The sequence below is a fragment of the Grammomys surdaster genome, unplaced genomic scaffold (assembly GCF_004785775.1).
Source record: "Grammomys surdaster isolate TR1022 unplaced genomic scaffold, NIH_TR_1.0 126271, whole genome shotgun sequence".
In the NCBI taxonomy this organism is placed as follows: Eukaryota; Metazoa; Chordata; class Mammalia; order Rodentia; family Muridae; genus Grammomys; species Grammomys surdaster.
Genome location: NW_021621071.1, coordinates 1,597,723 through 1,656,959, shown reverse-complemented (window position 1 = coordinate 1,656,959; position 59,237 = coordinate 1,597,723). Strand labels below are relative to the sequence as shown.

Here is a 59,237-nt window from a genome sequence, read left to right as displayed (position 1 = left end):
GTGTGTGTGTGTGTGTGTGTGTGTGTGTGTGTGTGTGTGTGTGTGTGCGTGCGCGCGCCATGCTAAGAAATTCAAACTTAATCTGAGAGCTAACAGAAATGTCTTTTTAAAAACAGAATTCTTGAACCTTCACCCAAGGTTTTGATCAAATGGACCAGTTCCAACAATAATTCTGAGTCTTAAATTTGGCTTCATTTCAGGGTCTTTAGATTTTTTATCCCCCCCCCAAAAAAAAACTGTTAAGATTTCTAATGTGATTATGTCTGAGCAATATCTTGGTGCATATCAAGAAGAGATTTGTAATTCTGATTACTAACCATCTTCGTTTCTCCCCCACCTCTGTAGAACAGGTCAGCACGCCAGAGCTCTTACACTGCCAGCTGTCTAAGTGCATTTATAGTATTCAGAGTCCCTAAAGCCAGGTATGGTTGTGTAGCTGATATATACAGGAATCGTTGACAAAGGTGTTCCATCTGTAAAACAGTGAAATGTAGCCCCGTTTACCAGAAAAATGAGGCACTATTTTTTCCTAAAATATTTGCAAATACCCAACCATCGTAGAATTTCAAATGTGCCCACTTCATTCTGACTAAAGACTTAAAAATTCCCTATTTCCCTTTGGCTGCTTCACAATTAGTATTTCTGTGGTAAGCTATATGTACATTGACCACATTGAGTTTGATTACTGGAAATTTAAGTTTCAGAATATTGTAGATTTAAACTCTGCTCAGTTTATTTCAACAGCCACCTCACATAACTGGCTATAGAGGCCTTTTTTTTTTCCTAAAGAAAAAAACAAACCTCAAAGATAAATCTCCAGAAAATGCAAGAAACAACCACTAAAAATGTTTTTGCTTTACATAATTAATGGTTCATTCAACTCATCTTTAAGGACACTGGTCTGTCTTCTACCTGTTGAGTACATTCAAGTACTTATTACCAAAGAATAAAACATATTGCTACGATTAAATACTCAATAACGCTTATAAAGGCATGCCTTTGATATTAAGAATTGAGTCACAGAAAATGGGACAGAGGATATTTTACTTAAAAGGACCCTGGAAAAAAATTCTAGTTACAATGGAGGAATTACTAAACATACAAAAAATGACTTCTTGGATGGAACTGGTTTAGCAGGGGCTAGGGGCCCAGTAGCTCTAATGTAGAGCCCTGAGCTTTAGGACTGAAATTCAGTGAAAATGTCTACTCAGGACACTCCCATGAAGGACTCCAAATACCCCATGTCCATGGCAAACAGGGGATGAATGCATCATCAGCACCTTGCACACTCATGCACACGGGGTCTGGACAGCTCAGATGTGCAGGTAGCTTCTGACATCAGTTCAGAGTGGTGGGAGGGAACCGAGGTGGGACGTGGGCCACGGACCAGCTCTGTGCACAGTAACCCCAGACCTTGCCTCCCAGTTTCCTGTGTCACCAAGATTTTAGGGTGGGGCCTAAAGATTGCCAATGTGTTAAGCACACGTGCCTCTCACCAGTCTTTCCTCTATCAATACCTAGCTATCAAACCCTGCATGCACTTGGTGTGTTTTTAACATGAACTACACACATTAAATCTGTCTCATATTCCCTAAATCCAAATACACTGAATCCCACGGGGATTTGGGGGGGGGGGTTGTTTTTAGCAATTATGTGAGGTATTCCTATACCAGCATCCCAATGCCTGCAAGAGTAAGTAACAAGGACTGATAAAATGGCTCAGAGGTAAAGCTGCTGGCCTTGCATGCTATGGCATACTTGCCACCCCACTGTATGCACAGAAAAGTTAAAAATCTATACCTGAAATTATCAGGGATTTTCTCAGTGTTTCAAACAAATAGTCCCAACCACATTGATAAAACTCAAGATTTCTCAACTTTTTCCTAGTTTTCGGGGGTGGGGGACCTCAAAACTTAATTGCTAGCTTTTGAAAGTAAAGACTTCTCAGGTCTATAGCTTTTTGCAGTACAAGCTGAAGAGCTGCTGCCCCCTAGTGATCAACTTGTGTAGCACACCTGAATGCCTCGAGAGTAAGGGATGTCAACTCAGGTACTGACTGCGAGGCTACAGACCTAAGATCACCTTACAGCACTGGCCGAGGTTTGCTCTCTGGCATCGCCCACCCAGCCAGCATTCTGTTTATGGGACAAGCAGTGCACATACCACCTTTCCTTTCCCCATTTTCCTTATGCTGGCCATGGAACCTAGGACCTTGTAGACACTCAGCAATTGCTCCACTAGGTCGCTAGCACCTCCAGCCAACACCGACCAACCCCAGATACTAGAGATTTTTAATGACCTTCTCCCACACCTAACCTCCATGAGACTCCAATTCCTACCCCCATCTCCTGCAAACTAGCCTTTCGATTTCACTCCTTGTAGGCAATCTTCCAGAGGGGGTGGGCAGGTGAGAATCTGCACACCAGAAGACGTCACCGTCACCGTCAGATATCCTCAAACTGGAGTTGCAGGTAGCTGACTTGAATGCTGGGACGCACAGCATTCAAATGCCTGCAATGTTATCTCCACTGCCTGCAACCTTTTGTCACCCACAGCAGTTTAAATTTCACCTTAGGCTGGAGCTAATTCCTTCCTAAGTTTCTTTCCTATCAAATTTTGGCCAGAACCAGGCATGGCACACATGCATGCCTCTATCTGCAGCACTCCTGGAGGTGGAGACTCCTGTGAGTGATCAACCTGGTCTACACAGTGAGTCCCAGGCCAGTCAGACCTACACAATGGGAACCTTTCTAAATAACAAATTGCACTTCACTAAACACTTGAAGCTTTCCTCAATCTAAATGGCAGCAGTTATTACTGGCAGTGTAAATTCTATTTTCCTAATTCATACTAGATTCTTCGGAGTGTGTGTGTCCATCTAAACAACCAACCTCCCCATAATACTGGAAACATCAAATGCTAAGTCCAAAATCACACAGGACTGATAACACAGAGAATAGGCAACTCAAAGGTAGCATCAAAGGGCAGGAGTCACCAGTGTCAGTACAAAGATAGGACAGTGGAATTGACTTCATTTTCCTACTGTCTTCTCAGGATACTACCAAAAGCAAAGGAGATCACACAAACCGTCTAAACTGAGCTCCTTAGAACTGAAGGTAGGAAATACGAAAAGCTTTCAGTAGGAGCATGGCCTTAGTGCATTACCCAGTCCAATGGCATTTATGTGTACTTACGCACCTGTTACCGAGCAAGACCTTGAAATACTGAGTAAAAACTTTAAAATCACCTAAGTTCTTCCAAAGTATGCTCACAAAGTGAAACAACCGAGGTATATGTGTGTTGATTTAAAAAAAAAAAAAACTAGCAGGGCAGGCCAGCCTGGTCTACAGAGTGAGTTCCAGGACAGCCAGGGCTACACAGAGAAACCCTGTCTCAAGGAAAAAAATAATACATATGTTTTGCCCAAAGGGAGTGGTACTGTTAGGAGGTATGGCCTTGTTGGAGATACACTTGTGTATCACTGTGGAGTTTTGGATGTCTCCTCCTACGCGCGGGATCCACCCATTGCAGGAGAGTGTCTTCCTAGCTGCCTGTGGATGGCAAGCTTTCCTGGTTGCCTACAACAAACCTACTATGGCTACATGAGGTTCTAGATCTATTTTATTAATGCTCATGTATTAAGTATTGCCTCTTCCTAACAGATGGGAGGTGGGCTCTAAAGCCCAAGTTTAATGTTATCCACTTCTGACGTATTCTTACACCTGGCCATTAAAAGCATGATGGTATGGATTATTCAGGTTTGCATATTTTCTCATTCTTATAACGGGAACTTCCTAGATGTCATCAAACGCTATTGCGGGGCATGGGGAATCCAACACTCTGTAATGTAAGCATGTAATGTAATTAATTACGAGCTGGGCAGACCCAGCACTCTGTACTTGTAATGTACATACGATCCTACACCTTAAAATCCCCCGCCCCGACCAAAAAAATCCTACCACGCAGGCTGCTTTTTTGCTGTTTTAAAGATTCACTGCATGTTTATGAGGGGTGTCTGCCATCTCCCTAAAGACACTGTATAGATGCCGGAAAGAAAACCAGGTCCTCTGCCAAGAGCAGCAAGCACTTTTTACTGAGCCACCCCTCTACCCAGGCTACATTTCTAAACAGCATTCATTCCCCACGCTAAGAAACAAGCACTCGCTGTACTGTCTCTTTAAATGATACCCAGCATTTTTAAGAAATGAGATCTGTAATGAGCCTGAAAAACTTTAAGCCTCTTTAACGTAGTCAGTCTACCATTCACAAAGCCAGAGTACTACCCATCAAGCCTGAGATCGTCTCACTAGAAACAAGTTTAAATTTCACTTGAACACTTTTAATGTATCAAGTGCAGGACAGGCTGGATTACAACCTAACATCCTTGCACGCTGAGGCTGTGCCGTGCAATCCACCACAGCCAGGCTGTGCCCGGTTCTCCTTATCCCTACCCCAAGTTTTTTCGTGACAGAAATTATTCTACCAAGCCACAGAATAAATGTTGGGTTTGTCACTTCCGTTTTTTGATCATTGTTCCCAATTCCTTTCCAGTTTTAAATTAAAAATGTAGTTTCAAAGTATCACCTTTAAACAACTTAAACATGAGCTTTATATGAATTTTAAAGTCAGTAACTCACTTGCTGACAATAATTTCACTGGGCCCAATTTCTCCTTTGATATCAAAACATCTGTCAACTTCTTGAAAGATGAAAAACCTGAACTATAGTAACAGCATGTACAGTACAGCATATACAGTATGTGAAAATCTGGGGAAAAAAATCTTTAAATGAAAATAATTCTACTCCAATGTTTCCATTTCTCTAAAATCATGTGATAGACCGTAATTAGTCCAAGGACTTGTTTTTAATCCAGGTTAGTCTAATGTCTGAGTTTATAAACCAACAGACACAAATAACCATATCTCAGTATCAGTACTATTTTTGCCACTGCCAGGTAAGTTTACTTAGAGACATTACAGTTTAAATTACCTAAGACTTTTTAACTTTTTATAGTTACCAAGGAAACACACAATGCAGATTTGTTAAAGTGACTGACACACCCGTTTGTTTTCCAAACTCCCTATAAATTATGCTTCTTCTAAATTATATATCCTGTACATCTAAATCAACATTTGTTCTAATTTAAAGCTAAAAATTAAACCTAAATCACACTAGTGGAACCAAGACTTAAACCAAGCCCTGAAATCAAGTATAAGGTTAGATTTCATACTTCTGCATAGCAAGGTAGTTTTCAAAAGCACCTATATGTAATGGGAATAGCCTGTAACTCACATGGACCTATGAACTGTCTGTAGTTAATTTACATAAAAAACTTTTCCATTACCAAGACTTCTATCATACACACCAACCACTGTCACCACAGAACAAAGATCAAAGCTAATGTCTGCTTTCCTATGTGATTGTCAATGAGCTCAAAAACAAGGTAAATACCATTTTTCCTTTGCCAACTCACCATATCCAAACAACGGAGACATCCTTTTACAGAGCAGTTGCTGCTAATATGCTTTGATGAGATGCATTAAAAGAACCCTAAGAACACTCTAGTCACCTACCAAATTAGACCATGGGCCTGCAAAATTACTTCAAGAGTTTGTGTTTATAAAAAACTGTATGTGAGCCAGGCAGTGGTCTTTAATCTCAGCACTTGGGAGGCAGAGGCAGGCGGATTTCTGAGTTTGAGGCCAGCCTGGTCTACAGAGTGAGTTCCAGGACAGCCAGGGCTACACAGAGAAACCCTGTCTCAAAAAAAAACAACAACAAAAAAAAAAAAACCCTGTATGTGTGTACATATATGTACAGATGGAGCCGGGCGGTGGTGGCGCACGCCTTTAATCCCAGCACTTGGGAGGCAGAGGCAGGCGGATTATTGAGTTCAAGGACAGCCTGGTCTACAGAGGGAGTTCCAGGACAGCCAGGGCTACACAGAGAAACCCTGTCTTGAAAAACAAAACAAAACAAAACAAAAAAACATGTACAGATGGCTCAATGGTTAAAAGCACTGTTTTTCCAAAAGACCCAGGTTCAATTTTCAGCACCCACATAGAAGCTCACAACTGTCTGTAACTCCAGTTCTAAAGGATCTGACACCATCACACTGATGCACACAATTCTTTAAAATCAGGATAAAACTGTACATGGTTCCCATGGTTTCTTACAGGACCAAGTAAACTTGGTAACACATAAATCATAGTTTAAACAATGAAAGTATAAACTCAGAACTGTAGTTTGTAGATGATGAAATGTTTGCAGACCACAGGATCCCTTTCTTCTCATCATATTGCAGACTTAACATGCTAAGACTCTCTTCATATTAATTTTATTTTAACAGCACAGAATTAGCAGCTCTCCCATCTTCAAAGTTATGTATCTATAGTTGTAAAAACTTCAAATATCACCACTGTATTTTATAAAATTAGATCCAATTTTATTAAGGATTTCAGATTACATATTTCAGACTTCTAGAGGAGAAGACCATTTGGGGACTGACAGATGTCGGAATAAACACTGACCCCTGAAGCTCCACACAGCGCTCTCCCATACACAACAAGAGCCAGCTCCCTCTTCACTTTGGCAACAGCTCCTTCCTACAAGCAGGAAGGGAAGCCTGTGCTAGTCTGAAAGATCACTGAAAAACAGATCCTATCTTTAGGTTATAAACTTTAATGTTCAAGAAAATAGGCTGTGTTTAGACAAACTATGATTACAGAAAATAGCAGAAACCATCTAAGAAAAAGCAACCAAATCATTTTCAAAATAAAGAAAATATAATTGGTTAAGGATTTCCAGTAGTTAAAAATCTCAGGAAGATGTCAGCTATAGAATGACCTCACATTCTAAGAGCTTAATACTAAAATCTCACAAAAGAACTATCATCTCCAAAAATTTTTTTCCTCAATGTAAATTTTATTAACAGCAGGAACTTTCCCAAGTACAATCCAATTAATATACCCTGTCAAAACATTTCTTCCCCCAAAGTGAACAGTAATTAGCCTGAGGTATTTTAAATGTGGCTCTCAGTGGTCTGAAACTTAAATGCCATCCTCCCCTGCCTCATCACCATCTCAAGAGTTATTACAATGCAGTCACTTGAAATATCTGAAGGGGGGTATAAAAAGCTAACCTCAAGAAACCCAAAACCCTTCAGTCTCTTGAAATCACACACCACTTTCATTCATTCCCACTAAAATGGGAGCCACAGGCTCAGATCTAGAAGGGAAGTGTTGAAACTTCATTCTCCAGTTTAATCATCAAAGCTTGGTGTGAATAGAATGCTGAACGTCACACTCATGGTATAGAGGCCCAATTTTTTTGAGCATTTTGTACGACTGAGAGTTTGTGTGTGAGATTTACCCCAATATGCCTTAACGGAGCTGAGGTAGTTCAATCAACACTACTACCCATCCTTAGTTATGGACAGTAACCAGCATGGCTCACCCGTCATCCTCCGTACTGAGGACGAACAGAATAAACAGAGTCCAAAGGTATTCAGTTCTAACAAGCGCAATTCACCTTTCTGTTCAAAACTACAGCACATCACTTTTTTTAAAGTACATGTGTATCACCTCCTCCTATGTTGTTCAATGTAGAAAACTAGGCACCCCTGAATTCCAACTAACCCTCTGCAATAGCCTCAATCAGCACAAACTGAGACAGCATCCCAAGAGAGCTAAAACTGTCACATTTTTATTTTTTAGACTATAAAAACAAAAATAGGCAAACAACAGAAAAACTCAAAATAGGTTCAAATGATGTATAGTCATCTTTTCCAGGAAAGCAGAAGGTTGGCCTACCACAAAGAAAAGATTTAATTAACGGAGGTTAATTCTCAAAGTACATTAAATACTATCAATTAACTCCCCAAAAGAACCTAGGGTTTGCTCACCTCGCTATAAGCATGAGTTGACTTTTGTTATGTCATCAAAAATAGAAAAATGCCTTAATAATCTCAGTTACTAAGTTTGATCTTACTGGAAATTCTTAACCACAATTTTCCTTCCTCAAATGATGCTGTGCTGTGTGCATCCCTCTAACAACAGAACGGAAAGCACAGCTAATGCAGGTGGACCTCAACCTGTTCTGCCAGCTAAAAACAACTTTGGTTCTTTAGGAAAGACACAGCTACTCCTGTATGATCAGCAGTTGGTTTCCAGTAGCTACATGATGAAGATATTCCAGAGGAGCCAAACTGCAGCAGTAGATGAACATGCATTAGAGAGGATGTATGCATTAACGTATCTGACAGAGCTAGAGTTAGGATGCTAGGTAGAACAAATTGGTTTTTAAAACATCAATTTCCTTTCCCTTAAAAACTTACTGATTCTACCAAGAAAATACAAAACCATAAGGCTGTAAGTAAATGGGTCATGTTTAGGCTATTACAGGGAGGCCGTCCTCAAGGCCAGTCACTGCTCACTGCTGCTTGCACTCGGCTGGGTTTTGATCCTTCTGTTAAAGGAAAACAACACGTCAATCTATCTTCTACCAATTTTGATGGACTTTTCAAACAGTAATTATCACAATATCTCATCTTGTTCAGAGTCACTAAAGTATACATTAATGCAGCATTATTTCCTGAGATAATCAGTAACCCCAAAAAACCACTGTTATTAATACTAATTCATATCTATCAAAATACCTTACTCGTCACTTCCCTTCTACATGCGTGATAGAAGCGTTGAGATCCCAGTGTATTACAGCACATGGTAGATGAACAGAATAAAGGGAATCCTAGGTTTCCAAGGAATCCTGGGAATTGTCGTTACACACTTTGAAGGGGAAAATGTTTTACTGATACTAAAATTCCATGAATTATAAACTGGGACCTTTAGGAACCAAATAATTTTAATAGATGTTGGAGAATCCAAAGTTCAAAGCATTCCCGTGTCCAGATATTCTTTGACTAATTATAGCTTTCCTTTGCATGGAAAACAATCTAAGCAATAGGTTTAATTCTTTAAAAAGGCCAAATCTCAAATACTGAGCAAGTAAAGAGAGGATCCTATCTGTTCCTACTTTAGTGTAAGGCCAGCCCAGGTTTGCTCACCTTTGGGTCATAGTCTGGATCGTTTTCCTCATCGCCTTCTTCTTCCCCTTCCTATATTAAAGTTCAAAATGCATCCATGAAGTAGGTACATACTAGAAAAAACTGGCTCATAATGTATGGAAATTTTATACAAGATACTCTATGGGTCAACAGATTTTCATGATTACAGAGTTTGTTGATAATACAATTTAATTTGAAAGCTTCTAATATGAAAAATTTCCCAACACAACTTGAGACATCCAGACAGCTTTTATTGAAAAGATTTACTGCAGCCAACGTTGAAAAAGTTTACTGCAGCTTTTGACTTCTTCAAAGAGCTGATAACCCTGCAGCAGAACAAAATTATTTGAAATAAAAAAAAAAAAATGTTGCTGAGTTTTGCAATTTATTTATTGAAACCTTATACATACATTGTTTGGCTGTAGAATTCTAAAATCAAGTTTCCAAAATTTATCCCAAATCACAGAATGATTATAAGCAAAGGAATACATTAATCAATTTTGCTCTTCAATGTGTTATACAGTGAATTATTTGCTCATTTGGTAAACATTACCTCATCCGCTTCTTCACCTTCTTCATCATACTGAAAAAAGACAAGTGAAAGTGTGAGTGAATAACAAGTCAGTAAGCACAGCTTAGTAACACCCATAAGCTGGAACACTGCAATGAGTATAAAGCAAAGCGAGCATACCGCTATCGATGCCGTGAGTTACCACACTGCGATAGCTATAGGTTACAGCATTTCCTTATGACTTCCTCCCTATGACTTCCTTGCAGACTATATTACCTACATAAACACTGCCATGAACATTCAAGGGTTCTAGTTGTTTCATGACAGTGACATCAAAATAAAACAAACGTAAAATAAAGGTAACCACGTTTTCTTTTATCAATTCAGAATAATTTTTTGTAAAAGAAAAACAAAAATCTACCATAAATGAATCCAAACATTGTAAAGAGACTTCTTCAAAACTGAGAAAAGCTATCCAAAGGATTAGCTTCATTATGAATCCTTATGTCCTGCTTTACTAAACAGTAAATCTAGCCTCTTACCAATTCTGACTATGGCACCCCCAACAAACGAGCGCACAGGACTTATGGAATGTACTCACATCATCGTCATCGTCCTCAATGGCTTCTCCAGTGAAGTACAACACTGATCTGGGGATTATACGCTCACGTAAAAAGTGACCAATTTCAAAGTCCGCAGCCAGTATCGCCTCAGCGTCATCATCCTATCAGAACGAATCGTCAGTTAGTGTGTGACAAAGCTTCAACCCTGCCCACCTGCCACTTATCAACTAAGTCATTTAAATATAAGTTAGGACTGTTATTATATAGGCCTTTGTGTTTGCAAAGCAACCCATAAGAAATTTTGCTACATTCCTTTGGAAATAACAAAAATATGGCTAGCAAGATGGTTCCGCAGGTTAATAAGGCTCAGTGAAGAGCCAGGATTCCATTCCCAGCATCTATAAAACCAGAGGACCAACTGTACGTTAACTCTGTTCAAGAGGATTCACGTCCTCTTCCACTTGTGCGGGAATCAGTCACACAAATGGAGCAGGCACACATGCTGGCAAACACTAACACACAGAAGCAATACTACATGTCTTTAACAGGCATGGTAGGACACCAGTTTAATCTCAGTGCCTCGGGAAGGAAAAGTAGGTGGATCTGAGTTGAAGAAAAACAAGTGTCAGTGAGTCTGTCTTTTAGTTACTCAACTTACCAGATCTCCATTTTCGGGAACTGCAAAATTAAAAGAAATCCAAATCAGAAAAAAAACTTAAGCACAGCTTACAATACAACACACATCAATATCTGACCTAAAATGAGACACTTCTCACTACGTACCTTCAGGAGGAGCAAAAAAATTAAAGAAAGAATCATTGGAAACTGTTTTAGTCACAGTACGAACTGTCCCACGTCCCTTGTGTTTCTGCTTCTTCTTAATAGTTTTCAAAGTAACATTCTTTCCTTTTTTCCAATCTATCTGGCACCTTAGGAAACAAAACAGGATATTTTGTGGGGTTTTTTGATGATTTTTTGGGTTGTTTTTTGATATTTTAATGATATTTTAGCATGTGTTTACATGTCAAGTTAAAACTTTAGAGGATACTTTCTAAACAAAACTTTAAAATCTTGATTTATAATAGCACTAAGATGCCATAAAGAAAGTGAATAGATAGTGTGTCCCTTCCCATAAATGTCCATTATAGTCAGTCCAGGGAGAAGGGAGACCCAAACATCCAGCCCCGGACAGACCCAACGGGACACAGGGATAACACAGAAAGCTCTTCCTACAATTAAACACAAAACACTTTAGTACAATTAACTCACCCTGTACAACCCATAATTTCTGGTCCGTCAAAAGAAAAGGGATCAGAATCATCTGGTTCTGACCTCATCCTGTAAGTCTTTGTTAACACTTCATTTGTGAAATATTCATTGGGTTCAAAGTGAAATTCTAAGATAAAACTCTTTAAGAGAAAACAAAAATGAGTTAAGTTCTTAAACCATAATGTCAATGCATCAGTCAACAGTCTGACCTGTGGTTTCTGATAAGCATAGACCGAAGTCTAACGCTCTTTCCCTCACTCAGAAATAACAATGCTAACAGGGGTGTAGGGGAAACCCTTCGTTCTGTTACAGGTGAAAATAAAGGCACAATATAGTTTCAACCTTAATTATCACTTAGGTCAGTTAAATCTAAATGAATGACCAAGTGTCCCTTCTCTCCATCTCCCACAAAGACGGCGCTTAGATATGAAGCTGCACCCTCCTTGACAACCTTAAAAGACTTGACTTTCAGACCATGAGCCTTTATTAACATAGTAGCATTGCCCATAGCTGACATAGAAGGGGTTATTAGCTGGCCTCTCTCCCCTCATGCAGGCCCTCAAGCACCATCTGCCTGAAGTCATTCCCAGGAAGACACCTTTAATAGTTTCCCTGTTATATTTTATCTACTTTAAGATCACTATCTTTACTTTTACAAAAGCCTAAATCCTACAGGAATAGGATGAAGTACAGAATTACAAGCACCAAAATCAAACATGCACTTTGTTAAGAATATCTAGTGTCAGCCTCAATCCCAACTCTTGAATGTCATGTTTTAAAACTTATCTGTAACAATGTAGTAAACATTTAAAACGTCTTTTACCATAGGCTGGCCAGCATCCGAGAACTTCACTTTAATATCTTTCAAGTGCTTCAGAATAGGTTCATCATGTTCCTTCAAATTAAAGTAACAATTAACGTTTAATTTGGCATTTTAGGGTCGATGTTCTGTAACCACACAGAAACTAGGTAGAGTATCTGTTACAGAAGTTTTATACAGTAACTATGAACCCTAAAACTTCATCACCACAAGTTTTACACTGAAGCTACCTCATACTGTGGTTCTTCAGCACACTGCCTGACCAGTCTGAAAAATACAAAATTCTAAAATAGGCTATGTTATTATCCGCTATGGTTTCAAGCTGTTTGTTCCTTCTCTACTTTGGCAAAGCAGAAATGTACTCACACTCAGTCACAAACTAGGCCACAGTACTCCATAGTGCCAATGGCTCAAGAACAAGAGAGGCAGTTTCCCAAAGTGAACATCTGTGTTGGTTTTTGTTGAGTTTAAAAAATATATATATTTTAAGATGCAAATTCCTCCTGGACTAACAAGTTTCAAACTGGAAAGATTTTTTTTTTAGTGCAATGCAAATTAAACATTAATATTTCCTCACTAACCCTACCTAAGTACCAAGAAACAAGAAGGTTAGTTATATTACAAAAAATGAGAAAGCACCAACTAATAATGATCAAAGATGCCACTTCATCAATGAATTTAAAATATTTTGATTAACCAACACACTGAATTTTCTTTATATAAAACCATTAAGTAAGCCATGCGGAAACCACAGATATTTAAATATCAAAACCTTCTTTCTAGGTTAATGGGTGTTTTTCTGAATTAAATTACCTGAACCATATCACTGAGCAAATCCACATTCTTAAACACTGTCAACCAAAATTCAGGAATCCCTTTAGGGTCTTCTTTTTCTTCATCCTTCTTCTCATCTTCTATCTTGGCCTTTTCTTTCAGCTCCTCCTTGAAAAAAAGACAGGAAACGCTGGAATGACCTCTTGTCGAGGTCTTCTCATAAGCCTTCAATCACAGCATTTTGGTTTAATTGTGCGAATTCTGCTGTCACTCACTGGAAAACTTCAACCTCATAGCAATCAATGCTCTCTCTCACATCACCTTAGAAAGAAGCACCACCCGCATCAAGAACTTTAGGAACAGTTTAAAAAGCAGAAGAGGGTTAATAACAAGACTTTTAACTTCAGCAAACAGAAACTTGTCCCATGTTCAGCCTCTGAGGTCCTTAATCAGAATAACAAACTGATTATACCCTGCAAAGGATCGATGCACAGTGCCGGCCTTCCCGCACAGCTCTCATTCCTCACTGCAGCCAGGGCACGCAGGGAAGGCCTGCACCTGAAAATTGTATGCTCTTTCACCAGTCATCAAAAGGTCAAAGGAAACTACATGAGATGCTTGAAATACAAAAGGAGGCGCTGCCAAGGCTGAAGGCTAGCTCATCTTGTTAGAACACTGCTGATCCCCAGCAGGTACTAAGTTGCTTATGAATGCTACTTCTACAGACTGCTTACGGTCCTTATCATCCAAAATACTGCAAACTACAAGGTACTAACCGAAACTTCCTCTTCCTCATCTGCTTTCCATTCACATTCTTCTTCTGTAGGTTCATAGATTGCATTAATGATCTCAAATCGCTAAAACAAAACAAAAAAGGGGGGGGGGCTCATGTAAAAACATCACCGTGCAAAACTTCAAACTACTGGTTTCTGATTTAGTTAGTAAATGCTACCACTTTTAATAATTGCTATTGCTGCTTTCACATGTACCTCTCATACCCACTCCATTGAAATATCTATCAAGTTTATTTCCTGAGTTAGCTTAGAATGTAGTAGAAATCATTACCTTATCAAATAAAGGCTGATAGAGAACAGCATACTTCCTCTCGAGATCATGAACTTCCTCATAGAACTTGGCCTCTATCTGTGCACATTTAACTTGAAGGTTCTTGAGAGCATTCACTCGTCTTTTGACTACCTTAGGCAAGCTGAAAAGTTACATAAAATCTCAGAAAAACACAAATCACACTTTCCATACATTAAAACCGAAACATTCAAGTTTCTGAGTTGAAGCAAGGAATCAAAAGTAACTAAAATTCATAACAGACATACAGATCCTTTCATTATAAAAGCAGGTCGAATAAATCAGTGAGAAAAAAAAAAACACACAACCAAACACAAGGAATACCCATAATCCAGGTTGAATTTTCTTTCCAAGTTTTTCCAGGGCTTCTCTGTGTAGCCCTGGCTATCCTAGAACTCACTCTGTAGACCAGGTTGTCCTGGGACTCAGAAATCCACCCCCCAAATGCTGGGATTAAAGGTGCGCGCCACCACTGCCTGGCTCCAAGATTTTATAAAATAATTGTCTTACTTAACCACTGAAGTAGTTAAAATTAATGAATTCAACTGTTATCCATTCTCTCTCAGATCAGTTTTTTTTTTTCTATTTCTTACACAAGTCTGACAACTTAAGTTGGATTCCCCAGAATCTGTAGACACAGGAGGGAGCGCCAAGAAGCTACATACATAGTGAGCCTGCGGCCAGATCAAACTGGATTCGTTCTCAAAACACACCAATGAACTTAACTTAATCAAGAAAGTAACTTGTGTTGGTAAGTTGGCTCAATAGTTACAAGTACCTAGTGCTTTTGCAGAAGACCTCAGACAACTGCCAGCACCCACATGGAGCCTGCAAACCACCTGTAACTACTGCAGACTCAGGGAATCCAAAGCTCTCTTATGTGCCCCTATGTTCACAGAGAGTTCTCTTATACATAAAAAAGAAAATCTGAAAGTAACTTAGTGCTTGAACTTATAATACTAAATAAAAACATATTCAAATTGTGAAAGTTTGAATACAAATCTTAATGTTAGAATAAAATATACCCAAAGAATCTACAAAATATACAGGTATGAGTACACATATACACCATAAATTTAAATTTTAACCAGTCTACAGTGAGAACTGGAGCCCGTATTTTTAACATATCCTTCCTAGAAACTTCCAGACCAAACGAACAGTTATTACACGGAAATACAGATAGCTTACACAGCACGATCACAATGGAATTATTACCATCAGAATGCGGTCTCTGCTCTGCACTTAGTTTTTTATTAGTATTGCCCAGTTGGGGGAGCTGTACATAGGCCAAATGACTCCACTGAGAAGGTTCTCTGTCCACTTTTGTATGGGTTCCAGGAGTTTAAAATCGGGGACCAGGCTTGCATCAGAAGAGTACCAAATAGTTTACCTAAGCTACCCACTCCTAGTCAGTATTTACAAACGTTACAAAACCAAGAGGTGCTGAGGCAACAGCTCAGTGACTCAGAGAGTTTGCTGCTCTTGCATTTCCCAGCACCCACGGCAGGCTGCTCACTACCACCTGTAACTTCTAGGATCTGCAGTTCTTTCCTAGTAGTCTCCCTGGGCAAGTACACACGCACAGACATAAAAATAAGAATTCAGAGGCCATGGAGGACAGATTAAACCGAGACCAAGCTAAGTACACAATCGGCCAGAAATAGGAGCGAGCAGCAGGAAATGCAAAAGAAGTCCAAGTTAAGAGCCTGGTCATTGAGCACAGCTTAATCTCAGCACTTGGGAGGAGAGGCAGGCAGATCTGTTTCGAAGCCAGCCTGGTCTACAGAGTTGAGGTACAGGATGGCAAGGGCTACAGAGAAACCCTTTCTGGGGGGTGGGATGGGGGGAATGAAGTAAGATCAAGACAACTGCCAATTTTAAACCTAACCTACATACATGCTTAGAATATAGCAAACCAAAACTAACACTAAAGAAAACTTGGACAAACCAAATTAGATTTTAAAATAAAATGTTAGTCAGGCATGATGATAGTACACTCCTTTATTCCCAGTACTTGGGAGGCAAAGGCAGGCAACATTTCTGAGAATTGTAATTCAGCTTGGTCCACAAAGCAAGTTCCAGGCCAGCCAGGACTATAAATCACCCAATGATTTTAACAATGCTACTGGATACTCTAATAAATTCCTTTTAAAGAAAAACACAGCAATCCTCTGTATAGCAGGAATACAATATAAAAGAACAGTATTCACAACAGGAATATCACATGCAAAATATACTGAAATGAATGGAACCAATATTCTACGAAGAAACCACAACCCCGAGACAGCATGTGCTGTAAGCCCAAGTACAGAGACGAGGCCATGGAAAGAAGATACACTGCTCTCCCAATCCATGAACCTGAACGTAATATCTAACCTCAGGAATTAAAGAACTTGAGAACCCTGTCAAACATAAAGGTCGAGGATAGGACAGAGTGAATGGAAACATCTTGTCTGCCAGATCTGCTGAAAAGTCAAATATGACAAGAAAAAAAGAACCCCATCTTGATGGCCGTGAGAACTGCCTAGAGCTGAGGGTGGATACAACTCACCCTCAGAGGATATCAACACACACTAGGAAGCCGCAGTGTCTAGATGTGTAATAGAAAAAGGGAACAGTTCAGTTAATAGAGTTTTTTAAGAACTTAGTAAAAAACAGGAAGGAACTGATGTTTACCTGTACCAAGTACAAAGTTGGACTTTGAAGGAATCAAAGACCTAAATTTAAAAGTTAAAACTAACCAACAAGAATGTCGGATCTAAGACTTCCTAAGCAATTTGAATCTACAAACATACTATGTCAGACAGGCCAGCCATCTTGCTAATATAAAACTTAAGTATTCCTGTTTACTGAAAGACTTCATAGATAAAATATTTTTACAATGCTAAGATGAAAATGAGTATGCAAAGACTGCCATAAAATATTCTAACAAAATGAAAGTAATGTCAGTAAGAAAATGGACTAAAGGTACAAATGGACCACCAGGCTCACACATTTTCTGAAAAGCAGCTTCTGGGAAATACAAGTAAAACAAGTCATACCTTCTAGACTGGTTTACAAGAAGCAAATAATCTACAAAAGCTGGATGCCAACTTCTAGTAGACATGGAAATCAAGCCACCTTCGCATTTCTAGAAATCTTGCCACAAGACTGGTACAGGTAAAGACTGTTGGCCTCTAAGTAGCAACTCTACCAAAGTAACAGCTCAAGGAAACCATTACAGTTCCTTATGAATATATAAAGATGATATGCATCCATCATCCAGTACAATCTGTGTCAAGACAGTCCTATCAAAGGAAAAGGAAGTAAAAGAACAGTAGACACAGAACCAAGAAACATTTCCAGTAAGCATGGAAAGATAGTACACATGGACCTTAAAACTAGAAAGCTGAGGAATTTTGAGCTTTAAATTACAAGAAGTAATCTGTATTTTCAAGATTAATTTGTATTTCTAATTCTGTACATTTCTAACAAACATCTAAACAAATCATAGAAATGGCTAAGCTAAGATCAACACGCTTCCCACAGACCTGAACCAAGCAAGTCAAGCCCCAATCTAATCAGACGTTTCCGCTTTATTTCCCCCCAAATCTTATACTAGACACTAACAGACATTAGCTTTCCAGGATCACACAGATAAACTTAGATGGCTTTATATAGAAAAAAATAAATAAGGAAGGTAGGAAAAAAAAAAAAAACAAAGGATCTTGTACCTTTCAATGTATCCTGTTGGTGTGTCTACCAGACCATCAAGTCTTTCCTGAAGAGCTGCAAGAATCTGAGGATTCTGCATCATCTGAACAGTTAGCTGACGTGCTTTTAAAAAGAAAGGGGCATTGAAAGAGGGGTTCATGAAATTGTTTCTTTTCCACTGGCAAGCCACTCATGAAGTCTTCCTAACAGACCCATAAATGCCAGTCTGATGAGGAGAAAGGTAGAGAGCTTGGGTTTCTAAGATCTCTAATGCACAGCATCTCTCTAGGCCTTTCTCACAAGCTCAGTGGACAGTCTTTTCTGTTTCTAATATCTTGAATTTCATCCACCTTAGGAATCTCATTTCACCCTAGGGAAGCCCAGTTTCATCCAGGTGTCTCAGACTCTTGACAGTAATCTGAAGGCAGTCAACACCAAAAACACCAACAATTTTAGGCCAGAGAAAAAGGGGTTATATGGATTGTTTGATACTTAATAAAATGTGCCTTTATATTATGTACACATATAATTTTGACATTATAACAAAATTTGAAAATTCTCCCTTTTGTTCATATTAACTTACCAAAAATTGGTCATGGGTTGTAACTAAGGCCAAAAGTGACTTTCAATGATTATATTTAATTTAAATATAAATTTTTTCAGTTATATTCTTGGAGACCAATTAGCTTTTAAGTTTAGTAACTAAATGATACAGTTATAATAAGCATTTGGCAACATCAATTAGAAACTCTTGTTTTCACAATTAAAATTCATCTGGCTAAAACTGAAAGTGAGTCCCCTGGTTACCTTGGTATTCATGAACCACATCTGTTCCGTCAAGTACTACTCCTGGTACAAATTATAGCATGCATTGCACTATCGAGTGCCCTTTTGGTGTCTAATAGGGTACACTTTTAAGGAAAGACACACATGTTTTCTATACAATAGTAAACACAGCTTAGAAGCATTGTCAAATAAAGCCTACTTCCAACCCTTCCAGTCTTCCTCACATTAACTCGGTCCTGACCCAGCTAGATGCTCTTAACTCCAGCAGTGTGTGTGTGTGGGGGGGGAAACACGCGACCACACTCCCATCTTGTTTACGGCTTCCTGTGTCCTATACAAAGCTACTCAACTCAAGGAATAGATCAGGAGATGGAGGAGAAAGGGTCAAGTCCAGGAAAGGGGGAACATTTCTCACTAATCTAGTCTAGAACACAAATGCCAGCAATCACTGGCTCCTCAAGTAATTTAAAAGAATACCTTTGATTTTTGTTTCTTCACCCGTTTCTTCTTCTTCTACTTCTTCAACATCTTCCAAATCTTGATCAAGTTCAGACTGTTCTTTGCTACAATATCATAGCATCACACCATAGTTTAAATGTATGAATTACAAATCAAGATTAGAGAAACTTGTATTGACTATCTAAATAAATATGCTTCTTTCAAGACAGAAATTCAGCGATTCAGTCTTCTAGCTCTGTATTAACTGAAGTGCTTTTAACACCTCTACTTAAAACCATCTAGCCAACAACAGTTTATACTTCAAGCTTTAAAGCTGCTATTTGTTAAGTTTGTGACCTTTTCACCCCTATCCAAAGGCTGTATTCTTGGGTCACTGTAATAAAGAACCTTCAGTTCACTAGGGCAGCAATACCTAGGACGTTTATACCTAGGACTAGAGGTTGACAATGGCATTTTACTTGCTGCTGGTTTTGTACATTTGTTTCATGTAGTCCAGCCTATGGAGCTGAAGATGGGCTTCTTGAGTCTCCTGCTGGGTTTACAGCCTACACCACCAGGCCGGATGTTCGGCAGTGAGTTACTGAGTTTCTGTCCTGTTGGCTTTACCATGCATGCTGCCCTGGCTGTGAGGGTTGAGATCATCTACAACACAATCCTTTAAAACTCTAAGGCTCCGGGAAAAACGGTACTACAGCTTCAGCTGCCACATTAGACCACGAGAGAGCCCAGATGCTCAGTAACTCTAAGAGTGAGGATGTTAGTTTGAAAACAGAGGATCCTGGCTGGTGGTCAGGAGGCAGAGGGAGGCGGATCTATGAGTTTGAGAACAGCCTAGTTTACAGAGCAGGACAAGCAGGGCTACACAAAGAAACCATGTCTCAAAACACCAACAAACAAAAACCAAGACACCTGTTATCGTTGATGGTTATGACCACTTAAAGGACTTACTATCTTTAGACATGTTTTCTGTTTTTTGGGTTTTTTTTAACTTTAAAGATGTAGAAGAAATGTTAAGGTCTTTGGCCAAACAACACCTTGCTTAAAGTTTAACCAGGATGGTTCCATTAGGCGAAAGGTAACATCGTCTTGGGGAATCAGGAAAAACCTACTTTGTCGACATGAGATTCCATCTAGCACTAGAGGGGGTGAGATCTAGCACTAGATCTAGCACTAGATTCCATCTAGCACTAGAGGGGGTGAGAACAATTTGCCTTTGGGTTGTTTGTTTGACAAGTTTTGCCACGCATAACAGAGCATCCTACAAGGCCAACTATCCTCCAGAGTACTTACTAGGACTATAGATAGACATGGGCCTCATTTAACATCTGGATTAAAGACAGTAATTGCTTTTTGTGTCTAAACATACGAGGCTAATAAAAATCTATGTTCCTAGAAACTCGGGGTTTGACTCCTCGTGATCTTCTGTGCGTGCACACAGAGCCAGTGCTGCGTGTATCTGCTGCTCCTTTAGTATCTGACCTTCTCTACCTTAGTTACCTTAGTTACTGACCATCTCTACCTTAGGTCTTTAAAACATTTCACAAGCTATTATCATATGGTCAAATCTAGCCTACTTCTGTTTCCATAAATACTACTAATTTAGTATTAGAATATAAGACACAGTAACAAAACAGCTGAAGTAACTACTTGAGTAGTTTTAAGGCTCAAACTGCCTAAAACACTCACTCAGCTTCCTGGTTCTTTGAAGAGTCACTTTTCCTCGCCTTCCCAGGCCTAACTGCCATATTAAATAGCAAAGGAGAGTAATCAAGCTGTTATAATCAATCTGCAGTTTTTCTTTACAAAATGATGGCTACTAAGCTAAGATGACATAACAGTATCTAATTTAATACTTCCAAAATCAGGGAGCTAGAGAGATGGCTCAGCTCTTCCAGAGGTCCCGAGTTCAATTCCCAGCAACCACGTGGTAGTTCACAACCATTTATAATGGGGTTGACGCTCTCTCTTCTAGCATGCAGGTGTACATGCAGAGAGCATTCATCCATAAAATAATTCTAAAATCAATTTAAAGACAAAACAAAAAGAAAAGTATTCAAGTGTTATTTAAGACGCTAAATGTCAAAGAAAGAAGCAGCCAGAAAACATACACAACAATCACTTTATTGAAAGAACTGAACTCTAAGTAGGAAATGTGAAGGATAGGCATGAAGGCTAACGGGACTGATGACACTTCTGTGTAAGTAGGGACAAAGAACAAAGATGGGTAACCTGGGGAAGACTGGGTGAAATACTAAGTAGTTCAACCCTTAAGTCCTCTCAGAAACAGGGCAGTTTCTACTCTGGAAACAGAAATACTATGACTAGTTTCCTCATATATATATATCAATATGAGAGAATGCTGAAGGCCTCCCTAGCTGCCTTCTTCTAAGCAGATTCCCACAACACTGGACGGCAGCTCTACTTCCCAACACTGCTCACCAAGGAAAACCACTGACACTGGGGAGTTCTTACAGCAAGCACTCGAGCCTGCCCTGGAGTCCCACAGTGACGATACCCTCTACCAAGCCGTTTGTCTCATCACCTACTGTTAATGTCTCTCAACGCTCCCATCCCGCACCAGCAATCCTACAAACGAGCAGATGATTCTACCTCATTAGGAAAGCCTATTACAGATTAAGTCTGAAACAAAAGGAGAAAAGAAAACGTAAGAGTAAATAAGACTAAATAGGAAAGAAACACTCAAAGACAGGACAATCAATGAAACCAGAACAAGAAGCAAAGAGCAAGAGAGAAAGCAGCAGATTTAAGAACATAAACAGAAGAAAGTTTCTACATTTGTCCAGACAGAAGAGCAAAGAGACAAAGATGAAACTTGGAGGAGCATACAGCATCTGACAAGGGCTGCAGAAGAAGAAGACACAGCCAGTGGACAGAGTACAACTGAAAGCCACTGACTGAATCCAGCCAAATCAAAGGGCCTGCTACTACAAGGCTATTATCAAGTGATAAAGAAAGACAAAACTAGACATTTTAAAAACTAAAGCCAATTACTGAAACTTAGCAAAAGAAATAGAATGTAAGTGATCAGAGAACTATGGCTTTGAATTTCAGTATCACACTGGAGGCAAAGTGGTAACAGTGCCTTCAAAATTCTCAATAAAAATGTTCATTAGTATTCTATACCTTAACCATACCATAAGCAGTAACAGCTTTCAGTCATGCTATGTCAAAGTAACCGACTTTCCTGCCCTCTTCCAAAGAGCAAGCATAGTCACAGGCCACAACTGTCATACAGTTTCTCTTTGTTGACCTTTAAGGTAGTTTCTGCCCCTCTACCAACTGCACACTCTTGATATCTAAAAATCCACTGATGATCTTAATGCGTTGTATTTTAATGGTAAGACTGTCTTTCCCACTCTCCGTGACCATATTCCTGTAAGACAGTCATGCACACTTGAAACAGTGAGAACTTGCTTACACCCATGTCCCAAGCCATCAGCAGAACAAACCCTAGAACCTCAAGTTTAAGCCACTAAAAGCCAACACACTGCTCTAAGTCAGTGCTTCCTACTCAGTTCTTCAAAATCCAACACAGCTGGAGACAGCTTGGTGGCAGAGATCTTACCTAGCATCTGTGAAACCCTAGGTTCTATTCCCAGTACTGCCCCACCCTCCTCCAAGCCATTAACATTCTAAGGAAAAGCAAAGAAAGAAGTGAATTAAAATCAAGATTACAACTGAGAAGGGTCATCTTCCCACCCTTAACTTGTATACTGTTGCTGTTTCAAGTCTACATGTTTACCCACCTCAGTGTTAGTAAGAGAATGTTTTGAGAATTACATACATGCTAAAAATTCCCAAGTATTTACAACCTATTATCATGCTCAGCACTTTTCTAAGAATAAATACTAACGAATGGTTTACTGTACTTTTCCCTTTTGGTATTCTTGGAAATAGGGTCTCACTATGTAGCTCTGGATGTCCGGGAGCTCATTATGTGTAGACCAGGCTTCCAAACTCCCAGAAATCTGTCTCTGCCTTTCAAGCACTGGGACTAAAGGCATGTGCCACATACCTGGCTGTTTGCAGAGGGGTTGAGGGATGTGGATACTGTGCCCTAGGCATGAAACAGCTTTGGCCACCAAGCCAGGCATCAAGCTAGGATGAACAAAGGACTGCCATCTGCTCTGCCCCTGACTGATATAAGAACAACACCATTAGTAAGGTGTCTCTTTGCCCATTGCCAGGGGGTGGTTTACTCTACTTGAATGATTATATCATATATTTTAGAGTAGATATTGTACTCAACTTCCAATAGTATAGTAGGCACCAAAGGACGTGAGCACTACCCACTTCCATAATCTACAATCTGTCCTATTAACTACATCACAACAAAGTATCTGAAAAAGGACCAAGGTCCCCACTTACTTGTCAACGTCTGCCATCTTGTAAGAACTCCAAATACCTAAGGGAAAAAAAAAAGTGTTAAAAACAAGCGTGAGTTGCTTAAAGGTAGGAAAAACACTTGAAGTGAACCTTATGAATCAATAAAACACTAAATAAAACATTATATTCCCTTTAAAAACCATGTGTTAAGAAAAAAACATGGAACACAGTATTGCACAAAACAATTTTCAGAAGCTAGGCTTTATAATTCCACATAGACAATAGAAACCACATTTAATAGATTCATAGATCAGTGAACTTTATTCAGATACTTTTAATGATAGTGAAAGGTCAATTTTTACTTATTTCCTTAGAATATTTTTTTTAAAAGACAGGCTTTCTTTATTGTAACCCTGTCTGATTTGAAATTCACTACATGGTCCGAACTGGTCTCAACCCAGAGATCTGTCTGTCCCTGCTTCCCCAAGCTGAGACTAGAGGTATGTACTACCCACTTTGTTTTTTAACACTCTGTATTTTAAAATGATGTTTATTTATTATGTGTGCACCATGTGAGAGTTCAGAGAACAATTTACTGGTTTTCACTTTCCATATGGGTCCTGGGGATAAATTTGAGGTCATCAGGCTTGGTAGCAGACAACTTTACCTAGTAAGCCATTTTGCCAGCCCACACCATTAATTTAACTCAAATTCATTTCAAAAAACAAAACTTTGTTTAATTACTGTCTTTTCTATGACTCTTGAAGTCTTTAATAGCTTCAGCATTGTATAACTATTAGTTCTTTGAGCTATTTTATGAAAACCAACCCCAGTACTTAGGAATAGCTAATGCTTTCAGAGATGGAAGCCAGCCTGACCTAAATAAATAGAAGACTTTGTCTAAAAATCTACTTTCAGCCACCCTCTAAAGCTCCTCCTAGCATCTGGAAGCTTCTAAAGAAGACTGAATCAGGGTCTGGATGAAGAGAGCTACAACTGAGACCCAACACTACAACAGCTTCAACATGTGGTTAGTCTCAGTCATGTGACCATCATACACGTGGTTCAGCTCAGCAGACCAACCTTGCTCTGGGCGATTTCAGCCTTCCATTAGAGTATACTATCAAGTCTTTGGAACACAGCTCCCCTGTACTGTTGAAGACTCAGCCCAGCCACCAAAACAACTATGCAGTATCACCAGAAAAATACTGACAACATGGAAATGCCTTACTTAGAATTGAAGCCTAAAAGCCACAGTTATGATTTCTGCTCCCTCAGTGTTGCCAAGAACTAAAAAACATGTAGCTCACTGTATGGCGTATAGTGAGTACCAGTATGTGTTTGAGTGTGCAGAAAACCAGAAGAGGGTCTCTGGAATTAAAGCTATCCATAGGTGCTAGAAATCTGAGCTCTGGCCCTATCACTGAGCAAGGAATACCTACCCTATGCAGACAGGACTGCAATCAATCCTACCACTAGGGGAGGAGCTTAGATAAGCAGATTCTCCCAGCCACTAGCCATTCATCTTAAAGGAATCAGTAAGCCTAGGTTCCTAGGAAGAGATACTGCATAGACACATGTATAAACAGTATTCTTTCATCTCATATAAAAAAACCTTCCGCCCAGATTAGGGACAGCAGACTAAGCAGATCAACTTTTGAAAAATCAAAAGTACAGAATAAAATTCATTTGAAAATTCTGAAAAGCCGGGTGGTGGTGGCGCACGCCTTTAATCCCAGCACTTGGGAGGCAGAGGCAGGCGGATTTCTGAGTTCGAGGCCAGCCTGGTCTACAGAGTGAGTTCCAGGACAGCCAAGGCTACACAGAGAAACGCTGTCTCGAAAAACCAAAAAAGGAAATTCTGAAAGCACAGAAGCCCTAGCAAATCAGTTAAGAAACCCTTAGTCCAAAGCTACTTCTGCCCAAAGGCCAGCTGCCATTATCAAATGAAAAAAAAAAAAATAGGAAAACCTCACTTATTTGGGGGAGTTGACATGGCACAAGCATGGAGGTCATAGAACCTGTGGTCCCTGTGACTAAACCTAAAAGGAGTTCAATCCTTCCCTGTGCTATGGGACAGCACCTCCCTCACACAACATGGACTTGGACTGACCTAGAACTCAGTTCAGAGCCGATGGCCTTGAATGTTTTATAGTTCCTCTTTAAATGAGATTACACATGTGTGTGGCACCTAGCCAAGAATAGAAACTCAATTTTAATATCCCTGAGCTATCAAAATCCTGGGCACACTCGGGGAAGCAACTCAGTTTCCCTACAATGCCTTGGGCTCAATTCCCAGCCCCATAAATTCTTTACAGCAACCCTCCCAAATTAAGCAGAAACCCCAAATGCTATACCTCAGAAAAAATAATCCATTTCTGGACTAATAGCCCAATTTCATCTACTATTTTGTCCCCTAAACTTTGAAGCTATAGCTTAGTGGACTCTGATAATGTACTCACAGGCACCTGCACATCCACAATAAGTGAAAGATATCTTCTTCCTAAGCCTCAAATTCATAAAAACAAAAAACTAGTCTTATACTACAAAAGCTTAAATATTTAATTCAAAGACTTTTTCCCACAGCATTCAAAAGGTCTGAGTTTGATCTCAGGGAGGAAAAGAGTAAAGGGAGTTGAGGAAGGAAGAAAACACCCTCTGTAACAAAGCAACCATCTCTAAAGATATCAAATTTAGGGAATAACTAAATAGAACTTCCAGGATAAAAATAATGAAATAGGTTGGTTCAGTTGTAACAATATATTAGGTTCAGCTGAGGAATGAATTCAGTTCAAAGGAAGCTGGAAGTCATACTGCAAGCAAGGCAGGTCTGAGAAAGTACTCAAGAGATTTAGAATATAACAAAATCTGAGACTGGACACCAATTCTACAGGTACAAAGGATAGAACATTAAGAAATTTCTAGAAGCGATGAAAGACACCAATCCACAGTTTAAAGGAACCCAGTAAATCTACTCTCCTAATGAAGATAAACAACTGAGGGATGGAGGGATGGCAGTGAAGACAAAGCACTGCTGCAGGCAGGCAGGCAGGCAGGCAGGGGTACACATGCTGCAGGCAGTGCTACACATGCCTGATGAGTGTATTAACAAAGGGTCTTAGACCATCTGCAACCAAAAGAGCCTTTAAAAATGAAAATTAAATGAAGGTAAAACAGCTAATTGGAAGCAAAAAATACCTCCAAGCAATTTAATTAGAGATATTCTCTTACATATAGCTTTAACTAGAAGGAAAGTGATTCCAGGTTAATAATCTAACACTTGGACAGACTTGGGTGTGTGTCTAAATAATTATCTTTACACGCGGTACCACTCACTATATTGCTCAGGATGTACTCAAACTGCTGAGCTTAAGTGATTCTCCTGCCTCAGATACACTAGTGCTGAACTTACAGGTATATGTCACTCTATCCAGCTAAATAATAATCCCACCATCATTACAGGTAAAACATAATACAACCAAACTATCACTATATTACCATGAGGGGGGAAAAATCAAGACCATTAGGCGATAGAAAAGGCTCGGTGTGGAACCCAAGAGTGTACAGACCATCTCAATGGGAAAGGATGCTGGTTTGTAATTAATTTTCCTTAAATCAATTAATCCTGAATTAAGTAAAATCTTCCACAGAAGTAGAAAGGAGGCCACAAAACATCTGACTACACAAAACATTCTGATTAGTTTACCGTCTTCTAGTACCCAGATAGCCAAGTACCCACTATCAACTGCTTACCTTCTGATACATCATTTTCTGGAAAATTTCCTGAGATACCAATCAGCAGACAAGTATTTCCTCTTTAGAAAAATAGTGACTGCATGATGAAACAGGCAATCGTTTTATAATAAGAAACTAGTAAACTCAATGACTTGGACCTTGCTTTCTCCCAGACTTCATTCCATCTCAAGAATTTCAGATGTGGCTGTTCTTTTGGAACAGTCATTAATTCAGGGCTCAGCACCAAATACGGCTCCAATTAAACAGTTTAAACAGCACCATTTTTTAAACACTTTTCCATTCTAGTGACAGCAAGTCAAGTCACAACTGGGCCATGTATTAAACTCCCAAGCAAAACGGACTACTTGAGAATACTACCTTCGATCTAAGAGATCTCCGCACCCTGAGTATTACCCAACCCAACAGCAAATGTACACCTACAAAGATGTAGCATTTGGCCAAACCCCTCACTCACTAGTAACAATTTATCCATATTCAAGTATGTGACATGCATAGCTCATATATGCAAAGATAAGGCTTTAAAGCAGCCACTATTTAATTATATGCAGGCAAATTCCATACTGAACAAAACCACCTAACTACACTGGAGTTTCTCAGACCAAATCCCAGGACAGTGCTTTTAAATTTCACACTCATGTCCAGTACTTCAAGTCAGGCACCATCCTTTAAAACTCAATATAAAGGGGTTAAAAGAGACAGCTTAATGTTCAAGAACACTTGTTTTCCCTGCACAACCTGAAGCCAATTCTCGGTACTCACTTGGCAGCTTACAATTGTCTGAAACTCCAATCCCACAGGATCTGACACCTCTTCTAAGCTTTATAGTTACCAAGCTTGCACATGGTACAGACATGTAGGCAACACTCTCATACATACATACATACATACAAAATGAAGCTTTAAAATGTAAATAAAACCAACCCTGTAACTCTCCACTGCAAAACTAAATAACCCTAAATAAGCTTTTTACCACGCTATACCTGTTTTCTAGTTAAAATGTTAGTACTACTACCCAAGCTATATACAGTGAGACAGCTTCAAAAGAAAAAAGTTAATGCTATCTGACAGCATTAAATAAATGTGAAGCAGGGTGGTGGTGGCACACGCCTTTAGTCCCAGCACTTGGGAGGCAGAGGCAGGCGGATTTCTGAGTTTGAGGCCAGCCTGGTCTACAAGAGTGAGTTCCAGGACAGCCAGGGCTACACAGAGAAACCCTTGTCTCAAAACACAAACAAACAAAAATGTGGAATTTAAACAATCCCATGCCTTTAATCTCAGCACTTCAGAGACAGGAAAATCTCTGAATGCAAGGGCAGCCAACAGTGCCAGGACAGCAGAGCTACATCTGAGAACCTGTCATAAATAAAGCCTCAGTAATCACTGTTGACAGGACAATTTGCTCCCCTGCAGCACCACCCTTTAAAAAGATTATCGTGTAACCTTTGTTTTGCTTACATTTATGTCTGTACCCATTTGGCTGTTGGATACCCTGGGACCAGAGCTAGCTGTGAGATGCCATGTGGATGTTGGGAATTGAACCCAGGTCCTCCGGAGGAGCAGTCAGGGAGTGCTCTAACTTTTAAAAGCCAGCTCTCCAGCTCCTGTGGGATTTTATTTAGTTTAAGAAAATTACAGCTCCTTTTCCACTTTAAAAACAAAGTGTGAAACTTCTGACGTAAAAAAAGTCCAAACTGTACATTTTTACCAATGAGAGTTGCTAACCCAGGGTGTAACAGTTCCTGTCAACCCAGTAACAGGGTCCAGCAGTCTAAAAGCAGGTGTAAGAAAGACAGCCACTTGGACCTTCCCTCTAGCATGCACAAGAACAAGATGAAACTAGGCTGAATGAAGTGTAACCAATTCTAACAGGCGTTTTTCTGTAAAGCAAATCATAATTATCTCAAGCTCTTCCAACTTCCTTCCCAATCCTCACAGCCCAACACAGCCAGACACATCAGTCGCTTATTTGCTCATGGTGTGAGATATAGGTCAGAATAGATTGAGTTTTAGAATGTGAGTAAAAATGATCACCCATATATCTATAAAATAGGATTCTTTAATTCTTTGAGAACTTAAAACTGAACATAAGTAATGTATCTTGACACTGTCAGATTCTTTTTTAGCCCCTTTCCTTTCCCTGATTGGCTTAGGTCACCTGAAGCCAATACAAGCAAGCAAATAAGGAAATAAACTATAGAATTTTAGACACATTGGCACTGCCAAGAGTGTTATTTTTAATCTCATGAAAGGACTACTCAGGTGCCACTCAGTATTAAATTATTGTCAATTATAGGGCCAAAGATTAAAAACAAAAGGACAGCCAGGCGGTGGTGGCGCACGCCTTTAATCCCAGCACTTGGGAGGCAGAGGCAGGCAGATTTCTGAGTTCGAGAGTTCGAGGCTAGCCTGGTCTACAGAGTGAGTTCCAGGACAGCCCGGGCTACACAGAGAAACCCTGTCTGGAAAAACCAAACCAACAACAAAAAAAAAAGTTTTGGGGGCTGGAGAGATGGCTCAGTGGTTAAGAACACTGACTGCTCTTCAGGAGGTCCTGAGTTCAAATCCCAGCAACCACATGGTGGCTCACAGCCATCTGTAATGGAATCCAACACCCTCTTCTGGTGTGTCTGAAGATAGCCACAGTGTACTCATATACATAAAATATATCTTTTAAAAAAAAAAAAGGACAGGTAAACCTGACAGAACTTTTCTTGTTGATACGTTAGGCGTCTTTAACTTCTTTTTAATAATCTAAATGCTGACTGGAAAAGAACATCTATTAAGTCAAGATTTTACGACAGATGTCTAAGCTTTTACTAATGCTAAATTAAATCCCTCCAATCCAGACTTAGAATTAAAGTAGTTGTACAGTTTAAATCTGGGATGTATACTTCAACCGTAAACAAGAGTTAAGAATTCACAAGACTACCAAACCCCTTTCCCCCACTTACTTATGGTTTTAAAATAAATTTTAGGTACTCCCTTTATCCAAAGTATTCTTTGGATATCAAGTTTGCAAAGATATTTTGATGGCATCTATTTTCAAAAATAGCAAACTTTATGCTGAATCTCCTGAAATTAGAGGTGTTGGGAAGTCTTTTTTTTTTTCCCCAGGTGAGGGCTCGACCGCAGCTCCCCCACTACCACAAAGTATGCAGTTTCCCACATTTGGGGAAACCGCAGGGGTCAGCATACCCCAAGTTGGGAAAATCATCTTCGTGATCATGGTTATCTCCCCTGCCAGGTTAAGTATTGGAGTCTTTAAAACGTTTTTTCATTTTGGAATTTAGAGATAGGAGGAGACAGTCTGAAGTAGGTAGTCCTGGAAGACAGCCCATGTGCCTGGTGCATCCTTTGAGTCTGAGAAGCCCTGCCCTCCCAACAGGACCTGTCTCCGCCCTCCCTCCAATGCCACTCCTGAGATCTTTACAGAAATGTGGCGCACTGAGCGCCGTCAGTATATATATTAATGCCTTGTTCCACCTCATGGGTCCTTCCACTTCATCCCTAGTGAGAATTCTGGAGGCTTCCTGAAGGGAAGAACTACGCTGTCGGTCTATTAAACTCAAAGCCTCCCGGAACAAGCTAGCCCTTCTTTCGTCTCAGAACCATCTGGAGGGTTTATGGAGACTACGATCAAGTCTCTTCACACAAATATACCCCGGCCACGGTACCCATCGAAGTTCTAACTGTACCTGTGAGACACAAAATAAATCTTTTGTTTAAAAAAAAAAAAATAGTTAAGCTGAACGCTTTGCACGTGTTAACCCCTTAAAACCCTGGCGGTAGAGGCTGCTCGCCCCTCCATCCTCCCATCCGCTAGCACATTTTCCTCCAGGAAGACCGTGGGGAAGCCTGGAAGATGGTCGCGGGACTGGTCCTCGTGGCGACCCCTCCTCCTTCATCTCCGCCTGGGGTCGGGTGGGCCCGCGGCAAGGGTCTCCGGCCGGCCGCGGCGCGGTCCCCACGTGCCCGGGCTCCTCCGCGCGGAGGCCGCGGCCTGCGCAGCCCCTCCCTGCGGGCGGAACTCGCGGCCACCGTTCCTTCCATGTCGCCCATCCCTGCCTCGCGGGGCTCCCCTCGTAGTGGTGGGGGACACCGAGCCAGAGGCGGCCGGGCGAACAGGGCGGCCCGCGGCGTGGCCTCCTCCTCCGCTCTCCCGCGGCCTCGCCGTCCCGCGCGCCCCGCAGCCGCTCCCCGGGGTCCCTCAGGCCGCACGGCCCCTCGGGAGCGCTTACCCGCGGCCTCAGCCCAACACCTCGCAAGCCCCGCTCCCCGGCCCTCCCGACCCTCCCGGCCCCTGCCGTTACCGTTCCAGGAGGCTCGGACGCGGAGCCGGGCGGCCGGAGCTGCGCAGGCAGTGACTCAGGGCGGCGGCGACGGCGGCGGGAGGAGCGGGAGGCGGCGCCGCGAGCAGATGGCGCTAAAAAAGACCCGAGAGCCCGCCGCTCGCGCTCATATACAATTAGCGTCAGCACGTAGGGCTGCTCCGCCGCCCTCCCCCTGGCCTCGGCGTTGCCTAGCAACGGGAGCGGGAGGCGGGCCCGGGCCTTGTTGCCTGGTAACAGAGCTGTCCTTCTTCGCCGGCACCTTAGGCTTCCCGCCAGAGGCGGTCTCCAGCTCTCCATCTCTTCTCCCCTCTGCGCTCGGATGGAAATCCCAGTCCCCTGCGAGGACCCATACGTCCTGCCCCTGGTTCTCCTCGCCTGGGTTAGGGACAGCAGCCTAGTGGCAGGCTTTGCAGTATCGTGGCTGGGATTCCCATCCTCATCCAGGCCTAATCCATGCGCTTCTTTGCCCCTCCTCTCCTCTGAAACCATTTCCCTGGGTAAGAACTACAGCTCTCTTCCCTTGTGACCACCGCAGCGGCCTAACTCAGGGTGTCTCTAAACCTTTTAGGGTGTTCCACATCATGTTTACCTGACAGGCAACCCTTCATTTCTGCTTTAGTCCATTTGATGGAAGCAAAGAGCGTATTTCGCGTATTCTTACTGCTTTATAATGAAAATAATCAGCGTCTCAATTTTTCCATCTTCTTGAAAAAGTCAATCGACTTTTTAAGTCAAGCTTAATCGACTACGAATCACCTGTTAACTCTTGATGTTTGGTGCTTTGGGTTTTTTGTGTTTTAGGCAGGGCCACGCTGTGAAACCCATGCAGGTATCAAATTTTAAATCTTTCACAGTGTGGGTTTGTGCCACAGTGCCGAGATCTACAAATAAAACAGCTGTGTTCCAAGTGTGGTCTTTACGGTGGAAGGTTCATCTGTCTATAATACTAAGGCACTGTCTACATTTTACATTCCCATTCTCCCACAAGCCTACATTGGAGACTTCCAGACACTATACATTGTAGGATAGGGCAACATTGGAAATACAAACAGACAGACAGGAGAGAATCTGGTTATCTGTTGTGAAATCAGGCATAGAGGAACTTGGTAAAAAAAAAGTAATATGTGCATACAAGAGGCTATATGCTGTTATTATTTTAGTGAAAGAATAACTACTCTTGGAGGCCTTTGGGTGTAGCTCATTTGCTAAAACTGCCTAATACGCATGAAGGCCCCAGGTTCAAACCACAGGATCATATAACCCACACGTGGCATCATTCTTCTGGAGTTGCAGCCCCGCAGAGCTGGAGGCACAGGGATAAGTAATTTAGGGTCATAGAGAGTTCCAGGCCAGCATGGAATACTTAAGGCCCTGTAGGGAAAAAAAAAAAAAAAAAACAGAATCACTGTTAATTTCCAACAAGATAACTATCAGTATCTAGAATGCGCACAAAGTTCTCTGGGGGAGAGTGCAGTGTGGTATCAGAACTCTGGAGATAAAGACAGGAGGATTTTTAACTCTCCTGAAGCCTGGCTTCCTAATGAGACCCTATCTTAAAGCTAAACAAAAACTTTGGAATCTTCAGGTATTTTTTTTTTTAAAGGAAAGATCGTGGGACATCTAAATATTAATTTCCTTGAAACTTCAAAACGTCTGTAGTCTTATTGGTTGCCCTCAAACATAACAATCGACACTTCATTTTAAATGATGTCATTTAAAAAAAAACATATATTCACATGTATGTGTATATCCTTGAATGGATGCTTGCAAGTGCCCACTAAGTAGGTGTTCAGTTGGAAAACAACTTGAAGGCATCAGCTCTCTCCTGCCGTGTTGTCCCAGGGGTCTAATTGAGGTCATCAAACTTGGAGCTAAGCACCTTCATACACTGAACTATCTCACAGGCTTGATTTTTTTTTTTTTTTTTTTTTACTTTAGTACTCTCTAACCTTAGTAAAATTAGGCTATTTCTCTAACTCGATAGATATGCTTCAGTGTGGTCTCTTGTTTGGGTACTTCAGATGTGAGTGTTTTGCTTGTTTGGGATTGAAAAAATGGTGCATTCTTACTATGTCTATAAAGTAGATGCACAAATGGTAAGTTAACACTGATCAAAGACCTGTCTCAAGACACAGCCCATTGGAGGTAAAGCCAGACTTCCGATGCAGGCAGCTGATCATCAGAGCCTAAACTTATATAGTCTCTCCAGTTAAAGGCATAGGGTGTAATGCTATGGCTTTAGGAATTCATTTCCAGGGAGATGGGTGTTCAAACAATCAGTTCTACCTTGCAGTGTGAGTGCTTCCATGTGGGAGAAGACATGGGGTAAGATTGCAGAAGCCACACTGAAAACAGTCTCAGAAGAGAAGAATGCTTTATGACATTAAGACCTACAGTGTTTCCTGGCAAAATGACAGCCATATGGAATAATGCACACAAAGTTCTCTGGGGGGAGAATGGAGAGTGCTGTCACACACCAGTTAAACCAGAACTCTGCAGATAAAGACAGGAGGATTTTGAACTCTCCTGCAGCCTGGCTTCCTAGTGAGACCCTATCTTAAAGCTAAACAAAGCTTTTGGAATCTTCAGGGTTTTGATTTTGTTTTTTTTTTTTCTTTTTTGGAAAGATCCCAGGACATCTAGCTATTAATTTCCCTGAAATGTCAAAATTCCTGTAATTAGCATTAGTCAAGTTGTTCAAGGTCACATGGGGGATCTAGGATCGAATCCAGAACTATTCAAATGATCACTTCCTTTTTGCCAACTCATGGAATTCACATTTAGGAAAAAACCCTTCAAGCCTAGGCATCATGAAATGAGTTGTACGAAAGCCAGTATCAATATGACAGGACCTAGGAGAAAAACCTGGGTGTCTGTGAGGGAATCTCTAACTTGTATTCACTAAAGTGGGAAGTCCCCCTTTTGTGTTGGCATCAATGTATGGGCTGTCTTGAACTGACCAGAAAAGAGAATGCAAGCCAACATGAACTGCCTTTTAGCTCTTGACTAGATACAGTGTGATCAGGGCTGCCATGCTGTCCCCAATGTGAGAGACAGATTGCACCCTCAAACTCTGAGCCACAATAAATCATTCCTTCCTTACGCTATTTCAGTTAGGCATGTTGTCGCCACCATTTAAAAAAGTAGTGAAGGCTTGGGAGGCAGAGGCAGGCGGATTTCTGAGTTCGAGGCCAGCCTGGTCTACAGAGTGAGTTCCAGGACAGCCAGGGCTACACAGAGAAACCCTGTCTCAAAAAAAAAAAAAAAAACCAAAAAAAAAAAAAAGAGAGAGAGAAAAGAAAACAACAAAAAAAGATTCCTGAGAAAAATGTAACGAAGGCGAGTTATTGTCGAGCATTTTGTCAACTGAATCTGGACGGACTCATGATTCCCTCTTTTCAGATATCAAACCACCTCTGTTCTAAACATCACTCTCTGTTTGTCCTTTGTCGTTTACTTATTGAGACAGGGCCTCGCTCTGGAACCCTGACTGGCCTAGTACTTACTCCCTATGTAGAGCAAAGATCAGTTTGCCTTTGCCTCCTCAGTGCTAAGATTAAAGGCATGAGCTTCCAAGCATGGTTTAAAATCACTTCTTAGTAATGGAAACGAAACAAAAACAAAAGATCTTTATGTAGTTATACAATCAGTATTGCACTCTTCACTGTCGAATTCTGGCCAAAAAAAAAAAAAAAAATGGTGTTGATAGTATAAATGGTTTGATAAAATGTTGAAAGGCTATACAGAGAAACCCTGTCTCGAAAAAAAAAAAAAGAAAGAAAGAAAGAAAGAAAGAAAACCATGTAATTGTTACTTCCAAAAGGTAAATTACCATCACCCATTAGCATCAACCCTTTTAAAGAATTCCTGGAATTGGTGGTAATTTGCTCCCTTGGCCTTTAGGAAATTCTAGTCATGATGACAACGTGCATGGCATTATTACTATTTTCATTTTTAGATCTGATTCTTTTCACAGTAGCTCAAAGTTCTTGTCATTTCTTCTACCGCCTTCTGTTTTTTTACTTTTTTGGGATTCTTTGTGAGTTTCACATCATGCACCCCAATTCCGCTCACCTCCCTGTCCCATCATATCTGCCCTTCACCCTTCCAACCTCTACCCCAGAATAAAACACACACTTCCTCTCTCACACACACACACACATTGACACACACACAAACACAACAAAGCATAACACATCTCATCATAGAAGCTGTAGTGTGTCACAGTGTGTACCACAGTGTATCCCTCTGTCCACACGTCTTTACTTGCAAACGTTCACTGTGATGCACCTCCTTATATCTGTTCTTGTTAAAAGGTTCCAACTCTTCCATCTCATCTTCAGGCCTAGATATTCTGTGGTCTCTCTGATCCTCCAAGTAGTAAGGCTCTCTCTCCACGGAGCTTTTTATCCCTGGCTCACTGGGTTTTCATTTCCAGTTCACTGGTTTTGTTGTTGTTGTTTTTGTTTTGTTTTGTTGTTTTTCCGAGACAGGGTTTCTCTGTATAGTCCTGGCTGTCCTGGAACTCACTCTTGTAGACCAGGCTGGCCTCGAACTCAGAAATCCGCCTGCCTCTGCCTCCCAAGTGCTGGGATTAAAGGCGTGAACCACCACCGCCCGGCTAGGATGGCATTTTTTTATTTCATTTCACTTTGTTTTCTTTTGTTGTTTTGTTGAGACACAGTCTCTCTATATATCTGTCTGTCCTGGAAGTGGCTACCTAGACAAGGATAGCCCTGAACTCACAGAGATCTGCCTGTGAGATGGTATCTTTTTTTAAATCTCTTCCTCATAGTTTAAGGATATTTCCCTATATAAAATAAAGATCAGTGGGCTGTTTGTCCTTCCAGACATCAGGCACTGTTCTATACCTGTTAATTTTCCCCTAACCCCTACAGTTTGAGAACAGACAGGCACACTCCTTATATTGATAACAGAGGAGAACAGGACATGGATGAAAGAGATGGAAGCTATTATCTCTTGTCCCCAGGAGGCTCTTTCTTTCTATCTCATTAGGCCCCAAAGAGAGGATAATAGAAACCCTGACCCCTGATGGTAGGTCAAAATTAGAGCTGTCACTTTACAATTTGTGATCAGTATATGCCATTTGGGCAATCTTGTGGGGCTAAGACTTTAACATGCGGGATATGACTCTGACCCCAAGTAGATATTGTTAGAATAAAACTGAATTATAGGCTACCAGATAAGTGAAGAACTTCTTGGTCTATAGAGAAAGTTTCCGCATTCCTGGTATGGAAGTGTAGAATACTGATCAAGAGAGTAGAACAAACCCTTTGATTCCATGCTTCTCACAAGTCTCTAACCTCCATTGAGTACCTACATTTTAAAAAGTTAATTCTCATTAGAATATTTTATCTAAATGTTGCAAAAAGTCAGTTTCTATGGATGCATAACATTAGCACATAAATATATAAGGGCATCATGTTAGTTCAGTCATCACTTGACAACATTTTTTCGAGCAATTGCTACATTTAACCACTGAGGTTTGGTTTTGTTTGTTGTTTTGGTTTGGTTTGGTTTTGTTGTTGTTGTTGTTGATTTTTTTTTTTTTTGGGTTTTTTGAGACAGGGTTTCTCTGTGTAGCCCTGGCTGTCCTGTAACTCACTCTGTAGACCAGGCTAGCCTCGAACTCAGAAATCCACCTGTCTCTGCCTCCCAGAGGTTTGTAATATTAAAGACACAATGAAAAATCTAGTTGAGGACATAGCCTAAAATGTAATAAAGGAAGTATGCACTCTTAAAGAGAATAACAGTTTATGAAAGTAAAATTGTAACAGTAAATGTTGCTTTTTTTCTTCAGAGGAAGGGGATACCCAAGATTTATGAATACATGGCTTGGGCTGAGCCCAGAGTTTCTGTCTATCCCTAGGCCTGGGACTGGAAGCTCCTAGCTTCCGTACAACCTAATTTTCTGCAAACCCAGACATTGAAGGCTTCAGCTTCCAGCCTTCCCCTGCTAACCTAGGGCTAGAATGTTTCAGCCTCCAAGATTTACTGAACAAACTCACTCTTTTGAGCTCTTTCTGAACTCTGGCTGGCTGGTTCAACTCAGCTGTTCTAGCTCAAGCTCCTCTCCATGCTGACTGATTCAAACTGGCTTCTTTCAGCTTCTGACTTAATTGCTCTGTTTAGAAAGACTGCCTCTGAACTCCAGGAACTGAACTGCCCCCACCTCGACTGCTCTGCTCTGAACTGAGCACAGATGCATGCAACTGAACTGCACACAACTGAATTGCACACAACTGAACTGAATTTAACTGAACTGCCTCTCTGTCCCTCACTTCTCTTTAAGCAGCCTCTCTTTTTGTTTGTTCTCATGAGAGTTGGGCATATCCTATCTCTGACTTGTTCTGCTAAATTTTCCTCTGGCTCACCACTTTGTCTGCCCCTCAATTAGACACCATTGTTTGGGACTAAAGGTGAGCACTAAAGGCATATCTGCATTACAGTCGGAGGCATTAAAGCTATGCGTTCCAGTCAGGGAGATTAAAGGTGTGTGGCATGTCTGCATTTCAGCCCGACATGTGATTCCTCGCCAGAGCAGCCCTGTTGCTGGATTAAAATTCCTCTACTTGCTGGGCGTTGGTGGCGCACGCCTTTAATCCCAGCACTTGGGAGGCAGAGGCAGGCAGATTTCTGAGTTCGAGGCCAGCCTAGTCTACAGAGTGAGTTCCAGGACAGCCAGGGCTACACAGAGAAACCCTGTCTCGAAAAAAAAAAAAAAAATTCCTCTACGTAAAATAGCCTAAAGTTCCAGTTCCTCATCTATAAAACAGGAATCATAATGTCTTTCCTATAGGATTGAGATGATCACTAATATGATGATAAGGTGGAAATCAGAAGAAAAACTACTTATGACCACAGCCCAGTCAGCCTGAGAGGATTGACAAGAATTCAAGACAAGTCGTTCTCCTCTCCCTCCTCGGAACATGGCTACCTTCCTAAACCATGTTTGTCAACCCTCCATACAGTAAGATATACAATTCTAAGTTCTTGCCAATACAGTGCGAGCAGAAATCATATGAGCTACTTCTAGGATTAAATTGTCAGGCATTCCCAGCCCCATCTCCATGGTCCTGCTGTTTATCTGGTGACTTGGCTGTGTCTGCACATACTCTGCCTGCCCTTCAGAAGTGGGAGCTGCTAGGCATGTCACTGTGTCCTCCACTCCTGTCCTCATCCCGCAAACATTTACACGACTCTATGGAACCTGGGGTGATAAATCTCACCATTGGCAACCCCCAAGACAATAGCCTAGATTTGAATAACCTAGTTGCTGGGGAAGGAATGAGAATCCTTCAATGGGCCCTGTGGGTAATGGGCACATGGGAAGACCTAGAAAAAGACAGATGAGCTAGAGGTACCCACAAGGCCCTTAGTGGGAGCCCCAGCCTGCATCGGTACTGAGCATGAGAAATACGCAAAATCCACATCTGATTGCAGAGAGCACAAAGTAAGAATTTAAGATATTTCATTAAATTTCCACATTAGTTAGATGTTGAAACAATAATACTTCGGACACCTAGGATTAAGCAAAATACATTACAGTTAAGTTTTACTGTTTGTTTTTCCTTTTTAAAGAACATATAGAGATTAAGAAATTTGAAATTGCCAGGTGGTGGTCGTGCATGCCTTTATCCCAACACTCTGGAGGCAGAGACAGGCATTATCTCTGAGTTCAAGGCCAGCCTGGTCTACAGAGTGAGTTCCAAATCAGCTAGAGCTATACAAAGAAACTCTGTTTTGAAAATCCAAAAAAAGAAAAAGAAAGAAAGAAAGAAAGAAAGAAAGAAAGAAAGAAAGAAAGAGAGAGAGAGAGAGAAATTTGACATTAGACAGTCCAGGTTCAGTTCTGGGGGTTCTGTAAGATAGAGACCACAGGCTAAACTCAGTTGTATGAATATTTTTAAAAATATTTATGCCGGGCGGTGGTGGCACACGCCTTTAATCCCAGCACTTGGGAGGCAGAGGCAGGCAGATTTCTGAGTTCGAGAGTTCGAGGCTAGCCTGGTCTACTGAGTGAGTTCCAGGACAGCCAGGGCTACACAGAGAAACCCTGTCTCGAAAAACCAAAAAAAAAAAAAAAAAAAGTATGTCTCTTTGACTTTCTGTGTGTATGTATGTATGTGTATATATGTATGTGTCTGTGTGTATGTATGAGTGTATATATGTATATGTGGGTATGTTTGTATGTATAAGTGTATGTGTATATGTGTATATATGTGTGTGTATGCATGTATGCACGTATGTGTATGTGTAAGACTGTGTACAAAGTTATATATGCAGAGCTCTGAAGGCAGGTTTTAGAAGCTGGCTGTCTCCTTCCACCATGTCAGTTCTGGTGACACTTAAGTTGTCAGGCTTGGAGGCAAGAGCCTTACCCACTGAACCATCCTACCATCTTGCCACCGGGGCCGACAGCCCGAATGACTATTTTTATAAATGAAGTTTTATCAGGACACTGCCACAAGCATTTACTTCTAGCTTGTTTGTGGCTGTTTTCCCTATCCTCCTGATGCCCAATAGTGACAGGATGGATTTACAAAAGAGGCAGAATGGCTGTGGAAGAAATACTTTCCAAGTTCTCTTTCTTTCTTTTCTCTTCTTTACACAGCCCTGGCTGTCCTGAAACTCATTATGTAGACTCAACCAAAGAGCAGAGCGATCGGCCTGCCTCTTCCTCCCGAATGCAGGGATTGAAGGTGTGCACCACTATGTCTGTCTTTGCAATCTCTAAGCTTTGAGGCTATGTGAGTCTTCACATTTAATACGTGACTTAAAACTATTCTCCTCAAACTTCATCATTTCTTTTAGTGATGTCAGCTTTAGATAAATCCTGAAAGCATGCTGGTTTTAATGTGATGTAGGGGAAATAACGTCAAGACATTAGAAAATGTTAAGACAAGTTCTAAAGCATTTAGTAGAGAGGAACTGTGGTGGAAAGCAACACAAAATGTCTGTGTGTGTGTGTGTGTGTATGTATGTGTATGTGGTGTATTTGTGTGTAGAAGTGATGTACGTGTGTCTGTGTCTGTATGTCTCTGTGTGTGCGTGTGTGGTATGTCTGTGTCTATGTGGTGTATCTGTCTGTGTGTGGTGCCTGTGTATGTGTGTATATGTGGTATGTATGTGCATCTGTGTATGTGTGGTGTGTGTATGTTTTGTATGTATATATGATATGTGTATCTGCTGTGTGTGTGTGTTGTATTTTATCTGTGTGTGTGTGTGTGTGGTGTGGGAATATGTGTATATGTGTGTATATGTGGTATGTGTGTATGTGGTATGTGTGTGTGTGTGCGTCTGTGTATGTGTGTGGTGTGTGTGTATGTTTATGTATGTATATGTGGTATGTGTATCTGGTGTGTGTGTGTGGTGTGTGGGTATATGTTTATATGTGTGTGTATGTGTTGTGTGTGTCGTGTGTGTGTGTGTGTGTGTGTGTGTGTAGTGAAAGGCCTATTTGAACTGAGAATGATAGGAAGGTGCCCCCCCCCCCACAGAAGTTCAAAGGGGAAAAGCTATGAAAGCAAACTTTCTCTTCTCTGCAGCGTGGGGCCCTGATGTGGCTGGTAACTAAGGAATGGCTGTGCAGGATGTGTATTCTTCCCCTCGGAGTTACTCTCCCTCACAGAAGGGCTCGCTTGAGTATGTAAACGTGGGAGGGCCACATGCTAACAGTCCAGATGTGGGCCGGGAAGGTGAGTGGAACTTTCCCAAGTGGCTTACCCAACACGCAGCCCGTGTCAACAGTCCAGCAATGTTTGCCTTATTGTTTTCTTTCGTAAGCAAAATGCAGAACAATTTTGATTGTAAAAATGTAGAAACTTTTTGTTTGTTTGTTTTTTTACTTTTGGTAATTCTGTAGACAACTGGAAAAGAGGTAGTAAGGGACAATTTGGGTTTGTCCCTAAATAGTATCTAACAGATTAAATGAGGCTGTGGAATGAGCGATGATTAATGAGTCCCCTGTCACCGGTCCCTCCATTCCACTCTGTCTTTCTGAGTTTTGAGACACCTGACTTTATAAAACCAACAGGTATTATGTTGGCAGTTTGGCCTATTTTGCCAGGAGATTCTACCTTTCTAACTTCTCCCTCCCCTCCCAGCCTACCCTGGGAGATCCTCCCTCCCCTTCTGGCCTACTGTGGGAGGTTAGTCCACTTCTGCTTCTCCACTGGGCCCACACAGAACTGTTGTAAGAGCTGGGCCATGCAACCAAGCATCAGAGGGCCAGTGCTAATTCTTATTTTACTGGCAATATTTTGAGCTTTTTTGGGTGGCTCCTTCTCTGTTATTGGAACTTGGTGTTTCCTGTATCTTTGTATCGTAGTGGTTCAGGGCTTCTTTCTTCCTTAGGTTTTTTTGGGTTGTGCGCGCGTGCACGTGTGCATGTGTTTGCGTGCATGCATGCGTGCGCGCGTGGGTGCGTGCTTGCGTGCGTGCGTGCGTGCATGCGTGCGCGCGTGGGTGCGTGCTTGCGTGCGTGCGTGCGTGCGTGCGTGTGCGTGTGTGCGTGCGTGCGTGCGTGTGCGTGCGTGCGTGTGTGTGTGTGTACACGTGTGTGTACATTGCCTCTAGAACTGTGCATTAGGTCAGCATCGTTTAACCTTTTCTAGGCAGGTTCTCATGTAGCCGAGGCTGGCTTTGATTTCGATCTGTAGTCAAGATGAGCTATGAACTCCTGATCCTCCTGCCTCTTCTTCCTGCATGCTGAGGTTACAGGTATATATCACTATGTACACCCCAACTTTCCCCCCAGCAGAAATCCAGTCCTCTGTCCTACGTGGTAAAATGTGCTCAACTTTAATGCCCTGCCTTTGCACTCCAGTTCATGATAAACACCGTCCCAGAAACATCAAGTGTCCCACAAGATTTATGAATTTCCCACCTCGATAGCCAGTGAAGATGGATCTCCTAGAATCTTCTCAACCTAAGTCTGGCAAGTTTATTGAGTAGCAAATAAAGCCTGCATTGGACAGCAGCCGTGATGTGGTCCCTCACCTAATGATGGCCTTCCCTCTTCCTTTATCCTCCTCTCAGACTGTTCAGTGCAGAGGTGGAGGCAGCCTTTTTGACCGGGCTTCCATTTGCTTTTTCTCATCTTCTACAAAGGAGACCCTGGCAAGGGGCCAGCTAGCAGAAGAAAGCAAGGCCAGTTATTTTGATGCCTTCCTCCTCTTTCATCCCTACCTCGCTGCTGTGACACCCTCTCTCTCTGTCATCCCTACCTTCTGCCATGCAGGCAGTATCCCAGCTGCCAGCCAAGATGGCCCCTCTTGTATGACTCTAGCTTTTGCCACACCAGTAGCAGCATTAGCTCTTGGACTTCTTGCTTCCTAGACTGACTGAAAGCCAGACGGGAGAAAATTTTTGATCAACCAGTCTTTCTGTTTTACATCTTAAAAACAACTAAAAATTTAGAATAATCTTTCAGACTAAGTTATATACAACGTTAAAACTACTCCAAGCTGTTTTTCTGGATCTCTTTGTGGACTATCGGGTGAATAACAATAGCAGGAACCCGCTGAGCTCCCCCATCATGACACATCTGCACATAAGCCACACCTAACTATTAAACCCTGTGAGGCAGGTATCTGCTATGAAAATTGAGAATAAATTGTTTGCCCAAGGTCACATAGCTATCAAGTGTGAGTCTGACTCAAGATATCCAGAGGCATTATTAATACTTGTCTGATAGGGTGTAGGTTGAAGGGCTGTGGCTACAGTTCAGTGGCACATGCTACAGTCAGCATGTACAAAGCCAGTAGCACACACACACACATATGCAGATGCTAGCTATGGTGACAGGCACCGATAATCTTAGCATTCAAGAGGCCAAGGCAGGAGGATTACATGTTTGATGCTAACTAGGGCTACAATAATGAACCCTTGACTCAAAGAAAAAAAAAGTTTAAAGAGCTTTGGAATTATACAGAAGAGAGTTTAAATGTCAGTTCTGTATCAGCCAAATTATTTGTGGCAGGCAAATTCATCAGGACTCCAAATTTCGTTTTTCTCATTTGCATTTTGAAAAATAATACCTCCCTCCTGGGACTATTGTGTAGATTTAATGAGAAAAGCTGAGAGTACTTACAAGAAACCCCAGTAACACAATATTATTTTTGGAACGAGGGACTGTTCTCAGCTGTCATAACGAAATTACCTTTGACGTGACATTTGCAGGAGGAACTAAAACAGTCTGAACGTCTAAGGAGAGCTGGACAAGTCATTTGTATTGACTCCATAACCTTAAGGAAGTCCTAGTATTTTTGTTAACTAGCAACCACCCTGGTTTGACAGCCAGACCTATTCTAGAAAAATACTGTGCAATAAAATTACCCACAGCGATAAAAGTATGCTATTTACAATGTCCAATACGATAACACCGGAAAGCCACACAAAGATGTTATTTGTCATTCTGTGACATACAGAATATAAGCAGAACAATGTGTGTTATGAGGTGGTGTGTGTGTTATGAGGTGGTGTGTGGGTTGGCAGCACCCCCCAAAATAGTCTATGACTTAGTACATACCAATGGCCAGCAGGTCCCCGGATATGGGAACTGAATCCAGTTCTGCTGAAGCAGCAAAGTGCTCTTAACCACTGAGTCACGTCTCCAGCCTCTATACTATCGATGTGTGGCTCTCCAGTGTTTGAAATGTAACTAACATGGTCAAAGACCTGAAACTAAGTCTAATCTTATTAATTGTACTTAATATAATAAATTTGGTGTTACGATAGGTGGATACACAACAGGCCACAAAAATAGTCCTAAATGAGTTAACCGATTAATTGCATCTGAAGAAAAAAAAAAAACCCTCCAGGCATTCGGATTTTAGTTCCTGTTGTAAATTTTAGGCGTGAAATAAAATTGTTTCGTTATTATTCTAAGCCATATATTGGCTCAGCCTAGAAAATATCTGCGTGGGATCTGTTCCTGTCTGTCCAGGGCTTCGATATCTTTCTCTATAACCTACAAGGTTCAGGGACATTTTAAAACTGCAGATGGGAACTAACCCCATGTTCTAGAATCACTTTGTTTAATGAGCAGAATCAGTGCTACCATGCCTTAAGAAACGGGACAACGTTCCTCTATGCTGTTGGCGGTCCTCTGGGGTTTTATAGCAAAGTTATCATAAGAAACAATAGATGTAGTGAGGCCGGAGAGATGGCTCAGTGGTTAAGAGCACTTGCTGCTTTGTAAGAACTGGATTCAGTTCCCATATCCAGGGGACCTGATGACCATGGGCATGTACTAAGACACAGACTACTTTGGGGTGCTGATAGCCCACACACCACCTCATAACATACAACGACCTGCTTGTATTCTGTATCCATCTTTGCCACAGACAATTATGGCATATTTGACAAGTGTTTTGAGATCAAAGGAATGGGGCAGAGCTCGGACCAACTTGATCCTAGATGTGAAGCATGTAGTGGGGGTTAAAAAATTACCAAGAGATTTTAAAAGTTGAGATACTCAAGCCATTGCATTAGAGGTGGGGCTTTGCTCTCCAGAAGGCCTGTCAGAAGCAACGCTGAGTGGGTTTGTCTCCAGAAGGAGGTGAGTGGAGGGGCCCAGGAAGGAGTCTATAAGCCCTGAGGTCCTGCACTTTCCAGCATTGTTCCCTCGTTCTGCTTCATCACACTTGTAACCCGTCAGGACCACCTTGGTTGCTTCTTTAAGGCCGGGAGGTTAAGCACATAGGTTCAACATCCTCATAACTAATTTTGCCAATTGTAATGTAAATAAGTATCTGATATGCAGGATATCTAATATGCGACCCAAAGAGGTCTTGACCCACAGTTTGAGAACCACTGATCTAGAGAATCTCAGAAATTATCAAGTTTAATTCACACAGGTTCACAAGTAAGATGTAAAACCATCACATTTCGTAGCTCTGGAAGCTAAGGTTCAGACAGAGTAAAATGCCCAGCTCAAAGCCTGCAACTGGTACAACAGAAGTTCAAGCCCAAATCTTCCCGACAGTGGCTTAAGCAATTAAAGGCCAAAATACACATTAAATCACTTGATTGCTATAGCATATTCAGACAGTATATGATCTTCAAAGACATCCTTGTGGGAAAATGTTACTTAAAATTTTAGGGAAAGTCCAAAAAGTAATTTGGATAGTATTTGGTTTTATAAAAATCACAGTTCTGGTCATTTCTACTATTGCCTCTTGGGGGTTCAGCACAAGGAAAATGGTCTCTTCTGGTGCACACTACAGAAGTCTAGTAGGTTTTTCCTTGAGCCTTAGCTGCCAAGAAATTGCCAAAGTTATTGCTTGGCTGTTACAACGAACCTATCTGGGGTGCCTGGTGATACCATTTGTTTGTTCAACGGTGTGATTATTTTATTGTAAGGCAACAAGATAAGGGTGAGGCTGACCGCAGTGTTGGACACAGCGGAGTTCCTTAGGTGACTCAGAGGGAGACTCGGAAGAGAATTACACCGTGACAAGAGTCATACAGGGTAATTTAGCGGTGCTCTCCGGCTGGATGATAATCCTGGCTTAATGTGCTATTGAATAAGAATAAACACTGGAGGAAAATTGTAGATTTATCCAGAACTGATAGTTCATTGCACATAATGTCACATAAGTCCATGAGAAAACAGAGTAAAAATAAATAAGAGGGATAAATGCCTCCTATATTTATCATGGGATACCTAATAACCACACTGGATTTTCTTCTAGCAGAATTCTTAATTCTTAAATTTTTAAGAGTTTTCATGGAAACATAGTATAGTGATAACGGAAATGATGTCATTGTTTTGGCGTCTGTATAACTCAAAGAAGACAAAGACAGATAGGTTCTAGCTTTCTGTTCCGAAAACTAACCAGTAAAAACCATGCCTTGGTGAGATGATTACTTCTTACACCAGGAAGTGGCACTAAGAGACAACCAAGGAAAACTAACACTTCCTGTCTCTAATGGCGCTCGTCCATCGTCTTGGACCGAGGAATAAAAATCACTAGGGCATTCCTAGCCTACGAATCAGAATTGGCAGAAATCAGTCTGGAGAGTTCATATTCAACTTTCGAGTTTCCCTATAGTGAGATCAATGGAAGTTGATTTCCCTATGGGTCAGCCAGAAATCAGCAGACACGGGCATTGGCCACTCACAGTAAGAAACTGGGCCACACAGGAGAGTTGTGGCAATTTAAGTTTTAATTTCTTTTCCTAAAGGTTTGGGGGTGAGGGTGGGAATGAGACTAGAAGATAATGAGGTAAGGTCACAGGACAGCAGCGTAAGTGGCTTTGAAAGAGGAAGACAGAGGTTGCAGAATACTTTCTTCTAGATATGACAGGGCTGTCGCATTCCAGGACTCTCAAAAGCTGTGAGTACTTATCTAAGACACGTAATTGAGTCTGCTGGCGACATTTCCTTATGGGGGGAAGGGAAAGAAGAGTTCATAAAGTATCTCTCCTCCTAAAGATGTATAGGTAGTTAAAGGCTGCTATGAGGGAGAGGACCATCCCTCTCCAATATTGTCATGTGATGACCTCTGACATATTACAATGCAGAAAGAAGACTCATCCCAGGTCTGAGCAGATACTGGATCCATCTTCTTGGACATCCTCGCCTCCACATTTATAAGTGAAATAAATTTCTTTTCTTTATATATTACTTGGTCTCAGGTATTCTGTTACAGCAACAGAAAACAGTCTAAGCCTTTACTGTCCCCTCCTTATGTTCTATAGAACATCAGAGGAGCTGTATGTGTCAATGTGTCTTCACTGGTCTTTATCCCCAAGGTCCCTCTTGTGTTCAGAAGTGGAGGAGATGATGCAAGAATCAAAGCAGCTTTTAAGTATGGCCTCCAGCAATCTACTGTAGAACAGGATCAATCTTTCTACTCAGTTACCAGGAGCCCCCCATGCCTGCCCTTCAATGTGAGATCTGTCAGCCTGAAATATCAGCAGAAACGCATTTGATTTAGGAGGCATCTCCTTGAAAATAAAAGACGTATGGAAAATTCTTTCCTCATGCTGAGATCAACTCCACTGAGACCATGGCAGTTTGGAAGTGTAGGGGCCTGACAGGAAGGGAGAGACTTTAGAAGATGGGTCGCTGGGGATGGGAACCAGGCCAGGACAGTGCTGGAGCAGAGAGCGCAGGTCTACACGGGAGGATGCATTTACAAAGCAGGGAATCCTGACCTCAGGCTGAAAGCCTCTCTGGTTCTACCTGATACAATTGACAAATTCTCAAGAGCATGGAAGTGTTTGTCAACAGTAACACAACAGAGACCACAACTCAAGAATAAACACACACACACACACACACACACACACACACACACACACACCTCAGTATGTAGGGGAGATTGGTTCTAGAACATGAACCCAGCAACTTGAAAAGAAGTGTCCTAAGAGTTGGGAAAGAGCTGGACATGGTGGTGCACACCTTCAATCCCAGCACTTGGGAGGCAGACTCAGGAGGATCTCAGTGATCTGAGGCCAGCCTCAGCTACATATTGAGTCATCAATCAATCAATAGATCGATCAATCGGTTAATCATTGATGGACTGATCAATATGGAAATTCCGACTGGTCCCCATGGCCACCTCAACAGAGCCCCATGAGCCAAGGAAGAAGGTTTTTTTGTTTTGTTTGAGGATTTTTTTTTTTGTTTTTGTTTTTTAACCTTGCCCTTTAAGCGCCTGTGAATCTTAGAGGTTGAAAACATCCCCTGACTGTGAGATGTGATAGTATACTGCTCCCTAGCATCTGCTGTGGGTGCACTTGAACATTTCCTGGTGAACAGCGGTGTTGGGGGTCACCCGATGTTGGAGTAGGAGACTGATCATGGTATCCTCTGGTGCTGGATCATTGCAGGTATAACTATGCAAAGATACGATCCCAGGAAAGAAGGGCAGAGAAAGAAAGAAAAATAAGATTTTATGTGAAGGTGCCTTGTGGGGAAAATTTAAAAAGGCCACCACGGCTGGCGCAAGCCCCGGAGGGGCTTCCGCCTCTGTGGTGGGTCTCACATTAGGGAGGAAGATCTTATGGTTCCAGCGGCCTGAGGGCCTTGGCGGTGGCAGGCCCCAGTAACACGAGGAAGTCCTTGGTTCCAAAAAGGTTTATTGTCATGATGGATAATAGATGGATCTAGGTGTACCCCCCCAAAACTCAGGGCAGTCCCGAGTTATATAGGGAGGGAGAAAGGGGGAGAATTGGGGGAGGATCTGGGGGAGGAATGTTTAATTTGCTCTGCCCTCTGGCCTTCATTAGTATGTAAATCTCTAGGGCCTGAGGCCTATACCCTGGCCTATGTGACTCTATGGAAATGTGACTGTTTTCAGGATCCTAGATGATGGGAGGGACCAAACTCCTGCCGGTTCTCACGCAGAATTCCACGGAGAATCTCGGGGTTCTAAGTACCTGCTCAACCATGACCCAGGATACCCTTATGCAGTCCCACAGTGCCTGCCTTGGTCATGAAAGAAAACAAAGCAAGACCCATAGGAGCAGCTCAGTAGCCTTGAGGATAGAAAACAGAAACGGAAAAGCCTTGGAATCCACCGCAAGTTTATACTGTGTAAAGTACAAAAGGTCTCAAACATTTTCATGTAAATAAAATATTATTTAAAACATAAATTAAATGTAAATATTTATTTAAAATGACAGAGAAGGAAGGTTAACAACACACCAGGCCAGCTTAGGCTACTTAAACTAAGTTCTACTGCAAAGTGTTTAATATGGCATCCAGCCCTGTGTAGTAATGGTCCAGAGACAACGGGTGGCCAGATAGGACCAGAAAGGTCTGCCCTTCTCTCTTACTCTCCTCCCTTCTTATCACTGAGCTTGCTGATACTGGGGCTCAGAGATAGGACTTCTTCCAAACATGGGGCACAGTTTATTTTATGTTAGGTAGAAGGGATTACTGAGCTGGCCCTGATTCTAAATGATATCCATTCTATTATTTTAATGGAAAAGGTGTTTGGCACACAGTAGGCTGGCACTCAGAATCTCCTTTTTGAAACAATGAGTGTTTAGTTGCCAACAACCATGTGTTCTTTGGAACTGGATCCTTTCCTGTAAAGGCTCTGTGCTTCCTATGTGTTAAAGACATATTTAATATATTTTTCCTTCCTTCCTTCCTTCCTTCCTTCCTTCCTTCCTTCCTTCCTTCCTTTCTTATTTACTTATTATTTATTTTTGAAGCAGTGTCATTATATAGCCCAGCCTGGCCTTGAATGCTTAATCTTCCTGCCTAAGCCTCTCAAGCTCTTTGACTCTCTTTCTCTCCTCTCTCTTTTCCGCTTCGTTTTCCCCCTCCTTCCCTTCTCTTTTTCCTTCCTTCATTTGTGTGCTCTCTCCTCTTTCTTTCTTCCTTTCTTTCTCTCTCTCTCTCTCTCCCTCCCTCCCTTCCCCTTCCCTCCCTCCCCTCCTTCTCTTTCTCTCTTTCTTTCTCTCTCTCTTTCTTTCTCTCTCCCTCTCTTTCTCTCTCTTTCTTTCTTTCTTTCTTTCTTTCTTTCTTTCTTTCTTTCTTTCTTTCTTTCTTTCTTTCTGTACCAGAGAATGACACCAAGGCCCTGAGTATACTAGGCAAGTGCTGTTTTAACATCTTTCAAAAATTCACACTACTGTGTGACTGGGGGAGGGCTTCCACGGTGTATGTGTAGAGGTCAGAGGACAACTTGTGACAGCTGTTTTTCTCCTGTGTGGGTTCTGGGAATTAAACTTAGGTTGGTAGGCTTCGTGGTTAGCTCCTTCGTCTGCCGTGCCATCTTGACAGCCCATAGTTTAATTTGAGCCAGAGTTTCACTAAGTTTCCAGGTCATCCATGAACTTACTTTGGATGTAGCCCAGGGAGTCCTTGAACACTTAACTTGGTTCTCTTGCCTCTGTCCTCTGAGTAGTTGAAATTATGATGTGAGCTACCATCTCCAATCTGGTAAAACTGGTTTTTGAATTTTTTTTTTTTTCTGAATTGAATATCTTTTCTGGTTGAGCATTCATGGTAATATATACCTGCAATTCCAGACTTAGACTGAGAAGGACAGAGACACAAGGAATGGAAGTTTTAAGCTAGGCTGAGTTACATAGCAAACTTGTGATGGCCATTCGTGTTTGTCAACCTGACTACATCTAGTTAGCTAAAAATCCAAAAATGGTGGTCCACATCTGTGAGAGATTTTGGCTTAATTTGAAGTGGGGAGACGCAGTTCTAATCCAGATCTTTGAAACAGGAAGACGTACCTTTAATCCATATATTTTGAGCTGGGAAAACCCATCTTTAACCTGGGTTACACCTTCTGCTGGAAACCTATGTAAGAACATGGGAGAAGGAAGCTCTCGCTGTTTGTCTGCTTGCTCTCCCCTTGCCAGCAAGTCCACTCCTTCACTGGCGTTTCCATCTACTTTCTCAGGATTCTAGCATACACTGAAGACCAGCAGAGACCCGGTCACACGGACTGAATGACTACTGCCTTCTTGGATCTTCTGTTCATAGGCAGCCAATGTTTGATTAAGTGGACCACAACCTGTAAGTCATTTTGATAAATCCCATTTCTATAGAGAGAGGGAGATTCACTCTGTAAGTTCTGTTACTCTAGAGCAGAGGTTCTTGACTTATGTATCCTTGAGAAGCAGGTCCATCCCTCATCACCATACATGCCCCGCCCTTGTGCACATTCAGTTTTGCCTTATGCCTGGACCAGAAAAATGTCTTTGCTACCCTCACTAGCAACTCTTCCGATCCCTTCTTTATAATCTAACTTGAAAAAAAAATCTATCAAAAAAAAATTCAATTTCTTCAAAGACCAACCAAGAAGCAAACAAAACAAAAAAACCCAAACATATCATTTGAAAAATTCATATACTCATAACTATCGATAATAGGCAGTTGGCAGTTAGTTATGTTGGCATCTGCTCAAGAAATAAGTGCAGAACTGTCTAAGACTTCGGCCTTCTAGTCTCCTGATGCAGCCCTCATTGAATCTCCCCAAATCAGGCTTTTCTTTTCCCTCTCATATTCTACTTTTGTCCCTTGCAAAGAATCTTTTTACTGATCATGGGGTTCCCAGTGGAGGAGTTAGAGAGAAGACTGAAGGAGTTGAAAGGGTGTGCGGCCCCATGAGGAGAGCAACCATACCAACCAACCAGAGCTCCTAGGGTCTAAACCATCAGCCTGGGAGCACTTAGGGAGGGACCCATGGCTCTAGCTGTAGGGGAGGATGGCCTTGTTGGGTATAGGTGGGAGAGGAAGCCCTTGGTCCCATGAAGGCTGGATGCCCCAGTGTGGGGGAATTCAAGGGTGGGGAGGTGGGAGTGGGGGGGTAGGTGGGAGCACAACCTCATAGAAGCAGGAGGAGGGGGGATGGGATAGGGATTTCTGAGGGTGGGGATGGAGAAAGGGGATAACATCTGAAGTGTAAATAAAATTACCAATAAAAAAATTAATTAAAAAAAGAATCTTTTTAACAAGACTCCACAAAACAAAGAAGAAAGCGAAGACATGGCACAGGAGCCAGAGCTCAGGCATTAGGAGCACTGGCTGCTCTTAGAGAGGACCCAGGTCTGGTTCCCAGCACCCACATGGCAGCTTACAGTCACCAGAACTCCAGTTCCAGAGGATTCAACACCCTTGCCTGGCCTCTGTGGGCCCTGCGCACACACGTGGTACATCCTCATGCATTCGGGAGGCATATATGTGAAATAAAAATACATTTTTAAATCTTTCAAAAGAGATATTATGCAAAGAGCAGCAACCTGAAAACATAAGCACTAGGAATTGTAAGTGCCAAAGAGACACGATCTAAGGACTTTTTAAGAGGGGTACCAGCACTCAATACGGGGAGGGGAGAATTCCATATTCAAATGAAGCATATCCAGAAATCAAAAACATCACAACTGGGAGCTTTGCATTTACAGCCATTATTTAACAATGCATGCTCCCAAGGAAACTCAGCAACACTAACAAGATGCTGAATGAAACCAGGAAGAAAAGATGATTGTTCACAAGATAAAAGCCCACGATGTCACCAAGCCACTTGGGGTGGGGGCCGTTACAGCACAGTTGATTCAGCTGTTGTAATTACTTTCAACATTAAAGAGAGCTGGAATGAATAGATCAATCGTGCCTCAGGCCAGCATGCAAGCCACAGGACTCTAAAAATAAATAAATGTCGCTGTGGAGAGCTTTAGAAGAGGAAGCTATCTGCTAAAAAGGGGACACATTGGCCCTTTGTGTTTTTCCAAAGTCATGACTGAGTGATGTGAGCTATTCAAATGTCTCCGAAACAAACTCCTTGCATTTTGATACCTCAGCAATATTGCAGTTTAATTTTTTTTTTTTCTAAAAAGGGAATCATAGCAAGCATCCAATTTAGTCGTATCCCAGAGTGTGCCTGCTTATCTACACAAAAGATGAGTCTCACATTCCTGGAGGTGGAGAGGAGAAGGTTCCTCAAGGGGCCACCTCAGAGACATATGGCCTTTGAAACTATTTGATAAACAGCTTCAGTTCTTGGAAAGATTGAGGCCAAGTAGGAAATGGGAGTTGACCACCAGAGACAGACAGCAAAGGCTTTTAGAAACCACAGTGGGGTGGAAACAGTTTTGGGGGTGACTTAGAGGACAAGCATTTGCCCATGAGGGTATTTTTAGTTGCTTTCTATTTGTTAACCACAGATACCGAATCTTCATTCATGTTACTAACGTGAACTTTCCTTTTTTTTTTTTGTTTTTTTTTTGTTTTTCGAGACAGGGTTTCTCTGTGTAGCCTTGGCTGTCCTGGAACTCACTCTGTAGACCAGGCTGGCCTCGAACTCAGAAATCCTCCTGCCTCTGCCTCCCAAGTGCTGGGATTAAAGGCGTGCGCCACCACTGCCCGGCTGAACTTTCTTTAAAAAAAAACCAAAAACAAAACTTCATTGTGAGTTTAGAAAGTGAATGAATGCGGCAAGCTTATTGGTAGATAGGACAAAATGTTTGCAGTTGGCATGTGAATGATCAAAGAAGCAACTGGCTTAGAGAGGATCTCTCTTAGTTTTCGGGCTCCTCCTCTCCTGCCCATGGAACCCCTCCTCGGTGCAGCATAGTACAAGCTACCTGGTCCATGGCCTTCTGGGAAATTTTCCTCTCTGTGTAACTTATCTCGCCGTAGGAATGCTGGGATTACAGACGTGCATGACCACACCGGGTGTTTGTATGTGGGTTTGGGAATGGAACTCAGGTCATCAGGTTGCACAGCAAGGGATGTGAGCCATCTGGACAGCCTTCTTTTTTTTTTTTTTTTTTTTTTAACCATGTTGTGATGTAGCCAGAGATCGTCACTAGAATGCTACAGCTGAGCTGGTTTGACCCTTCAAAACTGTGAGTCAAAACCACTTCGTTTTGTATTCAAATATTTTATTTTAGCAACACAAACTAGATGAGTACAGTGCTGTACACTGTTTATTTGTGAGGACCAGCTATTCAAATGACAGTATAGGCTGAACATATTTCAAGGCTAGGGGTTCTCAACCTGTGGGTGATAACATTCTGGGGGACAAATGACCCTTTGACGTTGTGATGGCTGGTATACGATTGGCTCAGGGAGTGGCCCTATTTAGAGGTCTGGCCTTGGAGTAGGCGTGCATCATCCTAGCTGCCTGGAAGCCAGTATTCTGCTAGCAGCCTTCAGATGAAAGTGTAGAACACTCAGCTCCCCCTGAACCATGTCTGCCTGGATGCTGCCACGTTTTTGCCTTCATGATAATGAACTGAACCTCTGAATCTGTAAGCTAGCCCCAATTAAATGTTGTCGTTTATAAGACCTGCCTTGGTCATGGTGTCTGTTCACAGCAGTAAAACCCTAAGACAGACATGGATTATCTAAGACAATCAGAAACATCAGATGTTCATTTGCATTATGATTCATAACAGTAGCAAAATTATACTTATAAAGTAGCAATGAAAATAAGGTTATAGTTGAGAGTCATTGCAACAGAAGGAGCTGTATCAAAGGGTCCCAGTATTAGGAAGGTTGAGAAACACTGTCCTTTGGAAATCATAAAATACAACTTTTTGGTGTGGAGGGAGGTGTTGTGGACAAAATTCAGGTGTCACACACCAGTCCCTGTGAATAATAACCTTGGAAGCAACACACAGAGGTAATTCTATAATATTGAAATGTTTGTTCAAAAAGTGGGAAAAGGAGTCAGGAAACTATTCTGTCTTGTATCAGCTCTGCCATCCTTAAAGGTTGTGACCTGTGTATATAGTCACACGCTGGGCAGTGACTGAGCAGCTACCAAGTGTGAGTGACTGACAGTTTCCTGTCCTCAGAGGAAACACATGCTAATGAAATAGTCCCACTAACATTATTTGTTTTCTTAGCAACGCATGTTTTTCCCCTCAGTGCTAATGACCAACCCAGAGCTTCACTCAGGACAGGAAGAGCCCTCTGTCACTGTTCTTATCCCCAGCCTGATTATCTATTTAGTTCACTAGTGTTTCCTCTAAAACACAAGGGTTTTCCATTATCTTTCAAATACATTTCTTATAAGCACCGTATTTCTATTTTGGAGTTATTAAAATGCACTGATTAGTTCTCTCTCTCTCTTCCTCATCCTCGTGTGTGTGTGTGTGTGTGTGTGTGTGTGTGCATGTTCATCATATGTGTACATCACATATGGAGGCCAGAAGTTGGCATTGGTGTCTTTTCAGTAATTTACATCATAATTTTCTTTTTGAAGACAAGCTCTCTCATTGGACCTGGAACTCATGGATTCACCCAGACTGACTGGCCAGCAAGCCTCAGGAATCTTCCTGAGTGGCCTTCCCAACCCTGGGATTACAGCTGGGATTACCACTACAGCTAGGTTTTCTCATAGGTGATGGGCACTGAACCAGTTTCGAAATCCTTTTCCAGCAAGTACTTTTCCGACTGAGCCATCACACAGCCCATGATTCTTTTTTTTTTTTTTCTTGGTTTTTCGAGACAGGGTTTCTCTGTGTAACCCTGGCTGTCCTGGAACTCACTCTGTAGACCAGGCTGGCCTCGAACTCAGAGATCCGCCTGCCTCTGCCTCCCAAGTGCTGAGATTAAAGGTGTGCGCCACCACCGCCCGGCCCCATGATTCTTTTAACTTCAGTGAACAAGGGAACAGTAATCTCACTATGGACTGGGGAGCTATGGTTGTACATGTATAGCTCCCGTTTGATTCTGATCGTTATGATGATAGCTTCTGATAGTGATAGTCTTCCTTTTCCTACGAAGAGAGTGGGTTTTAGAGATGAGGCAATACTTACCTAAAGCTGCACAGGGGGTACATATATAGCACAGGAGTCTCCATATTCTATTCTCATTTCACTCTCATCTTCCAGACTGTCTACTTACTTAGCATGCTTTGAATTCTCTGATTGTCTCTCCTTTAGAGACTATCTTTCCTCAAGCCCTCTGTTCTCTTCTATTAAACAAACAGATGATATTAGACTCCCATGGCAACATGACCCCTCTTTTTCTCCCACATAGTTCATTTAGTTTAAACAGAGGTTAAAACCCCATCGTTTACAAAGGCTCATCAGGCAATATGCAAATGAGTACTATTGAAAGGAAAAACAGCAGAGGGTAGTGTACTCTGTAGTGGAACAGACGGACTAACAGATACATTTTCAGATGAAATGTATCCATGCACTAGTTGCAGCTACTGAGGTCCTTGTCACATAAGGGGCAAGAATGAAAAACCTTTAAGACAATGGTGTGTGTGTGTGTGTGTGTGTGTGTGTATGTGTGTATGTTGGGAACTGGAAATTGTAATTCTTTCATTTTGGCATACTTGTAATGAACTCGACAAAATCATATGTTTTCTCTGGTACATGGACGAGCGCTCACCTTGCTGAAGGTAGTATTCAGCTTGCAGTGGGCCATAGCTAATAGTTCTGCCCATGATTCTTCCTATCAGATGCTTATCTCCTTTTTCAGGTGTTAGGTTGTCCTTCTTTCCTAAGACTCGTACCTTTAGACCCTTCACCACCACTGCACGAGACAGAGTGGAGATCCACAGTGTCTTTCTTTTTCTTTTTTTTTTTTTTTTTTTTTGGTTCTTTGAGACAGGGTTTCTCTGTGTAGTTCTGGTTGTCCTGGAACTCACTCTGTAGACCAGGCTAGCCTCGAACTCAGAAACTCAGAACTCTGCCTGCCTCTGCCTCCCAAGTGCTGGAATTAAAGACGTGCGCCACCACCGCCTGGCCCACAGTGTCTTTCAAATAACATTAACTGATGTGGGTTGCACATTAGAAAATGGACAGTCAGGGACCAAACAGTGAGGAGGAGAAAGAAATAAAAGGAACCCAAATAGGTAAGGAAAGTTCAAATTAATTTTTTGTAGATGACATGAAATTATACTGAAAGGACTTCAAAGACTTCACCAGAAATTTCTTGGATCAGGTAAACCCTTTCAGCTAAGTAGTGGCAGGCAAGCTCAATGGCTTTTCTATATACTAAGAATGAACATTTTAAGAAATAATAAATAGGCCGGGAGGTGGTGGCGCATGTCTTTAATCCCAGCACTTGGGAGGCAGAGGCAGACAGATTTCTGAGTTCGAAAGTTTGAGGCTAGCCTGGTCTACAGAGTGAGTTCCAGGACAGCCAGGGCTATACAGAGAAACCCTGTCTTGAAAAACAAAACAAAACAACAACAACAAAAGAAATAATAAATGGAAACAATATTTTTCATAACAGTCTCAATTTTTAAAACACTTAAGAATAAGTCTAGCCAGGCAGTGGTGGCGCACACCTTTAATCCCAGCACTTGGGAGGCAGAGGCAGGCAGATTTCTGAGTTCGAGGCGAGCCTGGTCTACAGAGTGAGTTCCAGGACAGCCAGGGCTACACAGAGAAACCCTGTCTCAAAAGAAAGGAAGGAAGGAAGGAAGAAAGAAAGAAAGGAAGGAAGGAAGGAAGGAAGGAAGGAAGAGTAAGTAAGTCTAAGGAGGTGAAGACCTTAATAATCAAAACATTAGAAAAAGAAATTGAATAAAACTTTGCAAGATGGGAATCCATACCATATTCATGGGTCAGCAGCATTAATATAAAAATGGCTGTGTGATCAAAAGTAAGATTAAATATAACCGCCATCAAAATTTCTATGGTGTTCTTCAGCGAACTAGAAAATTCAACCCTAAGCTTCATATGGAAGTCAAAGAATCCTAAAGAGCCAAAGACAATAGACTATCATAGAGGACCCAAAAATATGGTCACATAACCACAGCCAACTGATTTCTTTTTTTCTTTTTTTTTTCTTTTTTTTTTTTTTTTAGAAAAAAGGCACATTACATACCATGAAGAGAAGACAACATCTTCAACAAATGGTCATGGAAAAATTGGATGGACACATCTGTAGAGAAATTAAATTAGATTCCCATCTTTCATCCTGCTCAAGCATCAACTAAAAAATAGAAGACCTTAATGTAAAGCCTTTAGAATTACTAGAAAACAAAAAACAAACAAACAAAAAAACAACAACAACCCAGGGAACCACATCAAGGTATAAGCACAGGTAGAGTCTTTGTGAAGATTATTTATTACTCGACGTCTTTCAAGACACAGTTGCAACAGCTGCCGTCTGGGATGGAGTCTGATTCACAAGTTTTGGCATACACAAGGGAAAACTTAACAGCCTCCACAGACAGCCTACAGAACGGGAGGACATCTTTGCCTACTACCATCTGACCAGGTGTTAATATCCAGAAAAGATAATTAGTTCAGCCACTGTGGAAAACCCAGAGGACGCTCTTCCTGATCCCCTCTTAAATACGTACCCGAGGGAATCAAAGCCAGCATACAGTAGAGGTTTTACATTATTCGAAACAGCCAGGATGTACAATTAGCCTAGGTACCTGCCCATCAGTGGATCATTGGATAAAGACAATATGGTATACGTAACCAGAGTTTAACTCAGTCACAGAGAATGAAATTATGTCATCTGCACAAACAGATAGCACTGGAAACCATTACACTAAGCAAAATAGACCAGCCTCAAAAGGACAGACCCGTATGTTTTCTACGACATAATCACAGAATCTAGTTTTTTCTTTAAAAAAGAAAAAATAACAGATATGAAAATAAAATGGCTCTTCAGAGCCCAAAGGGAGCAAAGGTCTAATCACTTAAAGGACGGTATCTTACGCGGGTCTGTCTCCCCACCACTTCTTTCTTTTGTCTCAGTATTTTCCTTCCTCCCCAGCGCCCCTCCTTTGCCCCCTCTGCCCTCTGTGAACCTCCTAAGTTAAGGAAGCCCCACACGCTGTACGCAGTTATTGTTTTAGCACTTTTACTTCCTATGCTCATCTCTTACTTCCTGTATTTGTTTTCTGAACGCTGACTTCCCCACTCGGAATAATATCCTTAGGAGTAGCCAGCACAATTACTGTGGTCATTTGGTGCAGTCTGTCCTCATGCCGTGCGTGACTCCATCTGTGGCACACTTGCTCTCTCTCTATAAAACCGCCCCTCCCTCGCGCTCTCCCCACAACTGTGGAAGTGGACCTGCTGGACCAAACACAGACACCAGAAGTGTAAGGACTGCAGAGTCGATCAAGAACCAGAAATATGGTGGGCTGTAAGAAACACACTCGCCGGACAGCTGAAGTACCAGAGAGACACCTGGAAGTCAGCACAGCCAAAACGCTCTGTCTGTATCATGCTTGCTTGGGTTCATTCTCCCCCACCCCTCCTTCCTCCACTCCTCCCCCTCTCCCTCCCTCCCCCTCTTTCCTTCCCTCCCTCCCTCCCTGTCTCCCTTTCCCCCTCCCCCTCCC

General features: G+C 41.7%; 1 protein-coding gene, 1 non-coding gene and 1 pseudogene across 3 annotated transcripts; all 3 read right to left on the bottom strand.

Annotated features, from left to right (window-relative positions):
• Positions 1 to 6,422: 6,422 nt before the first annotated feature.
• Positions 6,423 to 31,555, bottom strand: Nap1l1 (nucleosome assembly protein 1 like 1). Of its 2 annotated transcripts, XM_028759066.1 has the most exons (16): positions 31,435 to 31,530; positions 23,411 to 23,447; positions 19,040 to 19,125; positions 17,797 to 17,899; positions 14,066 to 14,207; positions 13,777 to 13,857; positions 13,040 to 13,168; positions 12,230 to 12,301; positions 11,407 to 11,546; positions 10,921 to 11,066; positions 10,796 to 10,815; positions 10,176 to 10,298; positions 9,617 to 9,646; positions 9,064 to 9,114; positions 8,400 to 8,465; positions 6,423 to 7,806 (listed from the first exon to the last, which is right to left on the bottom strand). In XM_028759066.1, exons 2-15 carry the CDS (start codon positions 23,425 to 23,427, stop codon positions 8,430 to 8,432), a joined length of 1,176 nt encoding a protein of 391 aa, XP_028614899.1. In that variant the 5' UTR covers positions 23,428 to 23,447; positions 31,435 to 31,530; the 3' UTR covers positions 6,423 to 7,806; positions 8,400 to 8,429. The 2 variants fall into 2 exon arrangements, with proteins under 2 accessions (XP_028614899.1, XP_028614898.1); XM_028759065.1 differs by having other exon boundaries at positions 6,423 to 8,465; positions 31,435 to 31,555.
• Positions 23,091 to 23,234, bottom strand: LOC114613767. Its single transcript, XR_003710228.1, has one exon. It is a non-coding gene; the product is annotated as a small nucleolar RNA SNORA48 (small nucleolar RNA).
• Positions 30,236 to 30,377, bottom strand: LOC114613772 (annotated as a pseudogene).
• Positions 31,556 to 59,237: the final 27,682 nt, after the last annotated feature.

Coding starts and splice junctions, on each gene's coding strand:
- Nap1l1 (XM_028759065.1), bottom strand. Junction 17,900..19,039: donor TGAAGAAACAAAAATCAAAG/GTATTCTTTTAA, acceptor TCTTTTTAAAAG/CACGTCAGCTAACTGTTCAG. Junction 9,115..9,616: donor AAGGTGAAGAAGCGGATGAG/GTAATGTTTACC, acceptor ACTTTAATATAG/GAAGGGGAAGAAGAAGGCGA.